This window comes from Ornithorhynchus anatinus (genome assembly GCF_004115215.2).
Source record: "Ornithorhynchus anatinus isolate Pmale09 chromosome Y5 unlocalized genomic scaffold, mOrnAna1.pri.v4 Super_Scaffold_Y5, whole genome shotgun sequence".
NCBI lineage: Eukaryota > Metazoa > Chordata > Mammalia > Monotremata > Ornithorhynchidae > Ornithorhynchus > Ornithorhynchus anatinus.
In genome coordinates this window covers 516,893-578,393 of record NW_024396670.1, presented here as the reverse complement: position 1 = coordinate 578,393, position 61,501 = coordinate 516,893, and the positions used below count along the sequence as shown (strand labels likewise).

At 47.8% G+C, this 61,501-nt stretch overlaps 2 protein-coding genes and 1 long non-coding RNA gene across 3 annotated transcripts; 1 reads left to right on the top strand and 2 right to left on the bottom strand.

Moving 5' to 3' along the window:
• Positions 1-910: 910 nt before the first annotated feature.
• LOC114808718 (RING finger protein 17-like) lies at positions 911-10,929 on the bottom strand (the record flags this gene model as incomplete). Its single annotated transcript, XM_029056531.2, has 7 exons — positions 10,788-10,929; positions 9,806-9,885; positions 8,288-8,376; positions 7,314-7,425; positions 5,083-5,163; positions 1,524-1,624; positions 911-1,079 (listed from the first exon to the last, which is right to left on the bottom strand). Coding segments are annotated over exons 2-7 (585 nt in total), but the record flags the coding sequence as incomplete, so codon positions are not given.
• A 14,338-nt stretch (positions 10,930-25,267) lies between these two features.
• LOC114808715 (transcription factor jun-D-like) lies at positions 25,268-27,272 on the bottom strand. Its single transcript, XM_039910994.1, is given in 3 exon segments — positions 25,268-26,084; positions 26,087-26,577; positions 26,580-27,272. Coding segments are annotated over 3 exon segments (915 nt in total). The 5' UTR covers positions 26,965-27,272; the 3' UTR covers positions 25,268-26,045.
• Positions 27,273-28,932: 1,660 nt separating this feature from the next.
• LOC114808716 lies at positions 28,933-33,271 on the top strand. Its single transcript, XR_003756514.2, has 2 exons — positions 28,933-29,308; positions 32,970-33,271. It is a non-coding gene; the product is annotated as an uncharacterized LOC114808716 (long non-coding RNA).
• The last annotated feature ends 28,230 nt before the right edge of the window (positions 33,272-61,501 follow it).

Below are 61,501 nucleotides of genomic sequence, written 5' to 3'. Positions count from 1 at the left end.
ACAAATACCACCATTTTTTCTTTCTCCCCCTCTTAGACTGTGAGCCCATTGTTGGGTAGGGATTGTATCTATTTGTTGCCAAATTGAACATTCCAAGTGCTTAGTACAGTGCTCTGCACACAGTAAGCAGAATAAATACAACTCAGTAAATACAATAATTTGTATTTAATAACTACAACTGAGTGAATGAATGAATGAATAGATCATTTAGACCAAAGGCGGTTCCACTTTTGTGTAATAAGAATGGAGATTTAAATTACCCCTTTTAGGCAAGTGGCAAACTTTTACTATAAAATCTTAGCAACGTAAGAGACCAAACAGTAATCTAAAGCAAATTAGAAACACAGGCTCGACACAGCATGGCCTAGTGGAGACCAGCATTGGATTGACTGGAAATCAGGAGACCAGGGTTTTAATTCTGGCTCTGCCCTTAACCTGCTGGGTGACTTTGGGCAAGTCAATAATGACAAAAAAAAAGAAGAGGAAGAAGGAAGAAGGAAGGGGGGGAAGGAAGAAGGGGAGGGGAGGGAAAGGGGTAAGAAGAGGAGGAAATGTGAGACTGAGGTGAAGAAGAGAGGACAGGGCTGGAGAGGCAGATTTGGGAATCACCCGCACAGAGACAGGAGTTAGAGCCACAGGAATTGAAAAACCTAGGTAACTTTATTACGACAATACCAAAGATGAATAAATATTGGTTAAATGTATTTTTCAGGGGATATTCTTAGACATACAAGAAATTAAGGTGTTCTCCTCCAGCTCTCCCAGCAAGTTAGTAAGTTTAAAAATAAAAAATAAATATGGTGTCCTGATGCCAGAATCTCAGCGACTAAGAAATTGCTCACACCCAATCCTAATAACAGTTTCTCTCTGTCTCAGAAATATTTGACACCATATGAATTATTGCAATTACCGGATTCATATCAGAGCATGATCTTCGCGAAGGTGCCCATTCAAATGTCCTTGCTTTACCCATAGCTGCATACAAATATTTTCTTCTCTTTTCAATAGATCGTTTAACCAGTATGACATCTGCAATATAGTCCTCCTTATTTTTTATTTCTTCTTGCAGGCTTTTTTTCCTTCATTAAGAGAACAAAAAATTACTTTACCACATTTCATGAGCATGAGAAATTCAGTGTTCATCAAAAGCTTTTTGAAAAAAAACAAACAATAAAGACTGGGGAATTTTGAAAACCGGCTGCTCTGCTTGAAAGCATGACCCAAAATGCAATTTTGCATACTAGCCTTTTACCTGTTCAAACTTAACCACAAAGAGGAGAAAAAGGGTGGCGTGTAATATGAGAGATGGAGCCAAGACATATTGCAGGGATGTATTTTTCTTTGGAATGTGTTTTAAATATTTGCTTTTTTCAAAAACGATCTTCCTCCACAATGTGACATAAGACAATCCCAAACCCACAGCGGATGGCTCATTTCAATTACAACTAATGGAAAACTTAGAAAACTATCACACCCTTTTGTGTATTTCAGGAAATAAGCACGTTCTAAAAAAGTCTTATTACCTTGACTGAAGATCAATAAAGTGCTGATCTAATGTCTCCTGGACAGTCTCCACTAGGTAGTCTTTTTCTCTTTTCTCTTTGCATTCCAAGTGATCCAGTTCCTGTTTCAGGTTTCCAAAACAGTTCAAAGGTACAAAGACCCATTTTTGTGTAACACAGCAGCGCAATTTTCAAAGATGAATTCAGATAGCAAACAAATATACACCCATTTCTCCTTTTCGAGGTAATCACAGAAACACAGAAAGAAAAGTAGTGGGAATTTTGGGGGCTAGTTCTTAATGGCACTCACATTCTGAAGACACTAGTTCTCAAGGACAAAGTTCTGTTTGCTTCCAGGTCTGACACATCACTTCGCCCTGGTTAGCATTCAATTCTTTCACTCACAATCCCCTATAAATATGTTACTTTCATAGCTGTCTTCATATACTCCATTCCCAAGGCTCAGCAAAATTCTAAACCTGGAAGCTGTTTGTGAGCTCATGCCAAGTCATTCCTGTGGATTAGACAAGGAGCGTGGCCTAGTGGATAGACCATGGGCCTGGGAGTCAGAAGGGTCTGGGTTCTAATCCCAGCTCTGCCACTTGTCTGCTGTGTGACCTTGGGCAAATCGCTTCACTTCTCTGGGCCTCAGCTGCCTCATCTGTAAAATGGGAATTAAGACTGTAAGTCCCATATGGGACAGGGACTGTGTCCAATCTGATTATCTTGTCACTACCCCAGCACTTAGAACAGCGCTTGGTACGCAGTGAGTGCTTAACAAGTACCATCATGATTATGATCAATATTATCAGCTATGCGTGGGCTTCCACTTGCGTACTTAGGCTGTCTGCTTTAAAAAGCCCTATCAGGCATGTGACATGGACTCCTTGTAGACTGCTGAGATTTAGGGTCTTCTCTCCTTCAGCTCCTGTGCCCCTGTGATGGGCAAACTCAGGGCACAAGTGACAACACTGCCCAGAAACATGGGCCAGGCTCTCTTCTGGTTCCAGCCAGATGGAACCCGGAATTGGACACTACAGCAACGGGGCTTGGCTTGGCCTGAGAAGAGCAGATTTGGAAAATGACAGCCCTTGCAGGGTTCTGCTAAGTCACAGGATACTCTTCTCAAAAATAATTACCAAAACAATAATAACAATGGCATTTCCTAAGGGCTTACTATGTGCCAAGTACTGTGTTAAGAGCTGGGGGTAGATACAAGATCATCAGGCACAGCCCCTGTCCCAGTGGGATCACTAACCAAGAGGGTGGGAGGATATCATATCCCCATTTTACAGAGACAACTGAGGCCCAGAGAAGATAAATGACATGCCTATGATCGTACAGCAGAAAAGCATCAGAAAGAACCAGGACTAGGAACCTGGGTCTCCCGAGGCCCAGGCCCTTGCTCTTTCCACTAGGCCACGTGGCTCCTCTTGAAAGGCAACATCAGCAAGGTCCACCCTGCTGTCATGGGTTCAAATCCCAGCTCTGCCGCTTGTCAGCCGTGTGACTTTGGGCAAGTCACTTAATAATAATGTTGGTATTTGTTAAGCACTTACTATGTGCAGAGCACTGTTCTAAGTGCTGGGGGAGATACAGGGTAATCAGGTTGTCCCATGTGAGGCTCAAAGTCTTCGTCCCCATTTTACAGATGAGGTAACTGAGGCACATAGAAGTTAAGTGACTTGACCACAGTCCCACAGCTGACAAGTGGCAGAGTCGGGATTCCAACCCATGACCTCTGACTCCCAAGCCCAGTCTCTTTCACCTGAGCCACACTGCTTCTCCACACTCCACACAGAGAAGCAGCGTGGCGCAGTGGAAAGAGCACGGGCTTTGGAGTCAGGGCTCATGAGTTCGAATCCCAGCTCTGCCACTTGTCAGCTGTGTGACTGTGGGCGAGTCACTTAACTTCTCTGTGCCTCAGTTCCCTCATCTGGAAAATGGGGATTAAGACTGTGAGCCCCACGTGGGACGACCTGATTCCCCTGTGTCTACCCCAGCGCCTAGAACAGTGCTCTGCACATAGTAAGCGCTTAACAAATACCAACATTATTATTATTACTTAACTTCTCTGTGCCTCAATTACCTCATCTATAAAATGGGCATTAAGACTGTTAGCGCCAAGTGGGACAACCTGATCACCTTGTATCCTCTCCAGCGCTTAGAACAGTGCTTTGTACACAGTAAGTGCTTCACAGATGCCATTCTTATTATTATCCTCTTCCAGAAGGATAGGCTTTCAATCAAAGGTGTTTATCCAGCACTCACTGTGTGCAGAGTACTGTACTAAATGTTTGGGAGCATACAGGACAATAGAATAGGTAGACATGACCCCTGCCCACAGGAAGCTTACCAACTAGACAGGGAGGCAGAGACGAGAAGAAATCACCGATGGGTAGGTACCTAAGTGCTATGGGGGTTGGGAGAAAATTACAGTGCTTATGGTTTTACAGCCCCAACTTTACAGGCGATGCTAAAGGGAGGGCAAATAAGGGACCATATCAATCCTCCTACCTCTCTGGTCACTCCTTCTCAGTCTCTCTTTAGCTGGCTCCTCTTCAGTGTCTCATCCCCTAACTATGGGTGCCCCTCAAGGCTCTGTTATGGGTCCCCTTCTCTTCTCCCTTTACATTCGCTTCCTCAGGAAATTCATCTGCTCTCATGGCTTCAGGCCAGTTCTTCTCCACCACCCCCCAAGTCAATAACCTCCCCTATCTTCACTTGATTGGAATCACTAGCTCCCTACTTTCACAAGCACTAAGTACAATGCTCTACCTACAGCAGGTGCTCAATAAGTGCTACTGAGCGTCATGATGATTAGGATAGTGGTGATATCTCCCAAATCTACCTCTCTAAGCCCCATCTGCAATCACACATTTCCTTGTATCTCATTCATTCAATCGTATTTATTAAGAGCTCAATGTGTAAAGAGCACTGTCCTAAGCACTTGGGAAAGTACAACACAACAATAAACAGTGACAATCCCTGCCCACCACAAGCTCACAGTTTGGGGGGGAGGGGAGCCACGGACACGGGATGCCCACTGGCACCTGAAGTTCAGTATGTTGAAAACTGAAGTACCACATCTTCTTTTCCAAATCCTCTCCTCCTCCTAAGTTTCACATCACTATGGACACCACAACCATTCTCCTGATCTGTGTCAGATTTGATGGGGGACAGAGTCCCAGACAGGGGATGAAGAATGTAAGTGAAAGGTCGGTGGAGAGAGAGAGAGATGAGACTGAAGAATGAAGGACAGTGAACAGGTTAGTTTGAGAGGAAGAAGAGTGGAAGGTGAGTCGCAGTGGGCGAAGAGCACGGATAAGTAGGCGGGAGAGAGCCGACTGAGTAGTAGCTGGCAGAAGAAGAGGTTGGGTTGGAGAGGGGAAGGGAGAAAGGAAGAAAGAAGCACCGAGCCACAGCAGCCAGGCTCAAGACCAACCTAACAACACCTGGGTGGAAAACCAAGCCAATGAGGTGAGCACTGTTAGAAAATCACAAAAAATAGATGAATTTTTCTTTTTTTCTTCCCCCTTCTACTTGCCCACAGAGGCCCCGGCGACACTCTCAGCCTTACCTGTTCTGCAGCCCTTAAATGCGCAAAATTCTGTTCAGCTATCTTCAAAGCTTGATCAACCTCTTGTACACTTTCAGTCATCTAGGGAGAAAAGGATGATTGTGTACATGATTAAAATGACTTAGCACATGTGTAAATTTTAAGACTGTTTTTAACTGAGAAATTCTAAAAAGGGTGCCAGACAGTAATTTCACTTCACTAGATGGTGAAAAACAGCACAAAACAAAAAACAGACAAAAGAATAAGGGAGTGAGGGATTTTGTCTCTAAACTGTCCATCTTGGAGCAAAATATCTGGCAACCAAGGCCCAGTTGCAGTTTGAAATGAATTTCACATGAACTCTGAAAATATTTCTGTTCTTCACTTTTGTTATTTAAAAACTGACAGATACTACTATATTTCAAACTACCTAGGAAAAAAAAAAAAAGAGGAGACCAGAAAACATTTTCAAGAAAAACAGCAGTTATGGGTATGGATTTTCCAGTTCTATAAAAATGCAAAATTCACCTTTATATGTAGACAGCTGAGAAGAAAGTATGGGGAAAAAGAGGAGTGTGGAGACAGGAATCATGGAAAAACCCCAAAGAGGCTAAGGAGCCTAGACGATGGGAAAGAACATAACAGGAAAATTGCGAGGGGAGGGTGAAGAAGATGGAACAAACAACGAACAAACTGAAAACAGAAACCACCCTGCCACAGGGAAATAGCTCTGGCAAAGGATAATAATAATATATTTGTTAAGCACTTACTATGTGCCATGTACTGTAATAAGCGCTGGGTGGATACAAGCAAATCAGTTTGGACACAGTCCCTGTCCCACATGGGTCTCAATCTCCATTTTACAGATAAAGTAACTGGGGCACAGAGAAGTAAGGTGGCATGGCCAAGATCACACAGCAGACAAGTGACCAGAGCCGGGATTGGAACCCATGACCCATGAGAACCCATGAGAAACAGCACGGCATAGTGGATAGAGCACAGACTTGGGAGTCAGAAGGTCATGGGTTCCAATCCCGGTACCGCCACTTGTCTGCTGAGGGACCCTGGATAAGTCTCTTCACTTCTCTGTGCCTCAGTCATCTCATCTGGAAAATGGGGATTGAGACTGTGAGTCGCACGTGGGACAGGGACTGTGCCCAACCCAAATTGCCTGAACCAACCCCAGCCCTCAGTACAGCGCCCGGCACACAGTTAGTGCTTAACAAATACCACAGTTATTATTTATTATTATTCTGACTCCCATGCCTGTGCTCTATCCACTACACCATGCTGCTTCTCTAATTACGATGGCATTTGTTAAGCACCTACTACGAGCCAGGCACTGTACTAAGGGCTGGGATTGGTACAAGCAAACTGGGTTGGACACTGGGGTGGATACAGGCAAATGGAGCTGGACATAGTTTCTGTCCCAAGTGGGGCTCACAGTCTCGAGCCCCATTTTACAGATGAGGTAAATGAGGTACAGAGAAGTGAAGTGACTTACTCAAGGTCTCACAGCAGACAAGTGGCAGAGCCGGGATTAGAACCCTTGACCTTCTGACTCCCAGGCCCATGCTTTATCCACTAGGCCACATTAAACGCTGACTGTGTGCCAAGATACAAGACAATCGGGTTGGACACCGTCCCCGTCCCACGAGGGGCTCACCGTGTAAGGGGGAGTGAGAACCAGTATCTCAGTCAGTTAATCATATTTATTGACCGCTTACTGTGCGCAGAGCACTATATTAAGCACTGAGGAGAGTACCACATAATAATAAACAGACACATTCCCTCCCCACAATGAGCTTACAGTCTAGGGGACGAATTTACAGTCTAGTAATTCTCATTTTAAGGATGAGGAAACTGAGGCCCAGAGGAGTCAGGTGACTTGCCCACGGTCACACGACAGGCAAGTGGCAGAGCCTGAATTAGAACCCAAATCCACTGACTCCAGAGGGCAGAAGGGCAGCAGAGGGCAATCCAGAGACAAGAAGCAGAAGGAAAAGATGTTAGCAGAGCAAGCAGAGTCTCAGACTTTGACAAACTTAGTCTTTTTTCCTCAGCTTCCAGAGTTAGGCAAGCGAAGAAAATCAGAGGAAGTCAGGATGAAAATATTAGCGGTACTTTACGGTACTAATGAAACTGATCTTCACTTATACTAAGTCCTTTTTTTTCCCTTCTCCCGCATACGCTGTTTGGCCCAATAGTATCACGGAGAGAAGAAAAAGTAAAAACTCCAATGTTTTCCATACCATGGAGGCTGCCGATGGTTTCAAAACAGGGTGGTGTTCGGAGGACAGATTTTTTAAATAAGCAGCCTGTTGGAGGTCAATCTTTCCGGCGTCTTGAGGGCAACTCCTGATCCTAAAAAACACCAAAACTCATGAAGCCCTTCCTACAAGCAAGTTTCTAAGAACACTGACAAGTTTAAGAAGACTCCATCCACAGCTCTACCTCATGAGATGGTTTGGAAATTAGAAACTGAAAACATTCTAAGGAAGTAACTTGAAGTTTTCTGCCTGGCCAACTAACAACTTATCCTTGCTAGCTGGGAATTGGGTCGACTGGGCCACGTGCCACCACATCACCGGGAAGGACACCCATGGAGTAAGGGGCACACATTTCCTCTTCAATATCCATCAAGAACTAAATGGACACTCCAGCCAAAGCCTTTCATTAGAAAAAGCCACCACACAGGACAGAATACTTCTGACCATCCTCTGGACTGTTAAGCACGTTGTCTTACCAACTCTGTCATGCTGTTACCGTGTACTCTCTCAACCGCTTAGTTCAGTGCTCTGCCACACTGTAAGCGCTCAATAAACATAACTGATTGACTGTCCAAAGTCAATCCTGACCATGTAGTAATAACAATAACAATAATTATGGTATTTGTTAAGCGCTTACTATGGGCCACGCACTGTTCTGAGCACTGCGGTAGACACAGGGTAATCAGGTTGCCCCACGTGAGGCTCCCAGCCTTCATCCCCATTGGACAGATGAGGTCCCTGAGGCACAGGGAAGTTAGGTGACTTGTCCAAGGTCACACAGCAGACAAATGCCAGAGCCGGAACTAGAACCCACGTCCTCTGACTCCCAAGCCTATGCTTTTTCCACTAAGCCACGCTGCTTCTCTTAACAGTAATTTGCAGAGAAAAGCCAGAAAAAAAAATAATCATCCAAATAAAACAAAGTTATCAGTACAAATTGTACAAAGCACTCCTACTTTTTGGGCTGCAGCTTTTCTTCATACATTTCTTTCATGGATCCACCAACAGGATTGACTCCTGATCTTGAATTTGGAGGGCACACGGCCTTTCAAAAAGGAAAAATCAGATTATTTTTAACAAAAAATATGCTTTTCCTTTCCTGACAATGGAACTGATTTACAAGCAGGCAGCAAGAGGTTTTAAATCCAGTACAAAGGAGTTTTCAAGAGGTTTCATGAATAGTTATAAATATCAGAAGCTTGACTAATTGCAGGACAAGGCTCTAGAAACAAAAAGTCCACCCCATTTCCCAGAAAGCATCAGAGTCCTCCCCCACCGGCCAGGGGAGACCCCAAATTTGAGGCCATTGGGATAGAAAGAGCGTCGATTCTTTGGAAATATGGTACCAGAGAAGACTTTCGCGAATACCACGGACTGCACGAGAAACAAAAGGATTTTGGAGCAAATTAAGCCAAAAAGGTCTTTGGAGGGCCAAATGATTCGATTTAGACTAGCATATTTTGGACACATAATCAGGAGGACTAACTCTCTGGAGAAGACACTAATGCTATGAAAAAGTCCAGGGAAAACATGTAAGAGGCAGACCAGCTGCTAGATGGACAGAAACCCTACCGACGATAACGGGAAAATCGTTAGCACCGTTATGGATTATGGCATAAGACAGGGCGCTCTGGAGAAAATATATTCACAGAGTCGCTATTAATCTGAACGACTCGACGGCACTTGATAACAGTAAAAATACTAAGCGCTTGGGAGAGTACACTACAACCGAATCAATCAGCAGACACGTTCCCTGCTCACAACCAGTTTACAGTTTAGAGGGGAGAGACAGACATTAATATGAGTAAGTAATTTATTCATGAGTAATAAGCAGGACAATGGGAGATGGGGCAGTGTCGGTTGAGTTTGGGTTTGGGAGTGTACGGGTGACGGGGGCGGGAGGGTCCTCGGAATGCTTCTTTCCCCTTTTCCCACCCCAATCTGGGGCCTCTGTCCCCAGCCCCTTGGTAGACCCCACCACCACCACCACTGGTTCTGGAAGAAATAGAGACTGTGCCATTTCATTTATTCAGTAGTATTTATTGAGTGCTTATTGTGTGCAGAGCACTGTACTAAGCGTTGGAATGTACAATTCGGCCACAGATAGCGACAATCCCTGCCCAGTGATGGGCTATTCGCCAATTTGATTTCTTCTTGCTCCATTTAATGGTAGCGTACCACATCAACATTAATCGACCCTTTGTAAAAACCTGGAACGTACAGCTTTTCTTTAACGGGTGGCCCGGAGACCAACAAATAAGCTGTTTCAATGATCTATCCACGGGAATGATTTTGACACATCCGCTACGGAGAAGACACTCTTGGGCTGGGAGTTGGAAACTGAGGGAAAGCAGCTGAGCGTGAGGAGGGAGCACTACCGCTCAGAGGTGAGAATCTCCGAAGTAAAGAGATTTGAATGTGTTCCCCTTAAAAAGGTCACTAAACTCATGTGTTAATAGTATAGAAGAACTTACCTCAAAACCAGGGCCAAATTCAATCTCTAGCATGCATCGCTCACAATCAGGCTCTCTGCAATACGTTCTGCTTGAGGGTCCTGCTGACGAGAGTTAGTTATACAGCTGCCCTTTTTTTTTTACGTCAAATGTCCAATCTGTTCTTACTATTTTTTCCCTTCATTTTCAAAAGTCTAACGACCCTTAAAAACACCCCCCAACCGCCCAACACTTATTTAGCCTTACGCACTGCCATTTTCCTATTTGTAATTTCTTTTACTGTCCATCTCCCCCACTAGATTGTCAACTCCTTGAGGGTAGAGATCATGTCTAGCGATTCTACTGATCGAAGCAGCGTGGCTCCGTGGAAAGAGCCCGGGCTGGGGAGTCAGAGGTCATGGGTTTGAATCCCAGCTCTACCCCTTGTCAGCTGAGTGACTGTGGGCCAGTCACTTCACTTCTCTGGGCCTCAGTTCCCTCATCTGTCAAATGGGGATGAAGACTCCCGCCTCACATGGGACCACCTGATGACCCTGGATCTACTCCGGCGCTTAGGGCAGGGCTCTGCACAGAGTAAGCCCTTAGATACCAACATTCTTCTTCTTCTTCTTATTCTATGGCTTTCGACTCTCCCAAAAAGGGCAAAGAGGGGAGGAGGCAAAAGAGGGAAGGCAGGACGAACGGGAAGGGGTGGGAATAGCGGGAAAGACGAGGGAGGGAGGAGAGTGGGAGGAGGGAGGGAGAGAGGGAGAGGCGGGAAGGTGGGAGATGGGACCTGGCGCCTAGGCGACAGCCTGATACGATGGCCCAACATTTCCCCCCGGGGGCACGAGAGCAACCACTGAATCCGCTTACGGCGAAACGAAAAGAAAGCTGCCCTCCACCCAGCACGTTCCCCTCCCCTCCCCCTTTCCCCTTCTCCCGCCCTCCTCTTCCCCTCCTGCTTCTCCTCTCCTCTCCTTCCCCGCCTCTCGCCGCCGCCATCGCGGCTCCAGTCCCTCACCCGAGGTGAAGCTGCTTCCGCGAGGGCTGCGGCGAAGATTGGCCGGACCGCGTAGTCGAGTGTCCCGCCTGGGGCCGGCGGATGGGGGCCGGGATGGGGATCCGGACCCCACAGCGGCCTCAGCCTCGACCTCTCCCTCGTCCTCCTCGGCCTCTCCCTCTGCCTCGGTCTCGGCCTCCGCCGCCGCCGCGGCCATTTTAGGCCTCAAGCGCCACGCGGACCCACTCGGCCGAGTAGGCGCAGGAGCCCGCACCGGGAGCGTTTGTGGCCAATGAGGCAAGGCGAGGCGAGGCGGGGCGGGGCGGGGCGGGGCGGGGCGGGGCGGGGCGGGGCGGGGCGGGGCGAGGCGTCTCCCGTCAGCCAATCACTAGCCACGGAAAAGAAGCTCTGGCTCCTCCCGGCCGACCTCCCTCCTCACCCGGCCTCCCTCCTCACCCGGCCTCCCTCCTCACCGCACCTCCTCACCCGGCCTCCTTCCTCACCCCGCCTCCTCACACCCCCTACTCACCCACCCTCTCACCCGGCCTCCTCACCCCACCATCTCCCACCCTCTCACCCGGCCTGCCTCCTCACCCCGCCTTCTCACTCGGCCGCCTCACCCCCTCAATCCCTGTGGCCTTGCGCCCTCATCCTGTTAGTCACCTCCAAAGCATTAGAGGTGGAAGACGCATTCTGGCCTAGCTGGCCGCCGGGTGGGCCCAACAGGCCATCACCTCTGGGTCACATTTAGTAGATAGTCGTAAGAGTGTTTGTATGCGCCTAGTGGGTGCGGTGAGTGGGACTAAGTGCTTGGGAAGCACAGAGCCCAGAAGGGGCACATACTTTGTCGGCAAGGAGAAGCGTCCCCTTCAAGAGCCTGGGCTTCGGAGTCGTAGGTCATGGGTTCGACTCCCGGCTCTGCCACTTGTCAGCTGGGTGACTGTGGGCAAGTCACTTCACTTCTCTGCGCCTCAGTGACCTCATTTGTAAAATGGGGATTAACTGTGAGCCCCACGTGGGACAACCTGATTACCCTGTATCTACCCCAGTGCTTAGAACAGTGCTCTGCACATAGTAAGCGCTTAACAAATACCAACATAATCATTATTATTATACTTTCCCAAGTGCTTAGTACAGTGCTGTGCCTTCAAGATATCTCTACTTGGACGTCCTCCCAATCATCTCAAAGTTAATATGTTTAAAACAGAACTTCTTATCCTCCCACCCAAACCTTGTCCTCCCCCTGACTTTCCCATCACTGCAGACGGCATCACCATCCTTCCTGTCTCACAAGCCCGTAACCTTGGTGTTATCCTCTTTCCTTCCACTCACATATTCAAGTCATCACTAAATCCTGTCAGTTCTACCTTCACAACATTGCCAAAATCTGCTCCTTCCTCGCCATCCAAACCACTACCACATGAATACAAGCCCTTATCTCATTCCTCCTTGATTATTGTATCAGCCTCCTTGCTTTCCTTTCCACTCCGGTCCATTCTCGATTTTGCTGCCCCACTAATTTTCCCTCAAAAACGTTCAGACCATGTTTCCCCATTCCTCAAGAAATTCCACTGGTTGCCCATCCACCTCTGCATCAAGCACTTAAACACCTTGCCCCCGCCTACCTCACCTCGCCTCTCTCTTACTACAACCCAGCCCGCACATTTCGTTCCTCTGGCACTAATCTTTTCACTGTACCTCCATCTTATCTCGCTGCCGATCTCTCGCCCATTTCCTACCTTTGGCCTGAAATGCCTTTCCTCCTCATATCAGAGAGATAATTGCTCTCTTCCACTTCAAATCCTTATTGAAGGCACATCTTCAGGAAGCCTTCCCTGACTGAGCCCTCCTCTCCTCTTCTCCCTCTCTTTTCTGCACTGCTCAAACTTGCTCCTTAATTCATCCTCCCTCCCTTCCCCACAGCACATATGTATATATCTGTAATTTATTTCTCTACTTATCTATTTATTTATATTAATGTCTGTCTCCCCTTCTAGATTGTGAGCTCGTTGTAGAAATGTGTCTGATGTTATACTGTACTCTCCCAAGTGCTTAGCACAGTGCTTTGCAGCAGTAAGTACTCAATAAGTACTTACTGTAGTTACTTACTGTACTACTGTACAGTAGTACTAGTAGTACTAGTAGTAATACTACTGTATTTACTGTAGTAGTAAGTACTCCCTATTTATTTTGATAATGAGGTGTACATCCCCTTGACTCTATTTATTGCAATTAAGTTGTCTTGTTTTTGTCCGTCTCCCCCGATTAGACTGTAAACCCATGAATGGGCAGGGATTGTCTCTATCTGTTGCCAAATTGTACATTCCACATGCTTAGTACAGTGCTCTGCACATAAGTGCTCAATAAATACTATTGAATGAATGAAATATAATAATAATAATAATAATAAGCCATGACGTTATTTTCTTGAGTCCTCTCATTCATTCATTCAGTCGTACTTATTAAGTGCTTACTCTGTGTAGAACACTATACTAAGCACTTGGGAAAGTACAATATTACAATAAATGGTGACATTCCCTGCCCACAACAAGCTCACAGTCTAGAGGGGGGGAGAGAGACATCAATACAAATAAATAAAATTATAGATATATACATAAGTGCTATGAGTCTGGAGGGCTGGGGAGAGCAAAAGGAACAAGTCAGGGTGACACAGAAGGGAGTGGGAGAAGAGGAAAGGTGGGGTTTAGTCTGGGAAGGCCTCTTGGAGGAGATGTGCCCTCAGTAGGGCTTTGAAGGGGGGGAGAGTCATTGTCGGTCAGTTTAGAGAAAGGAGGGCACTCCAGTCCAGAAGCAGGACGTGGGCCAGGGGTCAGCAGTGAGACAGGCGAGATGGAGGCACAGTGAGAAGGTTAGCACTAGAGGAGTGAAGTACACGGGCTGGGTAGTAGAAGGAGAGATATTTCGCGAGCCCCCGGCTCATCCCAACCTGGACCTTCCTGGCCTGGGGGAACCTGGGTGTCACGTAGTAGAAGTCAAACCACACCTCTGATCACCAAGGTTACTGTGAAAAGGTTTTTACTTAATTTTACCAACATGCAAGGGAGTGACACATACATACACTTGCTCACTCCACCACCCAAGGGTCCAATACCAGGTTGTGGTCAAAGGAGCCCATTCTGCCAATGCTTCTTCTTTCTGCTTCTAAGTGCTGCTGCCTTCAAATGCTGCTTTCAGAATGCTTCCTTCTTGCTTCTCTGCCTGCTGCTGCTTCTCCGCCTGCTGCTGCTCCTCCGCCTGCTGCTGCTCCTCCGCCTGCTTCTGTCTACCTTCAGGTGTCCCTCGCGATGCAAAGCAACCGACTTTTATCTGCCTTAGGCGTGGCAGCTGTGGCTCTCCATGGCAGTCAATGATTGGTCCAGGCCTGTTACCTGGTAGAACAGGGACAGAAAGCCACGCCTCCTTCCATGCTTCACTCCCACAGGCCTGCAATCACCTGTCTCGGGTAGAGACCGTCATTGCCTTCGCAAAGTCTCTCCCTTGCTGTAGTTCTCGGGATCACAAACAATCATTAGAAAGGCAGCTTACTGTGTGCTCACCACAAGATGCCCTACTAAATGCTGTGGTCTGACCTTCACAACGTTGCTAAAATCCGCCCAATCCTCTCCATCCAAACTTTGACCACATTCATCCAATCAATTGCCCTGCCCCCCTTGATTACTGATTCAGCCCCTTTACTGACCACCCGGCCTCCTCTCTCTCCCCACTCCAGCCTATACTTCACTCTGCTGCCCGGATCATTTTTCTGCAAAAACATTCAGGCCATGTTTCTCACTCCTCAAGAACCTCCAGTGGTTGCTCATCCACTTAGGAAGCAGTGTGGTCTAATAGATAAGGGCAAAGGCCTGGGAGTCAGAAGGATCTGGGTTCTAAACCCGGCTCTGCCACTTATCTGCGATGTGACTTTGGACAAGTCTCTTAACTTCTCGTTACCTCATCTGTAAAATGGAGATAAAGACTGTGAGCCCCATGTGGGACGGGGATTGTGTCCAGCCTGATAATCTTGTAGCTACCCCAGTGCTTAGAACAATGCTTAATACATAGTAAGTGCTTAACAAATACCATCATTATTATTATTATCCACCTCTGCATCAAACATAAACGCCTCACCTTTGGCTTTAAAGTCCTCTACCACCTTGTCCCCTCCTACCTTACCTGGCTATTCTCTTACTACAACCCATCCCGCACACTTCTCTCCTCTAATGCTAACCTTTTCAATATAACTAGATCTCATCTATCTCTCCAATGATCTCTTGCCCACTTCCTGCCTCTGGCCTGGAATAATAATAATAATAATAATGTTGGTATTTGTTAAGCGCTTACTATGTGCCGAGCACTGTTCTAAGCGCTGGGGTAGACATAGGGGAATCAGGTTGTCCCACGTGGGGCTCACAGTCTTAATCCCCATTTTACAGATGAGGGAACTGAGGCCCAGAGAAGTTAAGTGACTTGCCCACAGTCACACAGCCGACAAGTGGCAGAGCTGGGATTCGAACTCATGAGCCCTGACTCCAAAGCCCGTGCTCTTTCCACTGAGCCACGCTGCTTCTCCAATGCCCTCCCTCCTCATTTCTGACAGACAGTTACTCTCCCCCGCTTCAAAGCTTTATTGAAGGTACAATTCCTCCAAGAGGCCTTCCCTGGCTAAACCCTCCTTTCCTCTTCTCCCTCTCCCTTCTGCATCGCCCTGACTTTATCCCTTTATTCATCCGCCCTCCCAGTCACACAGCACATATATTCAGATCTGTCATTTGGTTATATTAATGTCTGTCTCCCCTTCTAGACTGAAAGCTCGTTGTGGGCAGGGATGTGTCTGTTTATTGTTGAACTGTACTCTCCCAAGCGCTCAGTACAGTGCTCCGCCCACAGGAAGTGCTCAATAAATAATAATAATAGTAATAATTGTGGTTTTTTTAAGCACTTATTCTTTGCCAGGCACTTTACTAAGCACTGAGGTGGATACAAGCAAATCGGGTTAGACACAGTCCCTGTCCCATGTAGCACTCACAGTCTCGATCCCCATTTTACAGATGAGGTAACTGAGGCACAGCCTCACCGAACAATGCCTAGTACTACCAAGGATTCATAGGGAGGTGTGGCCTCGCAGAACACCGGTTAGTGCCACTAAGGGATGATAAGGAGGCGCAGCCTCCCAGAATAACGATTAGTACCACGAGGGGGCAATAGAGAGGCGCATCCTCCCTGCACAAGCCTATTGCCACCAGGCGGCGATAGAGGGGCGCAGCCTCCCAAGAATAACATTTGATGCCACAGGGGGCGATAGACCAAGGTACACCCCCAGAATAAAGATTAGTGCCACCAGGCGGCGATAGAGAGGCGCAACCTCCCCGCAGAACGATTAGTGCCACCATGGCCTAATAAAATTCCGTATATGTATTTTCATTCATTCATTCATTCGCTCAATCCTATTTACTGAGTGCTCACTGTGTGCAGAGCACTGTACAAAGCGTTTGGGAAAGTACGTTGCAATAGTGACATTCCCTGCCCTCAACGAGCTTGCGGTCTGCGGAGGGCGGGGGGCCGGGGTGGGGGTAGACAGACATCAGTGCAAATAAATAAATGGCAGATATGTACATAAGTGCTGTGGGACTGGGAGGGAGGAAGAACCAAAGAGAGCGAGTCAGCAGGACGCAGAAGGGAGTGGGAAAAGAAGAAAGTAAGAGCCTAGTCTGGGAAGGCCTCTTGGAGGAGATGTGCCCTCAATAAGGCTTTGATGAGGGGGAGAGTAATTGTCTGTCAAGATATGAGAGGGGAGGACATTCCAGGCCAGAGGCAGGACGTGGGCCAGGGCCGGCGGCGAGACAGGAGAGATTGAGGCACAGTAAGAAGGTTAGCATTAGAAGAGAGAAGTGGGAGGGTTGGGAGAGTAGCGAGGTGAGGTAGGAGGGGGCGAGGTGGTGGAGTGCTTTAAGGCCAATGATGAGTTTTCACATGATGCAGAGGGGGATGGGCAACCACTTGAGTTTCTTGAGCAGGATGACATGTCCTGAACGTTTCTGTAGAAAAATGATCCAGGCAGCAGAGTAAATAATAATAATAATGATGACATTTGTTAAGCGCTTACTATGTGCAAAGCACTGTTCTAAGTGCTGCGGCCGGGGGGAGGCGGAATACAAGGTGCTCAGGTTGTCCCACGTGGGGCTTACAGTTTTAATCCCCATTTTCCAGATGAGGTAACTGAGGCACAGAGAAGTTAAGTGACTTGCCCGAAGTCACACAGCTGACAAACAACGGAGCCAGGATTAGAACCCATGACTTCTGACTCCCAAGCCCATGCTCTTTCCACTGAGACACGCTGCTTCTGGAGTAGGGAGAGAGAGAGAGGAGACTGGGAGGTCCCCAAGGAGGTTGATGCAATAATCCAGGTGGGATAGGATGAGAGATTTTATTAACGTAGTAGCAGTTTGGATGGAGAGGAAAGAGTGGATTTTACTAATGTTGTGAAGGTGGGACCAAATAGGATTTAGTGATAGATTGAATTATGGGTGCTGAATGAGAGAGAGCAGTCAAAGCTAATGCCAAGGTTACAGGCTTGTGAGACAGGAAGGGTGATGATACAGTTTACAGTGGTGGGAAAGGAATAATAATGTTGGTATTTGTTGGTATTTGTTACGCGCTTACTATAATAATGTTGGTATTTGTTAAGCGCTTACTATGTGCCGAGCACTGTTCTAAGCGCTGGGGTAAACATAGGGGAATCAGGTTGTCCCACGTGGGGCTCACAGTCTTAATCCCCATTTTACAGATGAGGGAACTGAGGCACGGAGAAGTTAAGTGACTTGCCCACAGTCACACAGCCGACAAGTGGCAGAGCTGGGATTCGAACTCATGAGCCCTGACTCCAAAGCCCGTGCTCTTTCCACTGAGCCACGCTGCTTCTATGTGCCGAGCACTGTTCTAAGCGCTGGGGTAGACACAGGGGAATCAGGTTGTCCCACGTGGGGCTCACAGTCTTAATCCCCATTTTACAGATGAGGTCACTGAGGCACCGAGAAGTTAAGTGACTTGCCCAAAGTCACACAGCTGACAAGTGGCCAAGCCAGGATTCGAACCCATGACCTCTGACCCCAAAGCCCGGGCTCTTTCCACTGAGCCACGCTGCTTCTCTCAGGGGGAGGACATCCAGGTAGAGATGTTTTGAAGGCAAGAGGAAATGTGAGACTGCAGAGAGGGAGAGAGATCAGGGCTGGAGATGGAGATTTGGGGATCTTCCGCATAGAGGTGGTAGTTGAAGCCATGGGAGCGGATGAGGTCTTCAAGGAAATGGGTGTAGATGGATACTGAAGGGAATCATTCATTCATTTGATTGTATTTATTGAGAGCTTACAGTGTGCGGAGCAATGTACTAAGCGCTTGGAAAGTATAATTAGGCAACAGATAGAGACAATCCCTACCCATCAATGGGCTCACAGTCTAGAAGGGAGACAGACAACAAAACAAGTAGATAGGCATCAATAGCATCAATATAAATAAATAGAATTATAGATATATCCACATCATTAATAAAATAAATAGAATAATGAATATGCACATGCATACACAAGTTCTGTGGGGTGGGGAGAAGGGTGGAGTAGAAGGAAGGACTCGGGGCAAAGGGGAGGAAAGGGAGAGCAGAGGAAAAGGGGGGCTCAGTCTTGGAAGGCCTCCTGGAGGAGGTAACCTTTCTTTGGGGCTTTGAAGGGGGGAAGTGTGCTGGTTTGGCAGATGTGAGGAGGGAGGGCATTCCAGGCCAGAGGTAGGACATGGGCCAGGGGTCGACAACTGGACAGGCAGTAACGAGGCACAGTGAGGAGGTGAGCAGCAGAGGAGCAGAGAGTGCGGGTTGAGGTGTAGAAGGAGAGAAGGGAGGTGAGGTAGCAGGGGGCAACGGGATGGAGAACTTTGAAGCCAAAGGTGAGGAGATTTTGCTTGATATAATAATGATGGTGTTTGTTAAATGCTTACTATGTGCCAAGCACTCTTCTAAGCGCTGGGGTAGATACAAGGTAATCAGGTTGTCCCACGTGGGGTTCACAGTCTTAATCCCCATTTTACAGATGAGGTAACTGAGGCACAGAGAAGTCAAGTGACTTGCCCAAAGTCACTTGATAGTGACTTCAATCTTTAACCACTCATTCTCCAATGGCTCCTTCCCCGCTGCCTTCAAACATGCCCAAGTCTCCCCCATCCTAAAAAAAACCCGCTCTTGACCCCACTTCCCCCTCCAGTTATCGCCCTATATCTCTACTACCCTTCCTTTCCAAAATCCTAGAACGAGTCATCCACACCCGCTGCTTAGAATTCCTTAACTCCCATTCTCTCCTGGACCCCCTCCAATCTGGCTTCCGTCCTCTCCACTCTACCGAGACTGCTCTCTCTAAGGTCACCCATAACCTCCTTCTTGCCAAATCCAATGGCTCCTACTCCATTCTAATCCTCCTTGACCTCTCTGCTGCCTTTGTCACTGTCGATCATCCCCTCCTCCTCCACACCTTATCTCACCTTGGCTTCATGGTCTCTGTCCTCCCCCGGTTCTCCTCTTATCTCTCTGGCCGGTCATTCTCGGTCTCCTTCGAAGGAGCCTCGTCCCCCTCCCATCCTTTAACTGTTGGAGTTCCTCAAGGGTCAGTTCTTGGCCCTCTTCTGTTCTCCATTTACACTCACTCCCTCGGTGAACTCATTCGCTCTCATGGCTTTGACTACCATCTCTACGCAGATGATACGCAGATCTACATCTCCGCCCTGTCCTCTCCCCCTCCCTTCAGGCTCGCATCTCCTCCTGCCTCCAGGATGTCTCCACCTGGATGTCGGCCCGCCACCTAAAACTCAACATGAGCAAGACTGAGCTCCTCATCTTCCCTCCCAAACTCGGTCCTCTCCCAGACTTCCCTATCACCGTGGATGGCACGATCATCCTTCCCATCTCTCAGGCCCGCAATCTCGGTGTCATCCTTGACTCTTCTCTCTCGTTCACCCCACACATCCTATCTGTTACCAAGACCTGCCGGTTTCACCTTTACAATATCGCCAAGATCCGCCCTTTCCTCTCCACCCAAATGGCTACCTTACTTTTACAGGCTCTCGTTATATCCCGGCTAGACTACTGTGTCAGCCTGCTCTCTGATCTCCCTTCCTCCTCTCTCGCCCCGCTCCAGTCTATTCTTCACTCCGCTGCCCGGCTCATTTTCCTGCAGAAACGATCTGGGCCTGTCACTCTCCTTCTTAAACACCTCCAGTGGTTGCCTATCTACCTCCGCACAAAACAAAACTTCTCACTCTAGGCTTCAAGGCTCTCCATCCCCTTGCTCCCTCCTACCTCTCCTCCCCTCTCTCTTTCCACTGCCCACCCCACATGCTCTGCTCCTCTCCCGCCCACCTCCTCACCGTCCCTCGGTCTCACCTATCCTGCCGTCGACCCCTGGGTCACGTCCTCCCGCGGTCCTGGAATGCCCTCCCTCCTCAATTCCAACAATCTAATTATCTTCCCCTCTTCAAATCCCTAATTAACGGTCACCTCCTCCAAAAGCCCTTCCCAGACTGAACTCCCCCCTTTTTCCCTCTGCTCCCTCTACCCCTCCTTCACCTCTCCGCAGCTAAACTCTCTTCTCCCCTGTTTCCCTCTTCTCCTCCCCCTCTCCCGTCCCATACCCTCAGCAATGTACTCATCCGTGCAATTGTATATATCTTCATCACCCTATTTATTTTGTTTATTTTGTTTAATGAGATGTACATCACCCTGATTCTATTTATTTGCCATTGTTTTATGAGATGTTCTTCCCCTTGACCCTACTTATTGCCATTGTTCTTGTCTGCCTGTCTCCCCCAATTAGACTGTAAGACCGTCAAAGGGCAAGGACTGTCTCTATCTGTTGCCTATTTGTACATTCCAAGTGCTTAGTACAGTGCTCTGGACATAGTAAGAGCTCAATAAATATGAATGAATGAATGAATGAATGAATAAGAGGAGACCCAGGAGAGGACAGGTTTTGTGAAGCCAAGGCGAGATAAGGTGCGGAGGAGAAGGGGATGGTCGACAGTGTCAAAGGCTGCTGAGAGGTCGAGGAGGAGTAGGATAGAGTAGAAGCCATTGGATTTGACAGGAAGGAAGTCACGGGTGACCTTTGAGAGAGCAGTCTTGGTAGAGTGGAGGGGACGGAAACCAAATTGGAGGGGGTCCAGAGAGAGTTGCAGTTGAGGAATTCAAGGCAGCGAGTGTAGACGACTCGTCCTAGGAGTTTGGAAAAGAAGAGTAGGAGGGAGATAGGATAATAACCGGAAGGGGAAGTGGGGTCGAGAGAGGGCTTTTTTAGGATGGGTGGGACATGGGCATGTTCGAAGGCAGAGGGGAAGAAGCCACTGGGGAGTGAGTGGTTGAAGATAGAAGTTAAAGAGGGAAGGAGGGAAGGGGCGATGGTTTTTATAAGGTGAGCGGGAATGGGATCCGAAGCACAGGTGGAGGGGGTGGCACTTGCGATGAGGGAGGAGATCTCCTCTGAGGTTACTGCAGAGAAGGATGGGAAAGTAGGGAAGAGGGTTGGATGGGGCGTGGAGGGAAGCAGAAGCGGGAGGAGTGACTTTGGGGAGCTCAGACCTGACTGTGTTAATTTTCGTGATAAAGTAGGTGTCCAGACCACTGGGGGTGAGGGGTGGGGGTGGGGAGGAGAAACAGGGGGACTGATGAGAGAATTAAAAGTCTGGAGCAATTGGCGGGGGTGACGGGCATGGGCGTCAATGAGGGAAGAAAAGCGAGAGAAGCATATGAGAGAAGCATATCTTCTCCAAGAGGCCTTTCTTGACTAAGCCCCAATTTTAATCATCTCCACTCCCTTCTGCGTTCCCCTGACTTGCTCCTTTTGCTCTTCCTTTCCTTCCAAACCCTACAGCATTTACGAATATATCTGAAATTAAATTTATTTGTATCAAAGTCTTTTTATTAGTACTGAAGTATGTCTTTCCCCCTCTAGACTGTGAGCTCATTGTGGCCAGGGATTGTGACTGTTTCTTGTGGTATTTTATCTTCCCAAGTACTTAGTACAGGCTTCTGCAAACAGTAAGCAGTTAATAAATATGAATGAATGAATGAATCCACAAAGAAGACTGAAAATGAATGGCCAGAGAGGTAAGAGGAGAACCAGGAGAGGACAGAGTCAGCAAAGTCAAAGTTGGTTACTGTTTTCTAGAGAATAGGGTGATTGTCCACTGAAGACAGCTGGGCGGTCGAGGAAGATTAAGATGGAATGGAGGCCAAGAAGAAGATCATTTACAAGAAGATTATTTGCAACCTTTGAGAGGGCAATTTCTCTGGAGTGATGGGGGAGGAAGCCAAATTGCAGGAGATCTAGAAGAGAATTGGTGGAGGAGAAGTGGACTTGGCAGGTATAAACAACTCTCAAGAAGGTTGGAAATAGTATCTGTTTTTGTTAAGCACTTACCATGTGCCACACACTCTACTAGGTGATGGGGTGGATACAAGTAAATTGGGTTGGGCATGGTCCCTGTCCCACTGGGGACTCACAGTCTGATTCCCAATTTTACAGATGAGGGCCCAAAGAAGTGAAGTGACTAGCCTGTGGTCACACAGCAGACAAGTGGTGGGGTTGGGACTGCAGCCCAGGTCCTTCTGGCTGCCAGTCCTGTTCCCTATCCCCTTGGCCATGCTGCTTCTCTAGAAACGGTATGAGGGAGACGAGGTGATAACTGGAGGGAGCGGTGAGATCAAGGAGGGTTTTTTTGGGGTGGTTGGGAATATCTAAGTTTGTTTGAAAGCAGTGGGGAAGAGGCCACTGGAAAGTAAATATTTGAAGATGGTAGTCAAGGAGGGAAGGGGGAAGAGTTTTTTAAAAAGGTGTGAAGGGATGGGGTCAGCAACACAGGTAGAGAGGTAAATTTAAAGAGGAGGTGAGAGATTTCATCTTGAGTTACTGTAAAAAACAGTGAGCCAGAGAGGACGGAGTAATAATAACGTTGGTATTTGTTAAGCGCTTACTATGTGCCGAGCACTGTTCTAAACGCTGGGATAGATACAGGGTAATCAGATTGTCCCACGTGAGGTTCACAGTTAATCCCCATTTAACTGTAACTGGTCTACTACCAGTTACAGATGAGGTAACTGAAGCACAGAGAAGTTAAGTGACTTGCCCACAGTCACACAGATGACAAGGGGCAGAGCGGGGATTCGAACTCATGACCTCTGACTTCAAAGCCCGTGCTCTTTCCACTGAGCCATGCTGCTTCTCCAAGCTCCAATGGGGCTTGGAAGGGAGCAGGGGAGATTTTAGGGATTACACCTCATTGATTAAGTTTTCCTGATGAAGGAAGTGACAAGGTCAGAAGGAGAAAGAGATGGTAGGGGACAGGAGGCTTGAGGAGGGAGTTTAAATGTCTGGAACAGCTGGCAAGCTGGAATGGGAGTGAACTAGGAAGAAGTGTTGTCGTTGGGCTGGGGAAAGGGCCGAATTGAAGGAGATAAGAACGAATTCATTCAGTCGTATTTATTGAGCACTTACTCCCTGCAGAGCACTGTACCTTTAAGATGGCAAGGTCAGAGAGTTGTTGGGATTTCCTCCAACAGTGTTCTGCAGCTTGGGTACAAGAGCAAAGAAGGCAAACTGTGGAGGTGATCCAGAGTTTTGGGTTAGTGGTACAAGACGTATAGACGTAGATACCTGTAATTCTATTTAGATTGATGCCCTTTTTACTTGTTTAAATGTCTGTCCTGCCCTCCTCTTCCCCACCCTCCCCGCCCCCGAGACTGTAAGCCCATTGTGGGCAGGGATTGACTCTTCATTGCTGTCTTGTACTTTCCAAGTGCTTAGTACGGTGCTCTGAACACAGTAAGTGCTCAATAAATACAATTGAAAGAGTGAATGAGTAGGGAACAAGGGGTTCAGTTCAGTGGAAAGGGTGGTGTTGAGTGGATCCATTTGTGCTCAGGAGAAGGTAGTTTGGGTATAGAGACAAAATAGAGTGGGATGGCTGAAGAATACTGGAGGGGGTCAAAACCATGGAGGGGGGAAAAGACAGACTGAGCAGGTGAGGAAGTTGTGGTAGAATAGAGGAATTTTGGAATTGGTGAGGGTAGAGATTGTACAGTTAGTAGGGCTTATGAGATGAAGTGTTTTGTCCTGAGGATTCACCTCTTTGCTCTTAAGGACCCAACTTTGTGATGATTTCAATAATAGTAATAGGATGTAGAGAACACCCTTTGAGCAGAATTACTTTAAACATATTTGGAAAAGACCTGGGAAAATTTAGCAAAACTCTTTGTTTTTGAACGGAATTCTTCCTCCTGAGTGACTCACATTAAGCTCATTATGGGCAGGGAACTTATCTCATAATTCTGTTGTACTCTTCCAAGTGCTTGGACTCGGGGCATAGCAAGCTCTCAATAAATACAATTGATTGACATGGCTTAACAGTTTGCCATTAATAAAATAAGCCAGTTGAAATTAACTACATCTGGGTGGTGGTCCGATGTCATTTCCTTTTGGAGAAGTATTTAGTTTTAAAAATTTTCTTTGCTTCCAAGACAGCCTACTGGAAATCACTTATCAGACCACTTACTGATTCTTATTCTAAATGGCATTTGTTAAGTGCTTAATATTTGCCAGGCACTGTACTAAGCTCTGCAGTAGAGTACAAGTTAATCAGGTTAGACACAGGGCTCACAGTATTAATTCCCATTTTACAGATGAGGTAATTGAGGCACAGAGTTAAGTGATTCAACCACGGGCGTACAACAAACAAGTGTTAGATTCGGGAGTAAGGCCCAGGTCTTTCTGACTGCTAGGGCCATTCTGACCACCTAGACACATGCTCTGTCTACTACCATGCTGCTTTCCTGACGTAAAGTTTGCCTCTTTCTTGTTACCACCAGGCTATGCTGTACCAAAGGACAGTAAGAAAGGAGCTTAGGAAGGCTGGAGAGATAAAATAGGTTGAATCTTGGCGTAGTTTTGGAAAAGTTGGAATGGAGACCATCCTCAATGGGTAAAACATGTGGGTTTCGATGCGTTCACTTACCTGTCCACCCCATCTTCCTTAATCAAACTGCTACAAATCTGAAGAAATCCAAGACTGAGGGCACAGGAGTTCAATTCCCAGAAGTCAATCCATTTTTTAAGTTGACTAATTGAATAATACCACTTTAGCCAGCAACCTGACAAGAGTAGGCCTTCTATTGCTCTTTTTCAGCAGTTTTTCAGTCACGAGGTGATTGCAGCTGTGCCTTAAAGAGTGCTCTGGTTCGGGAGGCCAAGTACTTGATTTGTCTTCAAAAACCTATGGCCTTTTTCACCTTTCTCCTCCCTTCTCAAATCAGCCTTCTCAAAGACCTTTGTGTAGAGAGTCATCTGAATTAATACTGGTTTATACGCCTCCCTTCTCAAATCAGCCTTCTCAAAGACCTTTGTGTAGAGAGTCATCTGAATTAATACTGGTTTATACGCAACTCCTTCCCTAGCCCAATAAGCAGCAGACAGAAATCAGAGCTCACTCAATAAAATTTTATTGATGGAAAGGTATTACATACAGGAATGTGGAGCATTTTTTTAACCGATGTTCCCAAGTTTTAATATAAATAGCACACTTAAGACAAAAAAAAACAACAAACCACCTTAAAATTGTCACGTTTCACCTGCAAAAGTCCTTGAAGTTGGACTGTTACAAGGGAACAATACACCTATCTTTGAGGGAGTAGAAACAAAAACATTGGGATCACCTATTGTGAATAGTTCAAAAATGGGCTGTGGGGGTGAACAAAAAAGTGTATTATCGATTTTGGCAATCACTTGCCCCTTGCCCCTCCTTGACTGCGAGCCCTTTGCTCATTCTCTCAATTCTCTTCTCCTTCCTTCCATCCTTCCATCCTTTTCCTTCCTCGCTTGCCTAGCCCATATTCCTCGCCTTATTCTTCATCCCATATCCCATATCTTTCTTCATTGCTTGAGCCCTCCTAAATAACCCCTGGGGTATAATTCCCAAACTCGAGGCCTCCTAGATGAGAGAGGGTAGGAGGGATTTCTGCGCTGTTCTTGGTACCCGCCGGCTGCCCGAAAAACATGTATTGATTTATTTCACGGAAAAAATCAGCCGTCTCCAACTTTCTAAACCTCCAAGGGAAAGGGGGTAAAACCAAAACCAAACCAAAACGAGAGGTGCTGGCAGAAGATGGCGGATCAGCGGGGCCTCAGTCTGTAGGCGGATGCCAACCTGGGCGTGCTCCGCGTTCGTGCCTCCCTCGGAAAACTTCTCCCGGGCCCCTCAGTAAGCGGGTACCTGGTGCTGGGGCAGCAGCTGGCAGAGCCGCTGTTGACATGGCTGAGCACCTTCTGTTTGAGCTGCGCCACCTGCTCCCGGAGAAGGCTGGCGGTGGATGCCCCCTCCGTGCTCTGGCTCTTGAGGCTCTTGACCTTTCCCTCCAGCCGCGAGATCCGCTCCAGCTTCCTTTTGCGGCATTTGGAGGCAGCGATGCGGTTCCGCAGCCTCTGGCGCTCGGCCTTGATGCGCTCCTGTGTGTCCATGTCGATGGGGGAGAGCGGGGCACTCTCGCCGAAGCTGGGCGCGTCGGGTACGATCTGGGGCTCGTCCCTGAGCGCCTGGAGCCGGGGGTGAGGTTGGGGCTGGCCCAGGCTGGGCGGGGGCGGGTAGGGCACCGTGTCGGTCGAGTAATTCACCGTGGTGCTGCCCAGCGCGCCGGTTGCGTTTCCTGTGTAGCTGCTGAGGTTGGCGTAGACCGGCGGCTCTTGTTGCGTGAGAGAAGCGGCGGCGGCCGGGGACCCCGGGGGTGGGGTGAGGTCGACGCCGGCCCCTCTCCCCCCGCCGGCTGGGCACAGCCCCCCGCGGCTCCGGCCGACCCAGGCCCTCCACGTAGCTGGTTCTGTTTATGGAAGTCCTCCAGGGCCTTGACGAAACCTTCGGCAAACTCCTGCTCCTCCGTGGCCGTCACTTTGGGGTAGTGGAACTGGGTGGTGGTCGGGGTTGTGGTAACCAGCCCGTTGGACTGGATGATGAGCCGCTCCAGCTCCGGCTGAGGAAGGGTGACCATGGGCGAATACAGAAGGACGGCCCCAAAACAGTGGGTGAGCAGTCCAAGGCAGGTATACTGACTACTTGAGAGGACATTAGAGGGAACTTCGAGTCCCAAGCCCCCAGCACCTAACAGCGAATAATGCTTCGTCATTAAAAGGCGAGCTGACCTGGAGTCTCCATAAACACTCAGGCCAATCAGGAAGCGACACAGTGCCTACGGGCATGTCAACAAAGTAGGAAAGGAGAAGAACACAGGACTTGGCACGCTTCCCTTCCCTCGAGGGATCGCCCGCCACTTTTAAATTCCTGGCGTTAAAATTGGGACAGGGGGCTGGGAGTTGGGAGTGAAATAAATTTGTTTGGACCTTGTTTATCCCCTCGGAGTAATTCTTTACTCACCAAGGTTCTGAACCGTACTAGTCGGTAGCGGATCGCCAACATTCTTGGCGCCCAACGTGGGGCCTGAGGGGCCCCATTGAGTCGCTTACCTGAGGCTGCGGAGGGTGGTCAGTTCAGACCCGCTCGGAAAGCCGCGGAGGCGGTGTTGCCCTTTGACTGGGTGTTGTCCGAAAGGACGAACGGCAGGACGCCGCCGAGGACTGGAGACAGGCGTTTGCAGTTGAGGACTGCGACAGTCGGGGACTGCGAATTTGCGGGCGGGGCCCGTGTGCCTTTGAGAGACAATGGTGGATTTACAGCTCAGGGAAGACACCTTGGGGCAGAGCCCTTCTATTTCCCCTGACTGCCCACTCGGTTGTTTACTGGATCCCTAAGAATAAGGATAAATTTGACCTTCCGTCCTTGAGGACTGATGACTTCATCTTTCTTTGCACAACCGAGTGGCCCCAATACAAACTCGAGGATCAAGAAATCTAGCCAGAGCACGGGTCTCTAAATTATAACACGGTCCTCCAGTTGGGCCTGTTCTGTAGCCACTTGGGAAGGTGGTCAGCGGTTCCCTATGTCCAGGCTTTCATGGCACTAAATCTGAGTCCGGAGGGCAAGGGGTGCCATATTTGTAATAATGTTGGTATTTGTTAAGCGCTTACTATGTGCCGAGCACTCTTCTAAGCGCTGGGGTAGACACAGGGGAATCAGGTTGTCCCACATGGGGCTCACGGTCTTAATCCCCATTTTACAGATGAGGTAACTGAGGCACTGAGAAGTTAAGTGACTTGCCCAAAGTCATACAGCTGCCAAGTGGCCGAGCTGGGATTTGAACTCATGACCTCTGACTCCAAAGCCCGTGCTCTTTCCACTGAGCCTACATCTCCCAAATCCTCGACAGCGGGTTCGGTGGAGGAGGAGGGAGATTTGTTATTGAATCTGAAACCCCACTCAATGAAAGCGTCTTCCTCTTCTTCTTCCCCTTCCCCACCTCTGACACTCCAGACCTCTCCGACGCCCACTACCCCTACTATTTACCCGCCGCTCCCAAACCCACTGCTCTATCCCCCTCCTCCATATCCCCCCTCACAAGCCCCGACCTCATTTAAAGCCACCACATACTCGACAGGGCACCCAATTTGGACTCCCGGAAACACTGACTAAAGACCCCCCCCGACTAAAGACCCCCACCCAACTAAAAACCCCCCAACGAAAGACCTCCCCCCACAACAAGACCTCTTTTGTCCACTTCGTGAGGTTGCTGGGGAGGGTAATAAGGTTATGCGTGTGCAAGCACCCTTTAGTTTAGAATTAGCCCAGGCGAAAAGTCAAATGGGCTCATATGCCCAGGTCCCTAACCGCTTAGGGACAAGTTCCAACGCCTGACCCTTCAATACGATCTGTCCTGGGAAGATATTAATATACTTCTTTCCACTTGTATGACCCTCCCTGATAAGAAGATGGTGTGGGATCTGGCAGTCCAGGAAGGGGATAAGCGGGAGGTGGAATCTCAAGAACGCCACCTGACTGGAGCCACGGCCTGCCCGCGGGATGAACCAGATTGGGGTTATCAAGAAGGGAGCAGGGATAGGGGGTTGAGAGACATAATGGTAGCCCTACCCCTTACTGCTATGGAAAAGGGAATTAAGAAACAGGTGAATTATGACAAAGTAAAAGAGGTCGTTCAGGGGAAGGACGAAAATCCTGCTGCGTTCCGTGGTAGACCAACGGACGTTATTCGACAGTCCACGAATGTGGATGTGGATGCCCCTGAGAGCTCGGTGGTTCTGAATACGCATTTTATCACCCAATCAGCAGAAGATATTCATAGGAAACTGCAGAAAATGCAACTGGGTCCCTGAACCCCAATGGCAGATCTCCTTGCCCAAGCCTTTAGGGTCTTTAACAACCGCGAGGGAGATCGAGAGCGGAGAAAAGACTCCAGGGTCCGGCTTCAAGCCCAGACTCAGGCCCACATGATTGCGGCAGCCTTAGGGATTCCCCTGGAAAACCCAAAAGGGAGATCGCAGACCGCACAGACCTGTTACAAATGCAGGAAACCCGGCCACTGGGCTCGTAATTGCCCCACCCGTGCTCAATCCACGCAGGTAGGTCAGACCCGCCCTCCCCACCCCCCGCCCGGCCCGTGCTGCAAATGTGGAGGCAGCGACCATTGGTCTGGCAATTGTGCTGGTCCTGCCCCACTCCCCAAGTGCACCCCTTCGGGCCTGGAGTTCCCGGTGCGCTCTAGCCCCGACCGAGATTGATGGGCCTCTGGGGACGGCGGCCCCAGAAGACCATCACGGAGACCGAGCTCCGGGTGAAGATGGAGATCGCGGATAAGACATTCAATTTTTAATTGATACAGGGGCTGCTCCTTACTCGGTATTCCCTTCTTTTTGGGGTGTAACGGAACCATCGGAGAAAATTGTCACGGGGATAGACGGGAGAAAGAGACCATGCAAGGCTACAGCCCCGGTCCCCTGCTTATCAGTGGAAGGGGTACCCTTTACCCATTCTTTCCTAATCATTCCGATGTGTCCTGTGGCCTTGCTGGGGCGGGATACTATGTCAAAACTGGGTTCTACTTTTTCCCTGCTGGCCCTCATAGGGGAAGCCACGGGGGATGACGGAAAAGGGAGTAAATCCCCACTGGATGAAGGGATCAGTCCTCAGGTCTGGGACACTGGGGTGCCAGGGCGGCAGTCCACACCGAGCGTGTCTCCCTTAAACCAGGAGCTGCTTACCCTTGCCAGGCTCAGTACCCCCTTCCATCTGCCTCCCGGGATGGACTAAGACCTACTGTGGAAAAGTTTCTCCAGCAAGGGCTGATTCGGCCTTGCCAATCACCCTGTCATACCCTGGTGCTCCCAGTGCGAAAGCCAGATGGCACATATCGCTTTGTACAAGATCTTAGAGGGGTGAACGAAAGCGTAGTCCTTATTCACCCCGCGCTTCCAAACCCGTACAATTTGTTATCCTCTATCCCCAGCGACGCGACATGGTTCTCAGTCATTGACCTAAAAGACGCATTTTTTTGAATCCCCTTCGCCCCAGAATCACAAGTTCTCTTTGCCTTTACATGGGAGGGCCGCCAATATACATGGACAGTACTCCCCGAGGGGTTCAGAGATAGCCCGCAATTATTTGGGCTGAGCCTAACAAAGAACTTAAGCACTCTTGATCTTAGCCCTTGTACCTCTAATTCAGTATGTTGATGACCTCCTTATCTGTAGCCCCGGTGAAGAGATGGCTAGGCACGTCTCCGTGCAGACTTTAAACCATCTGTGCCAAGCGGGATACCGGATCTCTAGAAAGAAGGTCCAATGGTGCCAAGAGCGAGTAGTATTACTAGGCAATATTATTACGCCTGGATGTAGGTCCTTGGGCCCTGAACGAATACGACCAATAGCTGACCTCACAGCCCCTAAAACGTCCCGGCAGCTCCGTGCCTTTCCAGGAACGGCAGGCTACTGCAGGTTATGGATCCCTAATTTTGGCCTAATTGCTAAACCCTTGTTCGAGGCCTTGGTCCAAGATCACTTGGAATAGGGCTCAAATCAGGAAATGGCCTTCAAGACCTTGAAACGATGTCTCTGTATGGTCCCTGCATTAGCACTCCCAAACCTAGAGGAGTCATTCAGTTTATATGTGGATGCAAGACAAGGCCACGGCGTTGCGGTTTTAGGACAACACCTAGGACCCGACTTCAGACCATTTGCCTACTGCCCTAAGCGGCTAGATCTCACTGCCACTGGCTGGCCAGCCTGCCTGCAAGCGGTAGCGGCCACGGCCATGGCAGTTCAAGAGAGTGGAAAGAGGACCCTGGGTCGACCAATTACAGTCTATACCCCCCACCAGGTTAATGACATCTTACAGGCACGGGGTTCTAAATGGCTCTCCAATATCCGCCTTTTAACATATCAGACCGTCTTCTTCAACAGTGATAGTGTCATTCTGAAACCTTGGAGACTGCTTAACCCGGCTACTCTTCTTCCTTTCCCTGAGGAGAGTCACAAGGAAATGTTGGAAGGACAGGAGGAAGGACCGGGCGAGGAACCTAGCCATGACTGCTTATGGGAAATTGACGAGACCCACTCCAGCCGCCTGGACCTTAGGGACATCCCCCTCCCCCGAATCCAGATGAGGTTTGGTTTACGGATGGCACCACATTTGTTAAGGAAGGGAAATTCTATGCTGGTTATGCAACTACGGGGATCGAATGCGGTTATCCAATGCGGGGATCGAAAGCAAGCCTCTGCCCTTGGGGACCTCAGCCCAAAAGGTTGAACTTAGGGCTCTCTTAAGGGCCTTAGAACTGGGGAAGGGACTCCGGCTAAATGTTTATACGGACTCGAAATACACCTTTCACATCCTGCACGCACATGGGGCCATTTGGAAGGAAAGGGGCCTACTAACATCCAAGGATTCCCCCGTCACACATAGTACGGAGATTTTGCACCTCCTGGCCGCCATCACTCTCCCAAAGGAAATTGCGGTCATACATTGCCGCAGACACCAAACTGATGATTCCTTGGTTGCGGGGGAGCAATTATGCTGATTCAATTGCCCGACAAGCAGCCTCTAAAGATCAGTTGCTTGCAGCCTTAATTCCTGACCCAGGAAACTGTCTCCCCGAATCGCCAGGGTATTCTGAAGCGGAAACAAAAGACTACCCGAGAAAAGGGTTTCCACGGGATGACAGCGGCTGGTTCCGTTCTCAGACGGACTCCCTGGTACTTCCAGGGCACTCGGTGTGGTCAGTACTGTCCTCCTTCCATCAAAGTACCCATCTGGGAGGGGAGGCCTTAAGCCAGCTCTTGTCACCAGTAGTTTATTGTCCGCAAATGAGGAAAACACTGCGGGTTACCTCGTGGAGGTGCATTACGTGGGTGATACCAAACCCGGAGGGAGCCCGTCGTCCACCACTGCTGAGGCCAGTCCAACGCAGAGGCCTACAGCCAGGAGAGGATTGGCAGATCGATTTCACCCATATGCCCCGAGCAGGGGGATATCATCTTCTCCTGACTATGGTAGACAACTTTACGGGATGGGTGGAGGCCTTTCCTTGTCGGCGAAAGACAACTCAGGAGGTTACTAAATGGTTACTGCGTGAAATTATACCTCGGTTTGGGTTGCCTTCCAGCCTGCAGAGCGATATTAGTATTATAATGGCCCTGCCTTTGCGTCACAGGTAACACAACCTGTCGCGGGAGCCCTAGGTATTAAGTATTACTTACACTCGGCTTGGCATCCCCAATCATCAGGCAAGGTTGAAAAGGCAAATCACACCCTAAAACGAGTCCTTACTGAACTATGCATGGAAACCAAGAAGCCGTGGACCTCATGTCTCCCCTCCGCCCTCCTCCGTTTGCGAACCACTCCCCACCGCTCCCTAGGGATAAGCCCGTTCGAGATATTGTATGGGAGGGCCTTTCTGGATCCAGATCGAAACTTCCCGGTCTCAAGGGAGCCAACAGGAAAATACCTCTCTCAGATAGGACCTATTCACGGCGCCACCCGAGCATATGTTAACTTTAAACTCCCCTCTCCTCAGTCAGTAACTGTGGATGTTCTTCTCACCCAGGAGATCTGGTTGGCGAAGAGCTTGGCGGGGATGACTTTCGCCCAAATGGGAGGGACCTTAGCGGGTGATCCTCTCAACGCCCACCGCAGTGGGCCTAGAGAGACAATCGTCCTGGCACCACGTTACCAGGATTAAGCCCTATCAACCACCTGCTAACACTACCCTTTCATGTATCCCTACAGGACCTCTTAAATTTAAAATCTCCCGTCACTACCCTGACACCAGAAATCTGCAGACCAACCTGGTGACTCCTCCCTGGAAAAGCCTCCGTCGCCGCATTCTTGAGTTCTCTAGCTGGTTTGGAATGTTTCCTATTACCGTCTGTCCCTCGGTCCTTTCCTCAGATCCATCTTGCTGTTTCTACGTACCACATCAAGTGGGGAAGACACTGCGTGTGATGCCTTCTGGTTCCCCATGACTATCTTGTATTTGCTTGTACTAATCCTACTCCTCTTCTCTGTCGAATATCCTGAAATCCGTTGTCGCCATTGTCGTTGACTTCTCGACCCAGAACAGCGCCCACCCCTATAACCCTGAAACCGCGTTACAATGAGGGGGTTTCCCTTGGTCATTTTATGCACTGTCTCCCTCATGTCCTGCCCACTGGGTGCAATGAGAGATTATGCAATCAACCTAGCAGTTCGAGTCGCTAGCTTTAGCAATTTGACAGGGAACACTAATACATCCTGCTGGGTCTGCATCAATCTCCCCGGCCATAGGGGTTCTGAACTCTTTCTCTTTCATAGGTATCCCTTAAGATCCTCTCGCTTGGGGTGATACCTCTAACGAGACAACGGCCCCTCATGCCTTTCATGAGATAACGGCCCCCTCCTCTTAGAGTTCCACTGCTAACACTATGGAAATTGGCCAGCACTTTACCCCCCGCTTTTCATCCCCGGCGTGTTTCGCCTATTCCAAAACATCTACCTGGCATTTCTGCAAATGCGTCTCTGGGAGCCTTATCGTTTGGACCCGGTTTACCACCTGTTTCCTTAGCCTTAACAACTTGTCCCAGTCAAATATATCCCACCTGAACATGTCATACTGGGGTGAGACCCATCCCCTTCCCTGGAATATAACCTATTGGCCTTATATCAGAAGCTCCGGAAAGGGTAACTCCGGGGGTAGCTTGCATGTATACTCCAAATACACCTCTGGCTTTCCGGTTCCCCGTAAATCTTCTCTTCTGCCTCTGACTTACTGTGCTTGTAACTGCAGTAGATGTCCAGGCATTCAGGGCTTCTCCACCTGGGGTCTCATCTGTCTACCTTCTCCCTGGTACCTCCTTTGTGGCTCTCTGGCTTTCCGTTGCCTCAGTACCTCCCGCCTCCCAAGTGCGCCCTGTGCTTTTGGGCTGCTCTCCCCTCCCATTCAATTTACCCAGTCCCTCGGCCTGGAGGTCGGTAACCGTGGCCACCCGCGCCAGCGCCGTTCTGTGGTCGACTGGGCACTACACCGCACTTACGACCCCGGTACACATTTGCTCTTGGCATCCTGCCATTCGTCTCTATAGACCTATTGGCGCGGTCCTTGTATAATCTTTCAGCCGAGCTCTCTACGCTATCTAATCTCACCGGCTCGGCTATTGCAGACCTGCAGACGGAGGTATCCTCCCTCCACCAGAAGGTTTTGCAGAATCGCATGACCTTAGATCTGCTCCTAGCGGCTCAGGGTGGTGTCTGTGCCGTTATTAATCAGTCTTGCTGCTTCTACCTCGACCGCCAAGGCCGGATCCTTTCAGATGTTTCTCAGCTGTGACAATTGGCCTTCAGAACCTCTCACCCTGCTGCACCTAGCACGGGAACTTCTTGGTCCTGGTGGCCCTGGCTAGATTTCTCCTCTTGGCCAGGATGGACAGGGACGCTCCTGAGGAGCACACTTACTTCTCTACTCCTGTTATGTGCTCTTGTTCTTTTAGGTTGCTGCATTAATAATGTTGGTATTTGTTAAGCGCTTACTATGTGCCGAGCACTGTTCTAAGCGCTGGGGTAGACACAGGGGAATCAGGTTGTCCCACGTAGGGCTCACAGTCTTAATCCCCATTTTACAGATGAGGGAACTGAGGCACAGAGAAGTTAAGTGACTTGCCCACAGTCACACAGCTGACAAGTGGCAGAGCTGGGATTCGAACTCATGAGCCCTGACTCCAAAGCCCGTGCTCTTTCCACTGCGCCACCTGCATTCTGAAGGTGGTCCAGAGATGCTGTATCCGAGCAACTGATAAGATCCTTCTGGCCCATCACCAAGGCTACCAACCCCTATTCCCACTTGACCAAGCCCGACACAACTTCTACACCAATGTTGGGCGCCCACAGCAGCCCCGATTATTTCCTCTTTTAGGCGCCGCCCCAGGTCTACGTCTATTGGAGCATGAAGAAGTTACAGAAGATGAGACCTTCGCCCCATTCTCTAGGCAGTGGAAAGGTGTGGCATAAAGAAAAAGGGGGGAAATGAGGAAGGGGGGCCATGGGCGAATACAGAGGGACGGCCCAAAAACAGCGAGTGGGCAGTCCAAGGCAATTATACTGACTACGTGAGAGGACATTGGGGGGGGGGGGGAGGGCTTCAAGCCCCAAGCCCCCAGCCCCTAACAGAGAATAATGGTGTTGGTCATCAAAAGGCGAGCTGACCTGGAGTCTCCATAAACACTCAGGCCAATCAGGAAGCGACACAGTGCCTACGGGCGTGTCAACAAAGTATAAAAGGAGAAGAACAAAGGACTTGGCGCGCTTCCCTTCCCTCGAGGGATCGCCCGCCGCTTTTAAATTCCTGGCGTTATAATTGGGACAGGGGGCTGGGAGTTGGGAGTGAAATAAACTTGGTTTGGCATTGTTTATTCCCCCGGAGTAATTCTTTACTCACCAAGGTTCTGAACCGTAGTAGTCGGTAGCGGATCGCCAACACGGCGAGGCCGGTTTCAGCAATCCTAGGTCCGGAGAAGTGAGTAGCCCATCGGCGGTAGAGCAGATGGCGTTACCTCGAAAATTTTGATCCCCATGAAGCGGAGGGGGCGCGCAGATTTTAGGGTGTCCACAATCTGGTGATTAAGGTTTATGGTGGCACCTTCTTTTTTCATCATGCTGCTGAAACTGCCTTTCAAGGAAAACGCGGCAGAGGGAAAACGGCGGCCCGGGAAAGCGAGCTGCTGCTGTTACTACCGCTAAGGCTGCCTAATACACCCTCAGGGATGAAGGGTGTTTTTTTTCTCTTCCCTCGCAGTGACCCCAGGAAGGAGGTGGGAGAGGAAAGAGGAAGTTCGAACAGACCGTGCGAGTAAAGGAGGAAGAGAAACCATCTTCCGAGGAAGGAGTCAGGAAGGGAAGGAGAAGAACAGGGACTGCTTTATTCGCTCATGCCCGTCTCCAGCATGACTTGGAAATTTCCCGGTGACTGTGCTCTTCCAAGTGCTGTTCCCTAAAATCCACTTAGCAAAACTAGATTGAGTTTTAGCAGGGCGAATTGCATGACGGGAAGCATTGCTAAACTACTACACAAAATACCTCGTCAACACTTATGCCAATGCAGCCTCCTAATTCACTCCTCTTAAACTCTCAGCATTGATGAGCTCAATTTATTGGACGTGGGTGATATATTTTCCGGAGACTTCATTTACATAAATCTGACCCGCCCACTTCCCCCGCTTCCGGTCTCCCGGGCGACGCACTGTATACTGCACAACAGAGCGGAGATTTGGGGGCCGATTGTCATAGGGATGGGACAGAGTCTTGAAGTCACAGGCTATTTACAATACACAACAGAGTGCTGACCACATTTGGTCAGGACTCTTTGGGTTCAGGCGCGGCATCTCGCTGCCTCACCCCAATCTAATCATTTAATTATCATTAATTAGCCACATTAATTATCAATAATTAATAGAAATGAATAACAATTATACTTAGTGAGCATTTATTATGTGCAGAACACTCCAGTTACAGGACCTCGGTTCCGGCCCTGTTTCCGCCACATATGCATTGTCATCTTGGGCAAGTCCTTTCACTTCTCGGTTTCCTCGGTTTCGTCATTGCGGATTATGACCCACAGTGTGGGAGGGGGACTGTGTCCAACCCGATGATCTTGTACCTGCCCCAGCGCTTCGTACAATGCCTGACACGTAGTAAGCGCTTACCAAATACCACAATTATTATTATTTTTATTCTGAGCCACTTGGTAGAGAACAGAATTAAAAGACCTGTGCCCTGCCCATAATGAGTTTACAGTCCAGAGGGATAGGCAGACAATATGAATGATTTATAATGTATAATTTAAAGATATATACCTAAGTGCTGTGGGCATGGGACTGGGAGAGATGTCCAGTGTCCAAAGGTCACAAATCCAAGAGCAATGATGATGCAAAAGGGAAAGTGAGCCAATGTAAAGAAGGCTTAATCAGAGAAAGTCTCTTGAAGGACATATGACCTTCCTCCCCGCCCCTTCCCTGGAACCCCTCTCAAAGCAGCACCCCTCGTCCCGCTCTCCCAGCACCAGCCCTCAGCAGCCAGCTTCTTCCCAACCACTTCCCGCCCCTCCTCCCGGCCTCTGCCCCATCCCTGTGATATCCCTGAGGTAGTGCAGCGGTTAGAGACGATGAGATCGAGTGTATGTCCAAGTCAGTGGGTGGGAGAAGTGGGGAGGAGCAGAAGGTCTTTTGAGCACTAACCCCATCCTCCTGTCCCAGAGCCACCCCTCCTCCCCCTCCTCCCATGCCAGCCCCCGCCAACTCATTCCCATCCAAACCCTCCCTATCCATCGTGCCCTCCCCTCTCCGCTCTCCTCCCTCCACAGCTGCTGCCAAGTGTGTCCTGTTGAACCCCCGCTCCATCAAGGGGAAGCTGTCCTTCCTTCTTGACCCGTTCCTGTCCCACTCTCTCTTCTTCCTCGCCATCACTGAAACCTGGCTCCAGCCCGACAACATGGTCTCCCCTACTGCTCTCTCCAGCAGAGGCCGCTTCTTCTCCCACTCCCCCAGACTCACTGGGAAAGGAGGAAGTGTCGGCTTCCTTGGGCCCCAGTGCTGCTTTTGCATCATCCCTCCTCCCCCTTCCCTTCCTTTCCCTTCCTTTGAAGTCCATAGCATCTGCTTCTGCCACCCCCTCCAGGTTTGGGGAGCTGTCATCTACCACCCTCCAGGTCCTACCTGCAACTTCTTTAGCCATTCTTTAACCATGTGAGCCCGTTCTCACATTCTTTCTCTCTTTCTGCATGCCCACTTTGATCCTTGGAGACTTCAATACCCACATAAATGTACCCGGTGTCCCCTCTGTCGCCCACCTTCTATCACTCCTCAATTCCGCCCACCTCCGGCTCCACCCCACCTCTCCCACCCACCATTCTGGACACGTACTCAATCCCATTGTCTCTAACCATTACACCATCTCTACCCTCACTAACTCTGAACTCCATCCATACCCAGTCGACACATTCTTGATGACCAAATAGATGCTCCCAGCACCACCCTCTCTACTCAACTCAACTTGCTCGCTGCCCTAGCCCTTCATTACTTTCGAACCACTAACCCACAGCCCTGATCACCTGCACTCTCCACCTCCTTTTCCCTTATGCTTGAGCTGCAGAATGCTGCTAGCGGAAATCTGAACATCAAGCCGACCTTGTCCACTTCAAGTTTGTCCTTTCTTGCCTTAATTCTGCCTTCTCCTCTGCCTGACAAAACTGTTTCTCTTCCCTTATTGACACAACTGCCCATTACCCTTACCAGTTGTTTCAGACATTCAACTCTCTCCTCAGGCCACCTGTCCCTCCCCTCCCCCGTTCCTCGCCCCCAATTGTCTGGATGTCTACTTCATTAAGAAACCTAAACACCATCAGATGTGAGCTCCACAGAATCACCCTCCGCCTCCTCAATTACCCCCGCAGCCCCCTTTTCAACTTTCCCATCCTTCCCAACAGTATGTCCAGAGGAGATCTTCTGCCTCCTCTCAAGTGCCACCCTCTCCACATTTGCATCACACCCCATCACTTAACTTCTCTGTGCCTCAGTTACCTCATCTGTAAAATGGGGATTAAGACTGTGAGCCCCACGGTGGGACAACCTGATTCCTCCGTGTCTACCCCAGCGCTTAGAACAGTGCTCGGCACATAGTAAGCGCTTAACAAATACCAACATTATCATTATTCTTATTATTATTCTTTCGGGCCTTATAAAAACTCTTGCCTCTTCCCTCCTTCCCTCTTTAACTCCCATTTTCAACCGCTAACTTTCTGATGTCTTCTTCCCCACTGCCTTCAAATATGTCCATGCCTTCCCATCCTAAAAGAAAACCTCCTTTGACCCACAGCCCCTTCCAGTTGTTACCCCATCTCCCTACTACCTTTTCCTCTCCAACCTCCTTGAGTGAGCCATCTACACTCCCTGTCTCAAGTTCCTCTCCTCCAACTCTCTCCTGGACACCCTCCAATCTGGCTTCCACCTCATTCGCTGCAGTGAAACTGCCCTTTCAAAGGTCACCAATGATCTCTTTCTTGCCAGATCTAAATGTCTCCTACTTCATCCTAATCCTCCTCGTCCTCTCAGCTGCCTTTGACACTGTGCACCATCCCCTTCTCCTCAATACATTAGCGAACCTTGGCTTCATTCATTCATTCAATCATATTTACTGAATGCTTACTGCGTGCAGAACATTCTATTAAGCACTTGGAAAGTACGATTCTGCAACAGATAGAGACAATCCCTACCCAACAATGGGTTCACAGTCCAGAAGGGGGGAGACAGACAAGAAAGCGAAACAAGTAGACAGGCATCGATAGCATCGAAATAGATAAATAGAGATATATACGCATCATTAATAAACTAAATAGAATAAGAAATATGTACAAATAACCACAAGTACTGAGGGGTGGGGAAGGAGGTAGAGCACAGGGAGGGAGAAGGGGTGATGAGAGGGGAGGAGGAGCAGCAGAGGAAAAGGGGGGCTCAGTCTGGGAAAGCCTCCTGGAGGAGGTCTCAGTAGGGTTTTGAAAGAGGGAAGAGAGCTAGTTTGGCAGATGTGTCGAGGGAGGGCATCCCAGACTAGAGGTAAGACATGGGCCGGGGTCGACGGCGAAACAGGTGAGAATGAGGCACGCTGAGGAGGTTAGCGGCAGAGGAGTGGAGGGTGCAGGCTGAGCTGTTGAAGGAAAGAGGGGAGGCTTCACTGACTCTGTCCTTTCCTGGTTCTCCTCTTATCTTTCTGGCCATTCATTCTGCGTCTCCTTTGTGGTCTTCTCCTCCCCCCTCCCCACACCCCGCCCCTCCGCCAACTGTAGTGATCCCTCAAGGTTCAGGTCTTGGTGCCTTTCTATTCTCCATATGCACTCACTCCCTTGGAGAATTCATTTGCTTCCATGGCTTCAACTTTCATCTCTATGACGATGAAACCCAAAGCTACATCTCCTTCCCTGTTCTCCCTCCCTCCCTCCAGGCTTGCATCACCTCCTGCTTTCGGGATGTCACTCCCACCACCTCAAACTCAACATGTCCAAGACAGAGTTTCTTATCTTTCCTCCCACGCGCTGTCCTCTCCCGTACCGTCCCGTCACTGTGGACAGCACAAACATCCTTCCATGTCTCACAAGCCTGTAACCTTGGTGCCATCTTTGACTCCGTTCTCTCATTTACGTCACATATCCAACCCATCAGCAAATACTGTTGGTCTTCAAAAAATTGCCAAGATCAACCCTTTCTTGTCCATCCAAAGCACTACATTAGTCAATTCATTCATTCTATCATGACTGGATTACTGCATCAGCCTCCGTTCTGACCTCCCAACCTCCTGCCTCTCCTCATTTCCGTCATACTTATTAATAATAAAAATACTGGTATTTGTTAAGTGCTTACTATGTGCCAAGCCCTGTTCTAAGCGCTGGGGGGGGGACGGATACAAGATAATCGAGTTGTCCTACATGGAGCTCACAGTCTTAATCTCCATTTTACAGATGAGGTAACTGAGGTACAGAGAAGTTAAGTGACTTGCCGAAAGTCACACAGCTGACAAGTGGCGGAGCTGGGATTAGACCCCATGGCCTCTGGATTACAAGCCCATGCTCTTTTCACTGAGCAACACTGCTTATCAGTAGCTGCCAGATTATCTTTCTACAGAAAAGTCGGGGGATGACACCCTCACCTCCTCAAAAATCTCCAGGGGTTGCCTATCAGCCTCCATATCAAACAGAAACTCCTCACCATTGGCTTTAAAACTCTCTTTCACTTTGCCCCTTCCTACCTCACCTCCTTTCTCTTCTTCCACAACCCAGCCAGCACACTCCGCTCCTCCGGTGCTAATCGTCTCATTGAGCCTTGATCTCACTTGTCTCGCTGCTGACACCTGGCCCACGTTTTACCTCTGGCCTGGAACATACTCCTCTCCTCAAATCTGCCAAACACTTGCTCTTCCCCAGCGTCAGAGCCCTACTGAAGGCACACCTCCTTCAACAGGCCTTCCCAGACTAAGCCCCTTTTTGTCAGCTCCTCCTCCGCATCACCTCGACTAGCTGCCTTTGCTCTTCACTCCCTCTCCTCCCCACCACACGTATGTATATATATCTGTATATCTAGAACTCTATTTATTTCTACTGATGCCTGCTTACTTGTCCTGGTGTCTGTCTCCCCCATCTAGACTGTGAGCCTGTTGTGGGCAGGGATTATCTTCATTGCTGTTTTGCACAGCACTCTATAAATAAGATTGAATTTATTAATTAAAGCTTTAGTTAATGAGCATATAATTAATTAACTTCTTTATTTAGTGCTTTGTAGGTGGAGAAAGTGATGGTCTGGCGTATAGGAAGGTGGAAGGAGTTCTAGGTTGGGAGGGGGTGTGGGAAAGAGGTCAGCAGTGAAACAGACAAGATCAGGGGACTGGTTAAACTGGCATTAGAGGAGCTGAATGCAGATTGGATTGTAAAAGGAGAGTAGTGAGATGATTTAGTTTGGGGCAAGCTGTCTGAAAGCTTTAAAATCAATGGTAAGGAATTTCTGTTTGATGTGGAGTTGAATGGGCAGCTATTGGAAGTTCTTGAGGAGTGGGAAGATGTGACTGAAATTTTTTTGATAAATGATATGTGCGGCAAAGTTAGTTTGGATTGGACTGGGGAGAAAAAAGATCCTGAGAAGTAAGAAAGGAGGCAGATTCAGTAGTTAAAATAAGATAGGATAAGTACTTGGAAAGCATGGAAGCAGTGCGGATGGGCAGATTTTAGCAGTGAATTATGGATTTGTACAGAAGTGCTGAGGGACTGAAAGAGGGACGAATAAAGGGTGAAAGTCCCAGTGTAGAACAATGCCACAGAAGGGAGTGGAAGGAGAAGAAATGAGGGCTTAGTCAGGAAAGTCCCCTTGGAAGCGATGTGCTTTTTATTAGGCCATCAGATATGAAAAGGACAGATATTCCAGGTAAGAAGCAGGACATGGGCAAAGGAATCAGTTGGCATTAGATGAGCCAGGTGTGCTGGTTGGGTGAGAGTAAATAATCCGGGAGTTAAATCATTTAGTTCCTTGAAGCTGATGGTTCTGTTTGATGTGGAGGTGGATGGGCAACACTGGAGGTTGCCCAGAGAAGCAGCGTGGCGCAGTGGAAAGAGCATGGGCTTTGGAGTCAGGGCTCATGAGTTCGAATCCCAGCTCTGCCACTTGTCAGCTGTGTGACTTTGGGCAAGTCACTTAACTTCTCTGTGCCTCAGTTCCCTCATCTGTAAAATGGGGATTAAGACTGTGAGCCCCACGTGGGACAACCTGATTCCCCTGTGTCTACCCCAGCGCTTAGAACAGTGCTCTGCACATAGTAAGCGCTTAACAAATACCAACATTATTATTATTAACATTATTATGGAGGTTCATTCAGTTGTATTTATTGAGTGCTGACTGAATGGAGAGGACTGTACTAAGCTCTTAGAAAGTAGAATTTGGTAACAGATAAGAGACAATTCCTACCCAACAATGGGTTTACAGTCTAGAAGGGGAAGACAGGCAACAAAACAAAACAATGAGACAACAAAACAAGCAGACAGGCTCTGGAGAAAGGAAAAACATAAAATGAACAGTTTTGTAAAACAATGAACTGTGCAGCAGAGCAAAATAGAAACTTGGGTAGGAAGAGACAGGAGGCAGGGAGATGAGCGAGGTGACTAGTACAGTAAGCAGGGAGGAATAGGGTAAATGCTTGGACTAACATGGTAGTAGTTGGAAATGCAAGGAAAGGGCAGATTCTAGTGATATTGTGAAGGTTAAACTGACCAGATTTGGTAAAAGATTCAATTTGGGAGTTGGTTTCATTTTGTTATATTTATTGAGCACTTATTGGGTGCAGAGCACTGTTCTGTGCACTTGGGAGAGTACAACATTAAACGTTTCCTGCCTACAACGAGCTTACAGTCCAGAAGTGGGGAGACAGACATTAATACAAATAATTAAGTTACAGATATATACATAAGTGTAGTGGGGCTGGAAAGAGGGAAAGAAAAATTGTTGTCAAATTGTAACTCCAAGTGCTTGGTACAGTGCTCTGCACATAGTAAGCGCTCAATAAGTACTATTGAATGAATTGTATGAACAAAGGGAGCAAGGCAGGAAGATGAAGAAGGTAGCGGGAGAAGAGGAAAGGAGATCTTAGTCAGGGAAAGCCTCTTGGAGGAGATGGGCCGTTAATAAAGCTTTGAAAGGGGTAGAGTAATCGTCTTTCAGTTATGAGAGAGGACATTCCAGTCCAAAGGCAGAATATGGATGTGTAGTTGGCAGCAAGATAAGTAAGAATGAGTCACAGTGAGAAGGTTAGCATTAGAGGAACAAAGTGTATAGGCTAGACTGTAGTTGGAGAGTAGCAAGGTGAGGTAGCAGTGGGGTAAGGCAGTTGAGTGCTTTCAGGCCAATATGGAGGAGTTTTATTTGATGCAGAGGTAGATGGGCATTCACTGGAGTTCTTTGAGGAATGGGTTGACATGTCCTGAACGTTTTTGTACAAAATGATCTGGACAGCAGAGTGAAGTAAGGACTGGAGTGAGAAGAGGCAGAAGTCTGGGAAATCAGCAAGGAGGCAGGTGCAGTACACCAGGCGGGATAGGATAATACTAATAATAATGATGACATTTGTTAAATACTTACTAGGTGCACAGCACTGTTCTAAGCGCTGGGTGATCAGGTTGTCCCACGTGGGGCTCACAGTCTTAATGCCCATTTCGCAGATGAGGGAACTGAGGCACAGAGAGGTTAAGTGACTTGCCCAAAGTCACACAGCTGACAAGCGGCAGAGTTGGGATTTGAACCCATGACCTCTGACTCACCAGCCCATGATCTTTCCACTGAGCCCCACTGCTTCTCTTAAGTGATTGTGATTAACGTGGTTGCAGTTTGGATGGAGCGGAAAGGATTTATTTTAGCAGCGTTTTACAGGTGAGACCAAGAGGAATTAGTGATGAATTGAACATGTGGGTTTAATGAAATAGAGGAGTTAAGGATAACACCACAGTTTGGGGTTTATGAGACAAGAAAGATAGTGGTGACGTATACCGGGATGGGAAAGTCAGAAGGCGGACAGAGTCTGGTGGGAAATAAGGCGTTCTGTTTGGGACCTGTTAAGCGTGAGGCAATGGGAGGACATCCAAGAAGAGATGTCTTGAAAGCAGGAGGAAATGCGCGACTGAAGAGAGGAAGAGAGATTTAAACTGGAGATGTAGATCTGGGTATCATCCGCTTAGAGGTGAAGGTTGAAGCCATGGGAGTACGTCAGTCCTCCAAGGGAGTGGGTGTAGATGGAGAATAGACAGGGACGCAGAACTGAACCTTGAGGGACCCTCACAGTTACCCGCTGGGAGGCAGAGGAGCAGCTCACAAAGGAGACGAGAATAAACAGCCAGAGAGATAGAGGAGAACCAGGAGAGGACAGAGTTAATAAAGCCAAGGTTGGATACTATTTCCAGGAGAACGGGGTGGTCCAGTGTCGAAGGCAGCTAAGATGTCGAGGAGGATTAGGATGGAGTAGAGGCATTTCTATTTATCAAGAAGGAGATCACTGGTAACCTTTGAGAGGGCAGTTTCTGTGGAGTGGAGGGGACCGAAGCCAGACTGGAGTGAGTCAAGGAAAGAAGTGGAGGAGAAGAACTTGAGGCAGCGGTTTAGACCGCTCTCTCAAGGAGTTTGGAGAGAAGTAATAGGAGAGTGATAGGGCAATAAGTAGAGGGAACTGTGGGGTCAAGGGAAATTGTTTTTTGGATAGTGGAGACATGGACATGTTTGAAAGTGATGGAGAAAAAGCCAAGCCATTGGAGAACAATTTTGTTCACGTGGCTTCAACTATCATCTCAATGTTGATGACACCCAAATCTCCATCTCCAGCTCTGATCTTTCCCGTTCTCTGCAATTTTGCATTTCCTCCTGACTTCAAGACTCCTGTACTTAGATGTTCTCCCATCACCTCAAGCTTCATATGGCTAAAACTGAACTTCTTGTCACCTTACTCAAACCCTGCTCTCCTACTCACTTTCCCATCAATGTTGATGGCACCACCAACCTTTCGGTCTCATCAGCCAGTAACCTTGGCATTATCCTTGATGTCTCTCTCTCGTTCCACCTACCTATTCAAGCCAAAACTAAATCCTGTCAGTGTTACCTTTCATAACATCGCCAAAATCCTCTCCTTCCTCTCCGTCCAAACTGCTAACACGATAATGCAATCGCTTACTCTATCCCGCCTTGATGATTGTATCAGCCTCCTTGCTGACCACCCTGATTCCTATTTTCCCCATTCCGGTTAATACTCCATTCTGCTGCCCAAATCATTTTCCTTCAAATACGTTCAGGCCTTGTTTCCCCCACTCCTCAAGAAACTCCAGTAGTTGCCCACGCAGCTCTGCATCGAACAAAAACTCCTCATCATTGTCTGTAAAGCAATTAATCACCTTGCTGCTCACCTACTACACCCCAGCCTGCACACTTCATTCTTCTAATGCTAACCTTCTCACTATACCTCGATCTCCTCTCTCTTGCCTCCGACCTCTTGACCACACCCTACCTCTGGCCTCCTCATATCACCCTCCTCCTCATATCATAGAGATGACTGCTCTCTTCCACTTTAACACCGTATTGAACACACATCTCCACCAAGAAGCCCTCCCTGACAAAGCCCTCATTCTCCTCTTCTTCTCCCACTCCCTTCTGTGCTGCTCTTACTTTCTCCTTCATTCATCCTCCCTCCCATCCCCATGGCACGTAGGTATAGATCTGAATAGATCTTTAATTTATCTATTTATGTATCCATTTCTTAATTTACATTACTGTCTCTCCCTGTGGACTGTGGTCTCACTGTGGGCAGGAATGTGTCTTTTTTCTGTTACGTTGTACTCTCCCAACGGTTTAGTACAGTGTTTTGCTCACAGTAAGCAGTCAGTAAATACAATTGAATGAATGAGTGAATGAATGAACGAAAGCAAACAGTTGAAGATGGTTGTTAGGGAGGGAAGAAGGAAGGGACGAGCGTTTTGCTAAGGTGTGAAGGAATGGGGTCGGATGCACAGGTGAAGGGGGTGGATTTTGAGAGGAAGCAGGAGATCTCCTATATAGATGCTCATGGGAAGGATGAGAGAGTTAAAGAGGGGACTGGAAGAGAGAGGGTCTGAGGAGGGGCATCGGTGACTGGGGAGTTCATGCCCGATAGTGTCAATTTTCTTGACTGATGCATTCATTCATTCAGTCATTACTATTGAGTGCTTACTGTATAGTTTGGCAACAGATAGAGACAATCCCCGCCCAACAACAGGCTCACAGTCTATGAGGGGGAGACAGACAGCAAATCAAAACAAGCAGACAGGCATCAGTACCATCAAAATAGATAAATAGAATCATAGATAGATACACATCATTAATAAAATTGAGTAATAAATAATATATACAAGTATACACAAGTGCTGTGGGCAGGGGTAGGAGGTAGAGCAGAGGGAGAGAGTAGGGGCAATGGGGAGGGGAGGAGGAGCAGAAGGAAAAGGAGGGCTCAGTTTGGGAAGGCCTCCTGGAGGAGGTGAGCTCTCAGTAGGGCTTTGAAGAGGGGAAGAGAGTTAGTTTGGCAGATGTGAGAAGTAGGTGGCCAGATCACTGGGGGCAGGAATAGAAGAGGCAGGGGCAAGGGGGCCCGAGAGGGAGTTAAATATCTGGAATAACTGGTGAGGGTGATGGGCATGGGTAGCCATAAGGGTGGAGAAATAATTTTGTTGGACAGAGTTAAAGAATGCGAGGAAGTGGACACAGTCGTCCTGATGTTTAGATTTCCACCAGCTGCACTCCTGTGGCTCTTCTTTCATTCATTCATCCATTCATTCATTCAATCTTATTCATTCAATCATATTTATTAAGTGTTTACCAGGTGCAAAGCACTGTACTACGTGCTTGGGAGAGTACAATGTAAAAACAAACACGTTCTACCCACAGTGAGCTCAAAGTCTAGAGGGGAAGGCAGACAGTAATGTAACTAGACAGATAGGTAGATAGATATGTTAGTAGGTAGATAACATACAAATGTAGATAACATGTAAACAATAACATGTAGAGAGATATAAAGAGAGATAACATGTCAAGAATGTAGATAAATGTAGAGAAGCAGTGTGGCTCAGTAGAAAGAGCCCGGGCTTGGGAGTCAGAGGTCATGGGTTCGAATCCCGGCTCTGCCACTTCTCAGCTGTGTGACTGTGGACAAGTCACTTAACTTCTCTGTGCCTCAGTTCCCTCATCTGTAAAATGGGGATTAAGACTGTGAGCCTCACGTGGGGCACCCTGATTACCTCGTACCTCCCCCAGCGCTTAGAACAGTGCTCTGCAGTTAGTAAGCGCTTAACAAATACCAACGGTATTATAACATACCAATGTGCTGTGGGGTTGGGAGGAAGGATGAAAGAAAGAGCAAGTACATGCGGTGCAGAAGGGAGTGGGAGAAGAGAGGAGGACTTAGTCAGGAAAGGTTTCTTGGAGGAGATGTGCCTTTGATAAGGCTTTGAAGTAGGAGAGAGCAATTATCTGTCTGTTCTGAGGAGGGAGAACATTCCAGGCCAGAGGTAAGATGTGGGCCAGTGGTCAGCAGCAAGATTAGACGAGATCGACACTTGAGCACAAGATCAAAGAAGATGTATTGTGCAGGTAATCCAAGGCTGTGGGTTAATGATTAATGGTCCAAGATAGATGAAAGGATGGGGAAACGAGTTGAGTTCAGAAAAAAGGGTGGTATTAGGAGTGTCTATTTGGTCATTAAGGGAGGTAGTTTGGGTATGGAGGCTAAATGGGGAATGATGAGGTTGATGAGTCTCAACTTGAATGAGAGAAGTTGAATGAGAGAGTTGATGACTTGAATGAGAGAAGTGAGTTGAGAATAACGCCAAGTTTACAGACTGAGACAAGGAGGATGGTGGTGCTGTTTACCGTTATGGGACAGTCATGGGACCTACTACATTTCCCCTTTCCAATCCTCACTACTAACCTAATTCCAATATTCCTCTTTGATTGTGTCCCAGGATAGTGCCTGTCAACTATGTCCAAACTTAGATTTGACTGAACATACTTCCCTGACAGTGTCCTGAATACGAGAGTAAGTCTGGTCTGGCTAGTTTTTAGTCAATGTTGAAAGAGTTTTATCATTTCCCGACCATTTACTGTTTATGGGATCGGTATGTCCAAATTACCAAGTTAATTAGAAAGCCAGTGTGACCTAATGGGTAGAGCACAGGCCAGGGAGTCAGAAGGATCTGGGTTCTAAACCTGGCTCTGCCACTTGACTGCTGTATGATCTTACACAAGTCACTTAACTAGATTAGCTTGTAACTACCCCAGCAGCTAGTACAGTACTTGACATATAGTAAGCACTTAAAAATACCATTTAAAAATATCAATTTCTATATTTTTCCCCCAAGCATTTCCTCTTCCAATCTAGCTGGCTTATCTGATCCTAAGATAGAACAATTCTGATCCTACTCTGTAGGGAGATTATCCAAAATATCTCCCCCTAAATTAATTAAATTCCAGGAAAAAATTCAGATTAGAGCCATATTAAATTAAGCTCTAAGCTTTTTGTGGTCAGGGAACGTGTCCACTAATTCTGTAGTACTGTGTTCTTCCAATCACCTAGTACAATGTTCTGCACATACAGTCGGTGTTCAATAAATACAATTAATAGATAACGACCCTCGGGATCCAAACCTGCTTTCTGCCTGTCCTCGAGTGGTCATTTCCCAGCACCACAATCCGGTCTCACTTACATGGAACCCTAATGAAACTAATAAACTAATTATCTGTGAAACTAATAAATCTGTCAATCAATCCGAGGAGCCTACTGAGTACTCATGGTGTGCACCGCACAGCATTCATTCAATCGTATTTTCATTCAGTCATATTTATTGACTGCTTACTGTGCAGAGCTTTGTGCAGAGCATTGGGAAAGTTCAATACGATAGAGTTAGTAGATATGAGGGGGCAGTTGTCCCCTTCCTTCTTCCTTCCCTGACTGCTAACTTCATCTGTTTGCTTTTTCCCCACTGTTTTCAAACATGGTTTTGTCTCTCTGTTCTAAAACTATTATCTCTTGACCCCATGGCCCCCTGCAGTTATTGCCTCATCTCCCTCCTACTATTCCTCTCCAGCCTCTTGAGCAAGTTGCCTCTCCAGCCTCTTGAGCAAGTTGTTTACACCTGCTTTCTCCAGTTCCTCTACTCCACTTCTCTCCTGACACCCTCTAATCTGGCTTCCTACCATTTCATTCATAGAAGCCACTCTCTCAAAGGTCACAAATGATCTTCTCCTTGCCAAATCCAATGGCTTCTACTCCATCCTCATCCTCCCTGGCCTCTCAGCTGCCTTCAACACTGTTGACCACTCCTTTTCCTGGAAACAGTATCCAACTTCGGCTTCACTGACACTGTCCTCTCCTCATTCTCCTATCTCTCTGGCCATTGATTCTCAGTCTCTTTTGCAAGCCTCTCTGCTGCCTCTCACCATCTAACTGTGGAACTCCCTCCAGATTCAGTTCTGGGTTCTCTTTCATTCTCCGTCTACACCTACTCCCCTGGAGAACTCATTCCCTCCTATGGCTCTAACTACCATCTCTGTGCAGGTGATTTCCAAATGAACAACTCCAGTCCCAAACTCCCTCCTTTTCTAAAGTCTCACCTGCTCTCCTGCCTTCAGGGTTTCTCTACTTGGATGTCTTGCCAACACCTCATTCTCAACTTGTCCAAAACAGAACTCCTTATCTTTCCACCCAAACCCTGTCCTCCTCCCGATTGTAGACTGTAGACCTCACCACCATCCTTCCCGTCTCACAGCCCTGTAACTTTGGCGTTATCCTCAACTCATCTTTCTTTCAACCTACATAGGCACTCTCTCTAAATCCTTTCAGTTCGACCTTCACAACATTGCTAGAATCTGCTTTTTCCTCTCCAACCAAACTGCCACTCTGTCAATCAGTCATTTATCTTATCTCACTTTGATTGCATTTCAATCATTTATCTGACCTGGATCACTGCCACTGTCTGCCTCCTTCGCTCTTAGGCTGCAGATGCTGAATCCTGCTCGTGGAAGTCTGAACACCGGGCCAACCTTGTTCACTTTAAATGTATCCTTTCTTGCCTTAACTTGGCCCTCTACTCTGTCAGGCAAAACTATTTCTCTTGCCTTATGGACAACGATGCCCAACACCCCTATCTGCTGTTCCAGACACTTACCTCCCTCCTCAGGCACCCTCTTCTTCCCCCTCCCCCCATCCCTCACCCCCAACCATCTGACCACCTTCTTCATTAGGTAAATTGACACCATCAGGTCTGAGCTCCCCAAATGTACCCCTCTCCCTTCTTCATCCCCCCCACTCTTTACCCACCTTCTCTACTTTCCTATCTTTCCCAGCACTATCTTCAGAGGTCGTCTCCCTCCTCCCAAGTGCCACCCCCTCCACCTGGGCTTCTGACCTCGTTCCCTCTCACCTTATAAAAACTCTCACCCCTTCTCTCCTCCTCTCCTTAACTTCCATCTTCAAGCACTCACCCTCCAAGGGCTTCCTCCTCTCTGCCTTCAAACATGTCCAGGACTACTCCATCCTAAAAAAACTTTCCCTTGACCCTACTGTCCCCTTCCATTAATTGCCTCATCTCCCTCCTGCCCTTCCTTTCCAAACTCCTAGAATGAGTTGGCTGCACTCGCTGCCTCGAATTCCTTTTCCCAACTCTGTCCTGACCCCCTTCCAGTATGCTTTTATCCCCTTCACTCCACCGATACTGCCCTCTTGAAAGCCACCAATAACCTCCTTTTTGCCTACTCTATCCTAATCCTCCTTGACCGATCAACTGCCTTTGGCACTGTCGACCATCCCCTTCTCCTCAACACATTATCCAACCTTGGCTTCACGGACTCTGTCCTCTCCTAGTTCTCCTCTTATCTCTCTGGCTGTTCATTCTCAGTCTCCTTTGTGGGCTCCTCCACCCCCTCCCATCGCCTAACTGTAGGGGTTCCTCAAGGTTCAGTTCCTGGTCCCCTTTTAGTCTCCATCTACACTCATTCCCTTGATGAACTCATTCACTCCCTTGGCTTCAACTGTCACCTCTAATAATAATAATGATGCTATTTGTTAAGTGCTTACTGTGTATGAGATGCAGCGTGGCTCGGTGGAAAGAGCCCAAGCTTGGGAGTAAAAAGTCATGGGTTCGAATTCAGGCTCTGCCACTTATCAGCTGTGTGACTGTGGGCAAGTCACTTCACTGCCTCAGTTACCTCATCTGTAAAATGGGGATTAACTGTGAGCCTTACGTGGGACAACCTGATTATCCCGTATCTACCCCAGCGCTTAGAACAGTGCTCTGCACATAGTAAGCATTTTACAAATGCCAACATTATTATTTTGTGCAAAGCACTGTTCTAAGCACGGGGGGTGATACAAGGTGATCAGGTTGTCCCTCATGGGGCTTACGGTCTTAATCCCCATTTTACAGATGAGGTAACTGAGACATAGAGAAGTTAAGGGACTTGCCCAAAGTCACATAGCTGACAAGCAGCCCATGACCTCTGACTCCCAAGCCCGTGCTCTTGCCACTGAGCCACGCTGCTTCTCAAGAAGAACCTCAAGAAGGAGGTTATTGGTGACTTTTGAGAGGGCAGTTTTGGTGGCGTGAAGGGGACAATCTCTACTTGGATAATACTCTACTCTATTTGGATGATACCCAAATCTACATCTCCTCTCCTGTTCTCCCGCTCCCCCCTTCCAAACTTGCATCTCCTCCTCCCTTCAGGACATTTCCACCTGGATGTCCTCCTGCCACTTAAAACTCAACATGTCCAAGATTAAGATCTTTTTCTTCCCTCCCAAACCCTGTCTTCTCCCTGACTTTCCCGTCACTGTGGATAGCACTACCATCCTTCCTGACTCACAAGCCAGCAACGTTGGCATCATCCTTGACTCCACTCTCTCATTCACCCCACACATCCAATCTGTCACCAAAACCTGCTGGTCTCATCTTCACAACATCACCAAGATACTCCCTTTTCTCTCCAACCAAACTGCTACCGTGTTAGAACAATCACTCTTCATATCCCGACTGGATTACTGCATCAGCATCCTTTCTGATCTCCCAACCTCCTGTCTCTCCCTGCTTCAGTATATACTTCACTCTGCTGCCTGGAATTATCTTTCTACGGAAACACTGTGGGCGTGTCAACCCCTTCTCAAGAAACTCCAGCGGTCGCCTATCAACCTTAATATTAAGAAAAAACTCCTCACTACTGGCTTCAGAGCTGTCCATTTACCTTCTCCTCTCCTACTTCACCTTCCTTCTCTCCTTCTCCTGCCCAGCCTGCACACTCCACTCCTCTGCCACTCACATCCTCACTATGTCACTTTCTCACCTGTCCCACCGTCGACCCCTGGCCCAGGTATTTCCTCTGGTCTGGAATGCCCTCCCTCCTCACATCTGCCAAACTAGCACACTTCCCTCCTTCAAAGCCCTCCTGAAAGCTCATCTCCTCCATGAGGCCTGTCCAGACTAAGTCCCCCCTTTTTCCTCCACTCCTCTTCCTCTCCCCATCGACCCTAGTCCCTCCCTCTGCTCAACTCCACCCGCCCCGCAGTATTAATGCACATATTTACGTATTTATTATTCCATTTATTTTATTAATGATATACATAGTCCTATAATTCTGTTTATTTAGAGTGATTTTACTGATGCTTGTCCACTTGCTTTGTTTTGTTCATTCATTCATTCAATATGTGCAGAGCACTGTACTAAGCGCTTGGAATGAACAAGTCAGCAAAAGATAGAGACAGTCCCTGCCGTTTGACGGGCTTAATTTTGTTTTGTTGTCTGTCTCCCCATTTCTAGACGTGAGCCCGTTGGGTAGGATTGTCTCTATTTGTGGTGAATTGTATTTTCCGAGCACCTAGTATAGTGTTCTGCACACAGCAAGCACTCAATAAATATGATTGAATGAATGAATGAATGAATGAATGAATGAATGAATGAATGAATGATCTCCCTGCCTCTTATCTCTCCCTACTCCAGTCCATACTTCACTCTGCTGACCGGACCATTTTTCTACAAAAATGTCTAGTCCATGTTTCCCCACTCAAGACCCTCCAGTCATTGCCCATCCACCTCTGTCAAACAGTAATCCCTTACCATCAGCACTAAAGTACTCAGTCACTTTGCCTCCTTCTACTTTACCTCACTGCTCTTCTAACTACAGCCCAGCCCACACACTTTGATCTTCTAATGCCTTCCTACTCACCGTAACTCTGTCTGTCTAACCACTGACCTCTCACCCACATCCTGCCTCTGGTCTTAAGCGCCCTCCCTCTTCATAGCCAACAGACAAGTATTCTCCTCACCTTCAAAGTTTTATTAAAGTCACATCTCCTCTAAGAGGCCTTCCCTTATAAGCCCTTATTTCCTCTTCTCTCATTCCCTTCTGTGTTACCCTTGCATTTGGATTTGCTCTCTTTATTTGCCCCTCCCTCAGCCTCACAGCACTTATCATATTGGTAATTTGTTTATATTAATGTCTGTCTCCTCCTCTAGGCTATAAACTCATTTTGGGCAGGGAATGTGGCTGCCAACTCTGCTAAATTGTACTCTCCCAAGTGCTTAGTACTGTGTTCTACAGACAGTAAACCCTTAGTTAATATAGTTAATTGATTTATTTATTGTTTCAAGGATTTCCCACAAGTAATATACAGTTTATAGGGTGAGAGAGATATATTAAAATAAATTGTAGATACTTACCTAAGTCCTTTGGGCCTGAGGATTGAGTGAACAATACATACGTTATCAAGGCTTGGAAGATGGAGAGGATGGTGGTCTGTCAGGCGTGAAGGGAGAGGGAATTGCAGGCCATGAGAAGGATGTGGATGAGGGTTCAAGGACTGGATGGACAGATAAAGGTCCAGTGAGTCAGTTGGAGTTGAGGTGTAGTAGAAGTTCAGTAAAGTAAGTTTGGAGGGAAAGAGCTGATTGAGTGCCTTAAAGGCAATGGTCACCCATTTCTATTTGAAGTCAAAGTGGTTGGGCAGCCATTGGAGGTTTCTAAGGAGTTGGAAGAGAGGAATTAATCAGTGATCAGAAATACGATCCAGAAAGCTGAGGAAAGTATGGACTAGGGTGGGGACAGAGGAGTCAGGGACATCAGTAAGGAGACTGAGGCAATAGTCAAGGTGAGGTTTGATAAGGGTTTGGATCACTGAGGTGACAGCTTATGTGTAAAGAAATGGGGGTTCTTAAGATGCTGCGGATATATTTGGGGATAGATACGTGGGTTGAATGACAGAGATGAGTCAAGGATTGTCTAAGAGATTAAAGCCTTTACCTCAACTGTTCCATAGTTAAGTGACCTAAAAATGCTCATATTGTGAAATTGAAATGATGTATGGCAAAGCTGAATTGGGGTATAAATTTAGTTACATAATAATAATTATGATATTTATTAGGTGCCAAGAACTGTTCTAAGCCCTGGAGTCAGGTTGGACACAGTCACTGTCCCACATGAGGCTCACATTCTTAATCTCCATTTTACAGATGAGGTATCTGAGGCGTAAAGAAGTGAAGTGACTTTCCCAAGATTACACAACAGACATGTAGCGGAGCTGGGATTAGAGCCCGGGACCATCTGACTCCCAGGCCCGTACTCTATCCAAAAAGCCATGCTGCTTCTCTCATTATTGGGCTTTTCATTTTAACTGCAAAGCATAGTTAAATCATGACCTGCCTATAACAATTTCCTTTCCTTTACTAAGTAGCTCCTTTTCCCCCTTTTAGTTTTCTTTCTCCCTTGCCTTTCATTCAATTCAATAGTATTTATTGAGCGCTTACTATGTGCAGAGCACTGTACTAAGCACTTGGAATGAACAAGTCGGCAACAGATAGAGACAGTCCCTGCCATTTGACGGGCTTACAGTCTAATCGGGGGAGACGGACAGACAAGAACAATGGCGATGAATAGAGTCAAGGGGAAGAACATCGCCTTAATCTCTTTACTTCACCCATTAGTTGTTTCCAATTAATCAGTCAGTGGTATTTATTGAGCATTTCATGGATGCTGAGTACTAAACATTTTAGAGATTACAATGAGTCTATGAGAAACAATATGACTAGAATGTGTGCCTTGAAGTCAGAGAACTCGTGTTCTAAACAGTTTTGTAGAACGTGAATCAGGCAGCAGAGTTAAGTGTGGAAAAACTAGAGGCAGGGTAGTTAGCAAGGCAGCTGATACAGTAGTTGAGGCAGAATATGATAACAGATTTTATCATTTGGTAGAAGTTTGAACAAAGAGGAAAGGGAAGAGTTTAGTGATGATAAGAAGGTAAAACCAACAGGATTTGATGACAGATTAAGTACGTGGGTAAAAGAGGGAACTGAGCCTAGGACAGAGCCAAGGTAATAACCTAGGTTAGAGGTTTGTCTACAGCAATGGGACGGACTGGGTAGGTGAGGGATTGGATAGGAAGATGAGGAGTTCTGCTTTAGACATGTTAAGTTGAAGATGTCAACAGGACATCCAAGTAGAGATGTCTCGAAAGGCAGGAGGAAATTTGAGACAGAGAAGAAGAAAGATCAGACCTGGAGAAATAGATTTGCGATGGTAGTTGAAGTCATGGGAGCAATTAAGCTTTCCAAAGGAGTGCATGTAGGTGGGGAAGAGATGCTTAGTTTAAAATCTAGAGTAGGGTCTATAGTAACTGGGAGGGTTATGTTAAATCAAGGGACCGTTTTTTAGGAGAGGTGAATACATGAGCATATTTGAAAGCAGAAAGGAAGAAGTCATTGGAAAGTGAACTATTGAAGATGGCAGGCAGGGAGGTCAGTTGGGAGGAGTCAAAGGTTTACCAACAGTGTTGTATTTGTTGTTAAGAAAGAGCATGGCCCAGTGAAAAGAATAAGAGCCTAGGAGTCAGAGGTCCTAAATTCTAATCCTAGTTCTTCCACTTGTTTAATGTGTGGCCTTGAGAAAGTCATTTAACATCTCTGTGCCTTGACTGAAGAATTCAAATGCCTTCCTTTTATTTATACTGTGTCCAACTCAGTTATCTTTAATCTGTTACACTGCCTTGGTGCATTACTCGACAGATAGTAAGGGGTTAAAAAAATCACAAAGGTTATTATTATCACTATCATCATCATCATTCTTGTTGTTGTTATTGTTATGATCTATTAACCAAATAGCTCTTTTAAAATGGCTCCTTTAAAAATTATTGCCCAGTTATTTATTGCAAGAGAATATGGATTGCTACTTAGTTTGCCCCAGCAATATCAGTACATCAATTAATCATTGAATTAATCGTATTTATTGAGAATTTGCTGTGGCCAGAGCACTGAACTAAGTAAGCTCTTGGGAGAGTTTACTACAAAGCTTTGACAGATATGATCCCTGCCCACAAGGAGCTTAAAGTCTAGATGAGGATTCAGAATTGAAATACATTGGATAGGAGAAATGGGAATAAGGTTATTTACACAAGTGCCGTGAGGATGGGGTGAGGGGTATGTCAAGTATTTAAAGAGTGCAGATCCAAGTACCAAGGGGACACAGAAGGGAGGGCAGATAGGGGAAATCATGGTTTCAATCGGTGGTATTTATTGAGCCCTTGCTGCTTGCAGAGCACTAAAATAACCACTTGGGAGAGTACAATGTAACAATAAATGGACACAATCCCTGCCCATAGCAAGATTACAGACACCACCCTGGCTGCAAAACACATTTGAAACGTCCCTAATATACTCCAATGGCATTGGGAAATATATAATATAGGACACCACAGTAACTGGATTTATCAGTCATTCCATCATATATGAATAAATGAATCAATCATTCGGATAATCTATTCAGTGCTTACTGTGCTGAGCTCCGTTCTCGGTACAATATAAAAAGGTCGGTAGACTTATTCCTTCCCCACAGCAAACCTATAGTCTGGGGCGGGGAGGGGGGCGACAGACATTAATATGCATAAATAAATTACGGATATGGATATAAGTTGTGGGGCTGAAAGAGGGGTGAATTAACCATGAAAATTCAAGTGCAAGTGTGATGCAGAAAGGAGTGGGAGTCAGTCAGCCTGCCAGTCAATCATATATTGAGCGCTCACCGTGTGCAAAAAGCACTGTACTATGACCTTGGGAGAGTAACAGTATAGCACATTCCCTGTCTACAACGAGCTTACATTCTAGCGGAGAGACAGACATTAATATAAATAAAGGTATTACAGATATCTACAGAACCGCTGTTGAGTTGGGATGGGGAATGAATAAAGACAGCAAGTAAAGGTGACACAGAAGAGACTGGGAAAAGGAGAAAGGAGATCTTAGTCATGGAAGACCTCTTCGAAGAGATGTACAGTGGGATAGATGAAACTGAGGAATAGTAAAAAGGCTAGCATTAAAGGAGTGAATTGTGCAGGCTGGGTGGTAAGAGGAAATCAAGGAAATGAGGTAAGAAGGGCAGGGTGGTTGAATACTTTAAAGTCAATGGTAAGGAGTTTCTGCTTAATGCGGAGGTGGAAGGGCAACCACAGGAGATTCTGGAGGAGAGGGGAAACGTGGACTGAGTGTTTTTGTAGAAAAACGATTCTGGCAGCATAGTGTAGGATGGACTGGCTAGGAGAGAGAGGTCAGCAAAGAGGTAGGTACAACAATCAAGATGGGATAGGATCTGCTTGATTTTAACATTGTAGTAATTTGGATGGAGAGGAAAGGGCAGACTTTAGCAATGCTGTGAGGGTTGAATATGTGAACTGAATAAGAGAAGTGAGTCAAGGATAATGCCAAGGTTATAGTAAGGGAAAAGGGTGGTGCTGTTTCCACTGATAGGAAAGTCAATGGGATTGGGTGGGAATATATCGAAATTTATTTTGTACATTTAAAGTTTGAGATGTCAGCAGGACACCCAAATAGAATTGGGTGGAAGGAAATGCAAGTCTGCTGAGAAGAAAGATCAGAGCTGGAGATATATACAGGGGAATTATCGGCATAGGGAGATGATTTTTAAAGCCACAGGAGCAAAACTGTTCTCCAAGGGCATTGATGTTTATGGAGAATAGAAAGGAACCCACACTAGGGGTTGTTTGTACCCCTCAGTTGTAAAGTAGTGAAGTACTTGTGCCAGAACCCTGATGAATTTTTAAAGGCAGTACCAGAAGAAGCAATATGGCCTAGTGGATAGAGCATAGGCATGGGAGTCAGAAGGACTTAAATTCTAATCCCAGTTCCTCCACTTGTCTACTGTGTGACCTTGGGCAAGTCACTTCATTTCTCTGTGCCTCAGTTACTTGATTTGTAAAGCGGGGATTATGGCTGTGAGCCCAGTGAGAAATAAGAACTGTGTCCAATCTGATTGGTTTGTATCTACTCAGTGCCTAACATATAGTGAGTACTTAACAAATACCATATAAAAATGGCAAACACTGGAAGTATCAAAGTGCAAGTTTTTCTAAACCTCAGGTTTGCTGAGACTACAATCCTCTGGATATGTTGAATAGCTTTTTTGGTGACATATTATGGGTCTTTATTTTCAGACCTCCATATGGGTGTGTTCAAAGTATTTTTAATAATAGATTATATTTTTCTCATTTTACAGAGAAAGAAATAGAGGAATCTAAAAGTCTCCTCTGGATTGTAAATTCCTTGTGGACAGCGAATATGAATACCAACTCTTATACTGTATTTTCCCAAGATCTTACTACAGTGTTCCAAAGGCCTCTTACTCCATCTTAATCCCCCTAGACTCCTCAGCATCCTTCAAGGATGTTGACCGCCCAGTTGTCCTGTAAACTTTATCCAGCTTTGGCTTCACTGACACTACCCTCTCCTGGCTCTCCTCCTATCTCTCAGGCTGCTCATTTTCAGTCTTGTTTGCAGGACTGAGGGAGTCCCTTGAGGCTTAGTTTTATTCTCCATCTACACCCACCTTGGAGAACTCATTTGTTCCCAAGGTTTGGTATAATTATTGTTATTATTACTAGTAATAGTAATAATAATAATGATGGTTAAGAGCTTGCAATGTGCCAAGCACTGTTCTAAATGCTAGGATGAATATAAGGTAATCAGATTCATTCATTCATTCAATAGTATTTATTGAGCGCTTACTATGTGCAGAGCACTGTACTAAGTGCTTGGGATGAACAAGTCGGCAACAGATAGAGACAGTCCCTGCCGTTTGACGGGCTTACAGTCTAATCGGGGGAGACGGACAGACGAGAACAATGGCAATAAACAGCGTCAAGGGGAAGAACATCTCGTAAAAACAATGGCAACTAAATAGAATCAAGGCGATGTACAATTCATTAACAAAATAAATAGGGTAACGAAAATATACACAGTTGAGCGGACGAGTACAGTGCTGTGGGGATGGGAAGGGAGAGGTGGAGGAGCAGAGAGAAAAGGGGAAAATGAGGCTTTAGCTGCGGAGAGGTAAAGGGGGGATGGCAGAGGGAGTAGAGGGGGAAGAGGAGCTCAGTCTGGGAACGCCTCTTGGAGGAGGTGATTTTTAAGTAGGGTTTTGAAGAGGGAAAGAGAATCAGTTTGGCGGAGGTGAGGAGGAAGGGCGTTCCAGGACCGCGGGAGGACGTGACCCAGGGGTCGACGGCGGGATAGGCGAGACCGAGGGACGGTGAGGAGGTGGGCGGCAGAGGAGCGGAGCCTGCGGGGTGGGCGGTAGAAAGAGAGAAGGGAGGAGAGGTAGGAAGGGGCAAGGTGATGGAGAGCCTTGAAGCCTAGAGTGAGGAGTTTTTGTTTGGAGCGGAGGTCGATAGGCAACCACTGGAGTTGTTTAAGAAGGGGAGTGACATGCCCAGATCGTTTCTGCAGGAAGATGAGCCGGGCAGCGGAGTGAAGAATAGACCGGAGCGGGGCGAGAGAGGAGGAAGGGAGGTCAGAGAGAAGGCTGACACAGTAGTCTAGCCGGGATATAACGAGAGCCCCTAATAGTAAGGTAGCCGTTTGGGTGGAGAGGAAAGGGCGGATCTTGGCGATATTGTAGAGGTGAAACCGGCAGGTCTCGGTAACGGATAGGATGTGTGGGGTGAACGAGAGGGACGAGTCAAGGATGACACCGAGATTGCGGGCCTGCGGGACGGGAAGGATGGTCGTGCCATCCACGGTGATAGAGAAGTCTGGGAGCGGACCGGGTTTGGGAGGGAAGATGAGGAGCTCAGTCTTGCTCATGTTGAGTTTTAGGTGGCGGGCCGACATCCAGGTGGAGACGTCCCGGAGGCAGGAGGAGATGCGAGCCTGAAGGGAGGGGGAGAGGACAGGGGCGGAGATGTAGATCTGCGTGTCATCTGCGTGGAGATGGTAGTCAAAGCCGTGAGAGCGGATGAGTTCACCGAGGGAGTGAGTGTAAATGGAGAACAGAAGAGGGCCAAGAACTGACCCTTGAGGAACTCCAACAGTTAAAGGATGGGAGGGGGAGGAGGCTCCAGCGAAGGAGACCGAGAATGATCGGCCAGAGAGGTAAGAGGAGAACCAGGAGAGGACAGAGTCCGTGAAGCCAAGATGAGATAAGGTATGGAGGAGGAGGGGATGGTCGACAGTGTCAAAGGCAACAGAGAGGTCAAGGAGGATCAGAATGGATCAGAAAGCCATTGGATTTGGCAAGAAGGAGGTCATGGGTGACCTTAGAGAGAGCAGTCTCGGTAGAGTGGAGGGGACGGAAGCCAGATTGGAGGGGGTCTAGGAGAGAATGGGAGTTAAGGAATTCTAGGCATCGATTGTAGACGACTCGTTCTAGGATTTTGGAAAGGAAGGGTAGTAGGGAGATAGGACGATAACTGGAGGGGGAAGTGGGGTCAAGAGCGGGTTTTTTTAGGATGGGGGAGACGTGGGCGTGTTTGAAGGCAGAGGGGAAGGAGCCCTTGGAGATTGAGTGGTTAAAAATAGAAGTTAAGGAAGGGAGGAGGGCAGGGGCGATGGTTTTAAGAAGGTGAGAGGGAATGGGGTCCGAGGCGCAGGTGGAGGGGGTGGCACTTGCGAGGAGGGAGGAGATCTCCTCTGAGGATACCGCAGGGAAGGATGGGAAAGTAGGGGAGGGGGTTGGTGGGGGGGGAGGGGAGAGGCGGAGGGGTGACTTTGGGGAGCTCAGACCTGATCGTGTTGATTTTCGTGAGGAAATGGGTGGCCAGATCATTGAGGGTGAGAGATGGGGGAGGGGGAGGAACAGGGGGCCTAAGGGGAGAGTTAAAGGTCCGGAACAATCGGCGGGGGTGACGGGCATGGGTGTCGATGAGGGAGGAGAAGAAGC